At 38.6% G+C, this 58,265-nt stretch overlaps 5 protein-coding genes across 10 annotated transcripts; all 5 read left to right on the forward strand.

Moving 5' to 3' along the window:
• The first annotated feature begins 4,770 nt into the window (after positions 1-4,770).
• LOC133739421 (putative UDP-glucuronate:xylan alpha-glucuronosyltransferase 3) lies at positions 4,771-9,458 on the forward strand. Its single transcript, XM_062167201.1, has 4 exons — positions 4,771-5,035; positions 5,797-6,003; positions 6,230-6,867; positions 8,054-9,458. Exons 1-4 carry the CDS (start codon positions 4,977-4,979, stop codon positions 9,082-9,084), a joined length of 1,935 nt encoding a protein of 644 aa, XP_062023185.1. The 5' UTR covers positions 4,771-4,976; the 3' UTR covers positions 9,085-9,458.
• A 454-nt stretch (positions 9,459-9,912) lies between these two features.
• LOC133739388 (uncharacterized) lies at positions 9,913-13,002 on the forward strand. Of its 2 annotated transcripts, none has more exons than XM_062167167.1 (5): positions 9,913-10,278; positions 10,578-10,639; positions 10,724-10,899; positions 11,985-12,093; positions 12,485-13,002. In XM_062167167.1, the coding sequence occupies exons 1-5, from the start codon at positions 9,978-9,980 to the stop codon at positions 12,791-12,793; spliced, it is 957 nt and encodes a 318-aa protein (XP_062023151.1). In that variant the 5' UTR covers positions 9,913-9,977; the 3' UTR covers positions 12,794-13,002. The 2 variants fall into 2 exon arrangements, with proteins under 2 accessions (XP_062023151.1, XP_062023152.1); XM_062167168.1 differs by having other exon boundaries at positions 12,498-12,633.
• Positions 13,003-21,584: 8,582 nt separating this feature from the next.
• LOC133737762 (serine carboxypeptidase-like 42) lies at positions 21,585-25,898 on the forward strand. The gene is made up of 10 exons (XM_062165258.1): positions 21,585-22,299; positions 23,129-23,236; positions 23,317-23,409; positions 23,593-23,685; positions 23,997-24,082; positions 24,237-24,515; positions 24,630-24,763; positions 25,139-25,231; positions 25,316-25,433; positions 25,546-25,898. Exons 1-10 carry the CDS (start codon positions 22,068-22,070, stop codon positions 25,711-25,713), a joined length of 1,404 nt encoding a protein of 467 aa, XP_062021242.1. The 5' UTR covers positions 21,585-22,067; the 3' UTR covers positions 25,714-25,898.
• An 8,762-nt stretch (positions 25,899-34,660) lies between these two features.
• Positions 34,661-43,340, forward strand: LOC133738685 (pentatricopeptide repeat-containing protein At3g09040, mitochondrial). 5 transcript variants are annotated; one of them, XR_009860228.1, is made up of 5 exons: positions 34,661-34,809; positions 34,995-35,071; positions 35,203-38,758; positions 41,492-42,046; positions 43,061-43,340. XR_009860228.1 is itself a non-coding variant. In XM_062166267.1 (3 exons), the coding sequence occupies exon 3, from the start codon at positions 35,286-35,288 to the stop codon at positions 38,340-38,342; it is 3,057 nt and encodes a 1,018-aa protein (XP_062022251.1). In that variant the 5' UTR covers positions 34,661-34,809; positions 34,995-35,071; positions 35,203-35,285; the 3' UTR covers positions 38,343-39,718. The 5 variants fall into 5 exon arrangements, 1 of the variants encoding a protein (XP_062022251.1); XR_009860229.1 differs by lacking the exon at positions 43,061-43,340 and adding an exon at positions 39,734-39,822 and having other exon boundaries at positions 41,492-42,345; XR_009860227.1 differs by lacking the exon at positions 43,061-43,340 and having other exon boundaries at positions 41,492-42,345.
• An 11,051-nt stretch (positions 43,341-54,391) lies between these two features.
• LOC133737562 (uncharacterized) lies at positions 54,392-54,993 on the forward strand. The gene is made up of 2 exons (XM_062165089.1): positions 54,392-54,872; positions 54,980-54,993. Exons 1-2 carry the CDS (start codon positions 54,392-54,394, stop codon positions 54,991-54,993), a joined length of 495 nt encoding a protein of 164 aa, XP_062021073.1.
• The last annotated feature ends 3,272 nt before the right edge of the window (positions 54,994-58,265 follow it).

The following is a 58,265-nucleotide window of genomic DNA, read 5'->3' on the forward strand; positions in this document are numbered from 1 at the left end:
AGAGTGGGAATTTTCTGAGACTCTAGCTTATTCTGAAAGTGCTTGAGGTTATGCTCATGAATGAAACTAGCTTCTTCTTCTTCACTAGTTTTTTCTTCTTCTTCTTCAGAAGATTCTTCAACAAGTAATTCTTCTTGTTGTTTGATTTGGAGTATGGGTTCAAATTTGGGTTTGTAGGAGGTAAGATCACCACTATTCTGTTGCGATCTCTGATATTGGGTAGTGAAGTTTGGTCCTACCACACTTTTGGCTTGAGTAAGCCTATCTGCCCAGAACACCCGTTCTCCTTTTCTGAAGCCGATTGCTTCTTTATCCTGAATAAATCTCTGTTGGAGAATGAAATCATTACCCAACAAGAAATCTGCGCCTTGGCCTTCAGATTGCCAGACGTTATGGATGATAAATGTTCCTCCACCAATGGTGATGTGAACATTTTTTGCTACTTTATTCATGGTGAGATGGCTTCCATCGAAAGTAACACCAGTAGCGGTTTTCTTTTCTTCTTTCCAGAGTTTTTCTGGAATTGCAAATCTCTTTGCAACTGTAAATCCTGATCCATTATCTACAAAGGCATGTAGATGATATTTTTTATGATCAGGGAATTTTAGTCCAATCTCTATGTAGTTGCTGTATCTACTAGTAGAGACGACTTTCGATTGCTGAAGCTCATGTTCTTGAGCTTGTTCCTTTGGAATGAATGGTTTACATTCTTCTGGAACATCTTTCTGAATGGGAGATATATGTAGTCCCCATGTTTCAGTATCTTCAAGAGCTGCCTCTTGCTTTTCTAAGAGATGAACAGTTGTTTCTGGTGGATTTACCAGTTCAGCATTTTCTGGTATTTCAACCAGTTCATTTTCTGGTATTTCAACCAGTTCAATATCATCATCGAGTTTTTCTTCCTCTTTGATTTTTTCCTTTTTTGGGGAAGTTGGTTCCATGATGTCTTGGAACAAAGTTTCTACTTCTTTCTCCTTTTGTTCAGAGAAATATTCTTCATATTCTTGTTCAACCAGTTGGCTTACAAGCCCATTCTTGGTTTTTCTTCTTGCTTCAGCTATGAAGCATTCTTTGTGATAAGTCTTTTTTGACTCCTCACAAAACATAGGGAGACCATTCTTTTCATGACATAAACAGTAGTCACAAACAAATGTACCAGGGTTAACCTGATAAGAAGACATTAAGGATTCTGTCTTGCTTTCTTCCCAGTTTTTGATTCTCAAAACATTCATTTGTCTGGATTCGAAGTACTCTACTTCAGAATCTGTCTCAGACTCAGATGAATCTTCTTCTTCAGACCAGGCAGAGTAAACTGACCTGTCGTCTTCTTCATCATCAGAATAGGCTATTTCGTAGCCTTTCATATTTGCTGATTCTACTATATGCTCATATTCTTCAAAGAGAGCTTTAGTAGAAGATTTTTTACCCTTTTCCGGGCATTCATTGGCATAGTGCCCTTCGGCTTTACATAACCAACATCTGCAAGTTTTCTTGCTTGGTTGTTTATGTTGATGAGTATTCTTCTTTTTCTTGAAGAACTTCTTTTTTGGATCTTCAATCTGTTGTTTCTTGAAATTGGAACTTTTCTTGAATTTCCAATTCTTTCTTTGATTACTCTTTTTGAATTTTTTTGAGTAATATTTTCCTTTTTTCTTTCTGTAGAACTTGGATTCATGACATCCCCAGTTGGTTGGCATATCCAGTATTCCGTAACAGAAATTTTCAACTCCTTTGAGTTGTTTCTTAGCCATCTTAGCTCTAAGATTGGCTTTGCATTGTTCTTTTAGTAATTGCCGGATTCTGTCGGCAATTCCCCCAACTGAAAATCTTTCAATTGGTTTTTCTGCTATGCTTTCTCGCACAGCTGTTCTCCATGGTTCAGGGAGTTTCCTGTGCAACAGGTTGACTAGATCAGTGCTTTCTAGTTCTCCAATTGTACAGTAATATTCTTGAAATTCATTCAAGTATTCTTCAAAATATCTCATGTCACAAATTTTGAGAGCATAGATATTTGATTTGGCCGTTTCTCTGGCCTTTTCACTTATATTTGCAGAATCTCCACAGAACTGATCGTACAGAGGAACTGCAAAATCATATGGAGATTTTGAAGCTTTGATATCTTCAAGCCAATCTTTCCCTCTGGCCGTTTCTTTGAAAGAGAAATAATATTTCTTTGCTACTCCTGTAAGAGTAGTTTCAAAATACATCTGAAGATCAGGAGCTTCGAATTTTCCAAAAGTGAGAGCAGATGCCATCATCAGGCTGTCTACCCATTGATCAAGAGTTTTTCTCTTGTCTAGAGTTTTATCCAGATCTAACCAGATACCAAAATTGGTAATTGGTACTCTGGGTATCTTGTCCTCTGGGACAAATCTTTGAGAATTTCTTTCTCCATTTCTGCCCGTAGGGGCCTTCTGTATAGGGAGTTTTACCTTTCCCTTTTCTCTGGTGATGGAAGTTTTGGAGCTTTCTCCTTCTTCCATTTCAACATCCTGGTAGGGAAGGAGTTTTCTTTCCTTTCTTAGATTGAAAATTTTCATTTCTTCGATTAGTTTTTCTAATCTTTCTGGATTTTCACAGAATTCTGCTTCTTCATAGAGATCATAGAGCTTTTGTGCTCTAAGCATATTAACTGGTCTGTTTAGATCAGCTTCTAGTTCTTCTTCGGATATTGGTTCTTCAATAATGGCTTTAGTACCACTAGTACTAGCTTCTCTAGTGCTGTAGCTTCTTCTGAGAAGATTTTTGTTTATCCTGATGTTCTCAGGACCGACATCACTTTTTCTGTGATTGTCAAAGTTGAGACTGATTTCTCCAGTCTTTCGGCTTTCATAGACTTTTGCTTTGGCACTTTCTGGCGGCTTTTTCGGGCCAGATAGTTTCCATTCAATAGGAAAAGTTACCTCGTTCCAAGTAACTTTATGAATCTGCTGTGAATGGTTCTTCTGATTAGTGAGGAAACCAGTAGTAAGACCTGGGATATTTGTTATCCTTGTCTTGGGGGCTACTGTAGTGCTCATTAATCTATAGTATATTCTGTATACTATTGCGAGTTCTTGCATATCTTCTTTCATAGAGATGCCGTCTGTCTTAACTCTCAGTCGTAGACAGTGAGCTGCGTCTTTCAAGCTGGTGGTGAAGTTTGGGAAGCAGTTGAAATATGCTACTTGTTCACACAGGGATGCTTCTAAGGTTCCCAACAAACTAGCTTGAAAGTCTGTCAGTCTGTTGTCTTGTAGGACACATAGGACTGAGCAATTTATGCCTTCTCGAGCTAGCAGATTTATGCCTACTTGGACTGCTCCAATATGCATAAATTGATACTTTTTTGCTGCTGCTCTAGCAACTTCTGCAGGGGTAATCATCAAGAGATCGGTTTCTCCACCTGCTGTAGCGGGAGTTGTTATCTCCAATAGTTTGAAATGATGGCTATCCATCAAGTCAAACGTTCCCCTTTTGTAGATTTGCCTGAAATCTAGTTTGGGAATTGAGGAGTTTTTTACCTCCTGTTCAATTTCGTTATATTCGAATTCTTCAGCATTTAGGAGTTGTACTCCTTTCTTTTTTCCAAAGATGCTTAACATGTTAACATCTCGGGTTTCCTTCGGATTTTCATACCGAATACTAGTAGAACTAGTTGAAGGATCCAGAAAAATCATGTTTGGAACAAGATTCTTATCTGGTCTTTCTAATGGTTTGAATCCATTAGTTTTCTTTGTTTTTACTGTAGGCACTTTCTTGTCCTTAAGTATATTTTTCATAGAATCCAGCGTTTTTTGCTGTTCATTGATTTTTCTACTAACACTTGTTAGTTTTTCTTCTTCCGTTTTTGGAAGTTCTTTGATATAATCCATTTTTTGCTCCAATTTTTCTAATCGAGCGATTATATCAGGTAAATTATCTAGATGATCTTGAGATCTAGCTATTTCTTGTAACAGGGTCTGATGTTTCTCATCAGAGGATATCAATAGAGAATTCAACTTCTCTAATATTAATTCAGACATTGTCCCCATTGGGGATTCCCTTGTTGAGCTCTTTGCAAGCTCTGATACCAGTGATTTGCGGATCTAACCAATGCTCAGGTAGTCAAGAGGTTTTTGTTCCTCTTCAAGTACATATAACAGATTATCAATATCTTCTTCTAATTTATAGATCCTGGTTTGGAGTCTATAAATAATATCCCAGTAGTTGGGAGTTTCTCTGTTAAGACGTTCTCTATAGTCTTTCAATTTTTTCAACTTTTCTCTTTCTTTTTTCAATTCCTTGCTAGTGTTTTTACAAATAGCATTTAATTCAAGTCTGTCAACGATCGAAATTATGAATAGTAAAACTAACTGTTTACCTTCGAGATAGAGGATGAAATTTAGCTGCAATTATAATTTAGACAAATAAATTCAAGATGGGCCCACCACGTTTCATCAAAAGGAAAAGTAATAGTAAAAGCATGAAATAGAGAGAGAAGGGGGTATTAATGGTATAACTAATTGGTGAAAGGAATAGTTGGGAGGAAAAGAGAAAACTTTTGTGTGAATGGGGTTGAAAATAAGTTGGTGGAGTGTATGGGGTTGTATTTGGTATTCTATGGGTAAGTGGTCATTATCCCTAAATATAATACTTGTCCACATAAACAAAAAGGAGGGAGCTCCTTTAAAGGTAAAAATAAAGCGCGCTGTAAAAAGCAGTGCCCTCGGAGATAAAATTCTTACACTGACCGGGAGAACGGTTCAACTGAAAATGACCCGAAAAGAAAAAGGTGAAGACTCTTCATTATGAATTAACCGCCTCTCTCTCTCTCTCTCTCTCTCTCTCTCACAGACTCACTCTCTTCTCCAAAGTCTTCTCAAGCCAGACAGATCAGAATCAATTCTCCCTCACAGGCATTTTGTCATTTTCTCTCTCTCTCTCTCTCTCTCTCTCTCACTCTCTCTCTTAGAGAGAGAATCAGATGGTGCCTTCCCAAGTCCCATGAATCAAAGATGAGAGTGCCTTCCCCAAGTCCCGTTGAGCCTAGACACCGCCTCTCTGCTTCAGCAAGGTACTCTCTCATTCTCTCTCTCTCTGCCAACTCTCATTTTTAATTCTAGTTTTGCTATGCTGAAATTTTAGTATAATTTGAGTTCATTTGCCGAGGATTGTTTGATTTTTCACTTCCCTACTTCATATGCTCGGTCTGTAAGGTAAGCTTGAGCTTTAAATCCCAAGCATCTATGCTTCTGTTAGTCTTGGTTATGTCATGGCGCTTTGCTCTTGGTTATGTATGAATGTGTGTGTGTGTATGCAGATCAAGGTTTTTCAGTGTTCTATTTTTGTGTTTGAGACGCTAAATTTGAATGGAATTGTGTGCGCCGAATTGTTTCTACTGCGAATTTGAACTTGTTTTGATCAAAAGAGGAGAGTCTTCTTGCTTATAAAATGGCTACGCTTTACTGTTCAAATCGTTCGGCTTGCTTGGTGAGTAGTGACTAGTGTTATCCTACAAGTTGCAAATGTTTTCGAGATAAACTTCTGCTCCCATTATTCAGCTGATTGGTCATCGGGCAGTTCCCGTGCTCTTGCTCAAGTAGTTTTGCTAGTTATCTGAGCGCTTTCTTTCGTAATGTGCTGAATCGAATATAGAAAATTCTTGCTTATTCTTATGCAATTCTTTGATCATCAAGGGAAATTGCTTCGTCTGTTAGAATGGAACTTGTTACCTACTCTAATAAAGTTATGTCATTCCATTTGTTGTTCTTTGCAATTTCTTCGCTGGCCTTGCTAGCACGACCTCATGTAGTTATGAATCCGCTTCTGTTTCAGTGATGATGCTAACAAGAGAAGGCCCCAGAGAAATAAAGTTGTCAAAGACATAGAAAAGTCCCTCAACTCTCCTGCTCAAGATAGAAGTCTAAACTGCAAGCCCACCTTGAAACTTGTCTTGGCTGTTATAATAGTGGGGACTTTTGCGACACTCTCATTCTCACCAGTTGTTCATATTGTAGATCATCGATCCAGTTCTGAATCTCGGTATGTCCTATTGGTAGATTACCTTTATGGTATTACTTTTCTCTTTGGTAGTTGTTTGTGGTGTTGAGGTTCGGAAAAGTATCTTTTTTAACTGTCGTTGGAATATAGTAAATGTTATGCACCCCTCCCTCTCTATCTGAAATTGAAAGCATCAGATAACAGCAACCATTGGTTGCATCTGCTCACAAGCAACCATTTGATTTGAGTAGAACTTTATTGCCTGCAGGCTAACTTCTGAACACAGATTGACAAGAGAGAGTGCTGCTGCAGATTTACATTACGTATCATCTTTAGACATTAATTGGTACGAAATTTCAGATGCTGTTGAGAAACTGACTGACGTAAAAGATTATCAGGGAGTTGGCCTATTGAACTTTAATGATGATGAGATTGACCATTGGAAGGAGCTCTTGCCAGATGCAGAGCATATTGTTCTACACCTTGACCATGTGTCAAACAACATAACATGGGACTCCTTGTACCCTGAATGGATAGATGAAGAAGAAGATTTTGAAGTTCCTACTTGTCCCTCTCTACCAAAGCTTAAGATTCCTGGAAAACCACGGGTTGATCTGGTTGCTGTCAAGCTTCCCTGTAACAACTCAGGCAGTTGGTCAAGAGATGTAGCTCGTTTTCATTTGCAGCTTGAAGCAGCAAGGCTTGCTGCCTCTTCCAAAGGGTATCACCAAGTGCATGTGCTTTTGGTGACTGATTGCTTCCCAATCCCAAATTTATTCACCGGCAAAGAGCTTGTTATACGTAGAGGGAATGCCTGGCTTTATGGTCCAAACCTGAATACATTGAGAGATAAGCTGCAGCTCCCCGTAGGTTCATGTGAACTAGCAGTTCCTTTAAAGGCTAAAGGTCAGACTTGTATCTTGTGTTGGTTAATGCTGTTTTTTTTTTGTTTTTGTTTTATACAAGTCATGTTTTCTTACAATAAAAGCTGCTGGTCTACCTCTTCCATCCTGGTGTTTGCATTTCTTAACTTGGTGCATTTCCCATCCTTCAAAATGTGGAAATGAGTTCAGTTGCAAATGAACTTTCACATTTTTGCATGCTTGGAATAGCTAAGCATTGTAGAATTCAATTGGAAGTTATTGCAAGAAGCTTTGACTTTTTCTTGGTGCACCTGATTTGGACGTGTAAGTAGCGGTCCTGCACCAAAAGAACCAATGATAATGGATGAGTTCTATACATAGTGATCCCCACATCAAAATGAGCTTCATAATCTTCAGAATTCTATTTCAAATGAGGGAATTGGAAATGATTGAATTGATGGAGTCATATCAATTGAAATATATATTAGTATTCTTCTAGCATCCCCCACCCCCACCCCACAAAAAAAATGATTATGTATTTGCGACTAATATATATATATATATATATATATATATATATATATATATTATATACATGTATGTATGGATTCATTTGGTTCAAGACATAGGAGTCAAATCTTTTTGGTCATGTGGGTTTGCTTGCTCCATCCAGATGCACATGCAGGCTCTCAAGAATGACAAATGACAAATTTGGTTGTATAATATGGTGTTTTTCCTGTGAGATGTGAATAAACAAGGTCTGATGCTGTTGATTGCATTGAGTTACGATGTGGTTAATGTGCTTTACAGCTCACATTGATTGGCAATGTCCGTGATCGTTCTGTAGCTTAAAATCCTTTATAGTATATATGTATATGTGCATAATGTTTGTCATGCACTAAGAAGATCTACCACTTCAATGATACATGCTAATGATCAGCCTTAATTTCAGTGAATCAAAAATCTGGTGAGAACGTTTTAAATGAAAATGGGTACAGATTTTTGGATCTGATTGTTTATATAAATCTAAAAAGTTCTATTGTGTAACTCACAAGTTGTAGGTCCAGTGGCTCTGGATGTAAAGCCCATTTGAAAGAAAATAAAGTCCTGATTCCCTCAGAAGTTTTACTGATTTTTTTTTTCTTTTTCTTTTCTTTCTATGAACATGAAAGTTTGCCTGTCCTATAATTTCAATGTACTTACGTGATGAGCTAATTTTTTGTAAACAGAACATTTTCACTCGGAAAGAGCCCATCGAGAAGCATATGCAACAATCCTGCACTCTGCCAATTTATATGTTTGTGGAGCCATTGCTGCAGCTCAGAGCATTCGTATGTCTGGTTCAACACGAGATCTTGTCATACTTGTTGACGAAACCATCACTGAGTATCATCGAGAAGGATTGGCAGCTGCTGGGTGGAAGATCCACACAATCCAAAGAATCAGAAACCCTAAAGCTGAACCAGAAGCTTACAATGAATGGAACTACAGCAAATTCCGTCTTTGGCAGTTGACTGATTATGACAAGATCATTTTCATTGATGCTGACATGCTTATACTCAGGAATATTGATTTCCTATTTGAGATGCCAGAAATATCAGCCACAGGAAATAATGGTTCTTTGTTCAACTCAGGTGTGATGGTTGTCGAACCATCCAATTTTACATTCCAGCTGCTCATGGATCATATCAACGAGATTGTTTCCTACAATGGTGGGGACCAGGGGTATCTGAATGAGATATTCACATGGTGGCACAGGATTCCAAAACATATGAACTTCTTGAAACACTTTTGGGAAGGTGATGAGCCGGAGAAAAAAGAAAGGAAAACTCACCTCTTTCAAGCTGATCCTCCGATCCTCTACGTCCTCCATTATCTGGGTAATAAGCCATGGCTTTGCTTCCGCGACTATGACTGCAACTGGAATGTGGATTTTTTGCAGGAGTTTGCGAGTGATGTTGCACATAAAAGGTGGTGGAAAGTGCATGATGCTATGCCAGGAAACTTGCAAAAGTTCTGTTTGCTTAGGTCGAAGCAGAAGGCGGCACTAGAGTGGGATCGGAGGCAAGCTGAGAAAGCAAATTACACTGATGGTCATTGGAAAATTAAGATAAAGGACAAGCGTTTGAAGACCTGCTTTGAGGATTTCTGCTTCTGGGAGAGCATGTTATGGCACTGGGGTGAAAAGAATTGGACAGATAATGCTACTGTTACTCCGTCACCACCTGCACTTACTACTGCATCTATATCTTCTTCGTGACTTGTTTCTTCCTTCATTCACTTGCACAGTTAAATCCAATGATACAAAGCCAAACACAGTGCCTGCCTACAAATTTGAGAAACAACTTCCATGTTAAATTTATTCATGCCCTTCTTCCGAAATACATAGGTTTTTGCATTATGCTTTTTGAGTCTGCATGCCATGATATGATGATATTCTAGTCACCTTTCTTGTTTTTGGTCTGAGATTCCTAGTCATCTTAAAAACTGGCTTTTTTGTGTTGGCTAGCTATTTTAATCAAATAGATCTATCAATTCTTTGCTCTTTCCCCTTCTTTTACTGTACTCTTGGATCTTGAGTAACTCTTGATCAAAGTGACAGTTCAAATATGAAAGTTCTTAGTTACCTCAATATTGGCCATGGAGTCACGTTTTTTTTGTTTTCTTAAGCTGTAATAGATGTGTGCGGGAAATGTCTGGAAACACAGCTATTCCATGATATTGACAGCCTCCCAAATAATCCTTTTAGGGGGATTCATGATATTGCAGTGTCACAAGTCTACTTTTGTCAAGACAACTCTTCTCAACTCCTATCCTACAATCATATATTGATCACGATCATTTGATTCAGTGACACAAGTCTTTTGTTTATAAATTGATCTTGTGGTTTCTCAACATGACCAACCGAGAAAAAAATAATATGAACATGAAACGTGCTAAATACCACATTTTACAATTTCACCACTCAAATTGACAACCCTTCTCAAAAAAAAAAAAAAAAAAAAAAAAAAAACTTTAAAGACACATGGAACGACGCCGCTTGAGGTTACCACGGTTCCGTCCTAAATTGCCTTCAAATTTTACCGGACACTTTCCAGCGACCCATTTCTGGAACCCACTCACTTGTCAGTTCAATTGTACAAGGCAGAGCAAATGGAATTATTAAGCACAGTATGGAATTTCAGAGCCTCTGCTATCTCATTTGCACCACTCATCACTCCCAATACTTGCACTACCTCTCACTTCCAACACCCTTCTCTCCCACCTCACAAGCTTTCTTTCCCATTTTGCCCGTACCCATTTCGCTTTGTTCCCAACAAGTCCCTAACACTGCAGGCTCGCAAGCGAAACTCGGAGCCTGAGCAGCAGCCACTTGTCAGCCCAACCATTATTGAAGAGGTTTCAGAGGATGATGAAGACGACGACGACGTTATCTTGGATGACTTTGATGACGGTATGTCTCTAATTTTAACCACCCCCTCCTTGTTCTTCAGTAAAATATCTCTCTGTTTCGGATAATTTCGATCAACTTTGGATGATGTTACTTCATATCAGTCTCTGGCATTTCGAAGTAGACAAAGGAAACTACTAAAACTGAGATGATGTCTTTCTAATGCTATTTAATATTTATGTGTGTGCATTTTTACTAGAAAAAGAAAAAGTGAAGTATGGTGGTTTATTGTAAAATCTAGGGAGAATGGCATCTCTTATCATATTTTAATATCATGTTGAGTGAAATTCTTGATCTTATAGAGGCATCAGTGGACGATGATTATTATGGGGATGAGTCTGCGGCGGATGAGGCTGAACTGTATGTAAGTCCTGTGGATAAGTAATTCGTACCGTGTTTTTATTATATAGATGGAAGCTGACAACCTTGATTTTATCCCCCTTTGAAGGATGGAGATGGAGGCGGAGGAGGTGGAATTTCTCTTGCGGGGACATGGTGGGATGAAAAAGCATTGGGAATAGCTGAGGAAGTTATTCTGACCTTTGAGGGTGACTTGAAAATATATGCCTTTAAAACATTGCCAAATTTCAACATTCAAGTGCGCATTGAGAAGCTTTCGAATAAGTAAGCATCAAACCCAAGTAAAATGTGATTGATAATGCAGAAGACTTTTTCGTTGATTTACAGTGCATACATTGACATGTGATAGATATCTGTGCTTGCCATGTATAAGAGCTTATCATGAGAATTTCTGATGGCAATACATGCAGATTCTATCAACATCATGTTCCAGGTTAAAGGTTATGGGAAATTGGCCTACACTCTGTTTTAATATACAGTCAGACTAATCTTCTATAGCTATCTATTTTTCCATTCATTTTCAATATACCAACATAAAATGATGTTCAGGATCAAAACATGTTATGGGTGCATGTACTTCATACAGTAAATTATTAATTATATGACTGTAGTGGTTAATTCGGGGTTCCTTTGCACTATAGTTTATTAAATGATGAATAAAGCTAATTTTTCGGGGCTTTTGTTAGATGCTGGTGCCTTTGTCCTTTTATTTTGAAATGAAACACATCTTCCCGAGAGATTTCATGTAAGCAAATTTGAAGAAAGGGAATATGATCTAGAAGGCACAAGCGTTTAGGGATGGAATGGCAATGTATATCAAGCACAATGTAACAGCACATACTAAGACTTCCTCTCAGGCAGGGTTTGCACATAAACCTGGCCATTCCTGACCTTACAAATGCAAAATAGAAACCACCAGGACTTAGATCAGACCACTAGACTCTGCTACTACGTTGAGTTACCATGACTTCCAAGAAGCTTAAGCTATTAGATAATATGACTAACAAGCCAAGTTAACTGTGCCAAGATCCAATTTATTTTCTGGCTGAACAACTCTTTCATTCATGTTGTTTGCTTATTGTTCTCTTGGGTACCGAAAGAACTGGGGCTACCAGTATTGGCAGAAACTCATAAATTTTTTAGGCAGCTTAATCAGAGCCAATCATGTAATGATTAATGTGCTTGTGGTCAAATACTAATCTTGGTGACTGTTTGTTAACTTTCATTTGTGTTTGCTTTTTGTTTTCTTATTGGTAGGAAACTTAAATCTTTCTGATAATTAGTTTCTCTCTTAAAATTGAATAAATTGTCATATGATTTTGAGCGCAAACCACATGAATATTCTACAGATCTGGCTCCCCAAGTATGGAAGACATAGAAGCTTTTTCTAGAACCTATAGAACAAGACTGGACGAAGCAGAGCTTGCTCGATCAGTACCTGAGAACTTATGTCTTGAGGTCTACTTCTATTTCACTCCCTTAATTACTCTCACTGTTTTTCAATTATTTCTTTTATTCTTTTTGTAGTTTATGAGATAAAAAAGCGTATCATCATTGACTATTAATGCTTAAAATTGGTTGGGGTAGGGAGCAAATGAATTCTGTTTGTCGCCTTATTGTACAGGCTGCAGGCTATGGATAATAATAGAGGCTATGTTTTGAACTTGTATGTAGCTAGGCATGAAACCTTAAGTTGAGGCCGATTTACTTGTTTCAGTTTATAATGCCAACTAGATTGGGTGGACTTTTACCACCAGGGCTACAGTTGTGAAGCTCAAAGTTCTAAAATGAGGACCATGTATGGTTTTGATTTTTTACTTGTGCTTTAAAGAATTGAGTCTATTCTCAGGTGTCATCTCCAGGTGTAGAAAGGGTAGTTCGGATTCCACAAGATTTGGATCGGTATAAAGATCGACCTATGTTTGTAAAATATGTAACTGAGACGGATGCAACTGGTTCATTGTCAGAAAGTGATGGTGTTTTCAGGCTTGTTTCTTTTGATATGGAAACAAAATGTTGCATCTGGGGTGTAGCAGACGTGAGGATTAATAGAGAAAAAGCAGGAAAAGGGAGACCACTTAACAAAAAGCAGCGGGAGTGGCGATTGAATACACCCTTTGATTCCTTACGTTTAGTCCGGTTGTATTCTGATATTTAATCTGTCTTTAAATCATTTTTGATATGATGGAGTACATAAATAATGACAATAAAACAGAAGAATATTTCAATTTGTCATCTTCACTCTTGATTTATTTTAACATTGTAGGAAGTGTATCTATAGTACAAATTACCTCTAGAGAGATTTGAGCGCTTTGGTGTATATAGGGGGTTTTGTATTGATCTGGAGAGAGAAAATATTCTACTAGGAAGAAAAAAAATACAAACAGTACTTCAACTATGGCCCATTCTAAATTTTCATACCAAACTTTCCGAAACTATCACATTGGTACCTCAAATAGCCAGCCTCTGTTCTTCATGTGAGAAGAAGCCTGAGCTCACCCACTTCGAAACCCACCTCTGTTCTTTAGTTTTCCTTTCTTTCTTTCTGATTTTTCTTCATCTATTCGATTCCTCCTTCCTCAGATCCCTCTCTCTCTCTCTCTTTCTTGCTGTGGATCCGGAAGAAGGAAGAAGAAAGAGATAAAAACGAAGGAAAAAAAAAAAGAACAGAAAAAAAAAATTATTAAAAAAAAAAATTGAGGGCATAATAGACATTTTAGTGTCAAATTAACGGCGTCATTGACGTCGTGTACTGATAGTGGGTCGAGTTTCAGATTTCGTGTACCGAAATGATTGGTTTGGAACTTTATGTATAAGAATTATTAGTGGTCTTTACTTGGTGTACTGTTTGTGAAATTTTCCCTAAAAATTTCGACTGGAAGAGGCCACAGATGGCGGCGGGGTGATCGGAAAAGAAGAAGGCAATCGGGTCTTTTTGTCTTCTGGGCTCAGTATCGGGTTTTGGCCATGAGAGGACCGCATCACAACCCACCTTCTACCATTCTACCAGATTTCTTTGACCAACAAAAAAATGAACCAGATTTCATGAATTCAAACTCATCACCAAAATCCCAGAATCCAAACCTGAATTTTGCAAATATGCACAAAAACCTCATAATCTGTTTCCGGTCTAAATGATGAGCTTGAATCTGAACTCGTAGATCTTCTGAGATAGGTTTAGGGACAGGAATGTAAAGCAAACAGACCCCGACCCAGAACCCAGATTAAAATACATGGGCTTTCCAAAAACCCAGAAATATGAAATCTGATATTTCAATCAAACCAACACGGTTGATTACTGAATCTAATTGTAATCTAGATGATCTGAAAGCTCGATTTTTGGGTTTTGAATTCTCGCCGACGATGCCAAACACGGTGAGGGAGATCATCGGAAGTCCATACCAGATGGCAGAGACTTTATTGGGGATTCAAGGAATAAGAAGAGGTATAAAAGAAGCTGATTTTCCTACCCAGTTGCTGGGTTTTGTTGTACCTTTGTTGTACTATGTTTTGAATTAATGCAAGTTCTTGGTTTTGCTTGATAGCATGTTTCTGGGTTTGTTGGATTTGAATAGGGACGAGAGAGAGAAGACTCAGAAAAGAGAGAGAGAGAGAGATAGAGAGGATTTTCTGCGTTTCAATGAGGACGAAAGACAGAGACAACATACTTTTTTTTTTTTTTTTTAAATTTATCTCTCTTCATTAATTATTAATATTATTAATTTATTAATACTAATTTTAAAAACTTAACCACTTGGTCGGATTTACCCCTAAAAATACGCAATCTGGCATGCGGCTTAACGCCGTCATGGACGGCAGGTACGTATGTTGGGTCGGGCGGGGTATTTGGGGTACCAATGTGATAGTTTCGGAAAGTTGGGTATGAAAATTTAGAATGAGTCATAGTTGGAGTACTGTTTGTATTTTTTTCCCAACCTATATATCATAAATCATACTGTTCTTTTGCTTTTATGCTTATTGCTTTCTTATTCATTTTTTCATCTCGCCAATTTTGATCTTCACAGTTGATAAGATTATAGGCGCTGGGATACAATAGAAAGATAAAAGACCTTTTAATGGTAGCCAGTGAGTCTAGCGGTATAGCCATGCCCTGTGTATTTCATTTTTGGAAAAAACAGTTGGTTCCAATTTTTGGTCTTTGGTATATGCCCTACGAACCCCACAGTTTGCTCCTTTATATTGATCTATAGTTGTATACTATTGTACTTTGTACTATAGGAGGCACTTACTATACATCCCCAACAAAAAAAAGAAAAGAAAAGGAGGTACTTCTTTACTATTGTTTTCATAATTGATGCCGTCTTTCTTGTTAGAAGAATGGCATTGGAGCCAAAGATCCGTTTCTTTGAATTTTGTGATGAAGTGCTTCTGTTTGGCAGTTTTTTGCCGACTAGGGTATTAGTAAGGAAGCTAATGCAATTTGAAAATGAGGGGAAAAAAGACAGCTTTTTGTTAAAGATTTGCTTCGATTCTAACTAATCATATTCAGATTAGTTTGGTGAAAACAAGGATAAAAATCTATAATCCTAGTCACATGTAATTGGACACACTTGTTCGAAATATTGTCTTTTGCTAAACTTTGCTAATATGCGATTGATGGTTTACTATTTCATATGGTTGCAGATTATCTTCGCCAGACCAAAGTGTAGACTTCTAGTGTAAATCATATGAATTGAAAATCTCTACCTATCGTTACAGTGAAACCTAAAATTTGATGTTTATGTGCTGAACCAGATGAGCACATAATCTACGTCACGAGTGACACTATTCTTCATAATTATAAGGCTAAAAGAAAGCTCTTGTGCTCGATAAAGAAGGTTTTGGTGTGTCTATAAATTAAGTATTAATGAACTCCAATAATTATTCTGATTAAAAAGAGTAAAGAAATGAGTTTTTGTCCATTTACATCATTTTTAGAGATTTTTTTCTCACTTACCCCATTAAGTTTTTTTAATTCTCTCTTACCCAAAACACTCTAAGGAGGTCTTCCCTAATACACCATTAAGATTTTTTTTTTGTTTTTAATTTTTTTTTAATACCATTTTACCCTCACCCCTTTGTTACTTAGAGAGAGAGAGAGAGAGAAAATGGAAGAGAGAGAAACCATAGGAGACTTCGCCGGAGTCCGGTCACCGGCCGCCAAAATCCGGCCAACTTTCGCCGGATTCCGCCCACCGGTATTTGCTGAAAATCTCACCGGAAATGTTTTTTTGCGCCCAATAGACATCTATTGCCCCTTAATAGACGTCTATTGCCCCAATAGTCTATTACCCCCTAATAGATGTATATTGCCCCCAATAGACGACTATCAGCCATGTATTGCCCCCCAATAGACAACTATCAGCCATGTATTGCCCCCTAATAGACGTCTATTGCCCCCAATAGGACTTTCAGTCGCCAGAATGGGAACTAATTACACAAATAAAACTTTGATTAAAGAAAAAAAATGAGGAGATTACATCAATTTAAAACGTCTATTGCCCCCCAATAGACGTCTATTGCCCCGCATTAAAGATGTTAATTTGAATCATCGATCCTTTTTGTAGCTTCATAATTGCTACATGATAATATGGACACCCCTCATCTCTACAACTTTTATATACAGTAGTCATAATCAGTGAATAAGAGCGAGATCATTATTTACGTTACTTGATCCTTCTTAAAAGGGACTTGCATGTCATAACCACAATCTTTCATTTGCATCTGACTAGCATGAAATCATGCATCTCAAAGTTGAAATCAACATAGATTGTTCCCATGTACCAAAAAAAGAAAGAAAAAAAAGAAAAAGAAAGAAAAGGCCTACCTTAGCTAGCTAGCATAACCCGAGCCTCAGCACGGTCCTCTTGGACTTCAACCTTTGCCCTCTTTGATCAATTTTAACAAGGGCCCAACTCATCCTTATTCAATATTCAGCTTTCCATATATAATTATCTATCATTATCCTTGGCTAAAGAAACCAGTGACGCCGCCGCGTTGGATCTCTCCATAATCTCGAGTCTCGAAACCATTAGCGTAGGTGACAATTTCAGAGAGAGCAAATTAGAGTTTGATGACCGAGGCGAACTCTACCACCCGAGATAACCGATCTCTTTCGCCGACCGGGATCTCCAATCGCCGCCGCAGAAGCCGCCATCGTCGAGCATGGAGATTAGCGACGTCGTCTGTCCGACTTCGACGAGGAGGGAGCGACGGGGAGAGGGGGGGGGGAGAGAGAGAGAAACCGGATCGGAGGGATGAGAGAGTGGTATGATGCAATTTGTTAATTAAGTTATGGGCAAAGTTGTCATTTCTCTCTAAATTGGGTTAGTGAGAATAAAAATCTGTGGCTGGGGTAAGTGGGATAGTTTTGGCCAATTTTGGTGCTTTTGGTCAAGATCCCTAAAGAAATTAAGTTTATTTTGAAAGAAGGGCCAGTGCGGCTGCCCTTAGGCCTTAATTAATGAAACTGTCGAATACAAGGGGGGGGGGACATAAAGCCTTAACCCCAGAGTACAAAAAGCATCGAGAGGACGTCCCAAAATAATATTAGGAGTCTTCAAAAAATCTATATATTCTAACAAACACCAACTAGCAAAGAGTGCTCTACTAGCTACTCCATTTGCTTTGATATTGTGGTGACATAACGGAAAGATAAATCGAAACCGAAGCATCAGTACAAAAAGTGCAGCTTTCCTAATATGTTGCCAACCGAAATGAAGACCGGCGACACTTAGTTTCATCCTACCACTAGGAGGTTGTGACCATTTGACGAGGCAAGGAACTCGCCGCCTAACTAGGGTAGACCAGGCACACAAGGTGCACAAACCGGGACAGAACCCACGTCGCCCTATCACATAACGATAGGGACTTATTACCGGCATTAAGCCACCATTAACTAAAAGTAAAAAACAACTGAAATAAATTTTAAAGCAATCTGAGCCTAGAAGATGATTCCAGACCCATAAGCCACCTAGCCTAGGCCCATGCATAGGTCTGGGAGATACACAGACCTGGATCCTCGCCTGGTTCTCCACCGCCGCCATTCTTCCACCGTCAACACCCCTACGGCCATCGTCCGCCACCTGAAGCAAACAATCCCACTCCGATCTGGGGGAGATAGACACGGAGGAGCCGTCATAACCCGGCAACTGACTAACCCAGCAGAGATTGTATCCCATGCCAGTGTCGAGATCCCACATCGCTGCGTCTCCCATGTCTGGATCTGTCACCCCCGACGCCGCCCGGAGCGGGTGGGCTCCGTGATCTCGCCCCAGAAACCGCTGCCTCCCCTGCCAAGCCACCAGCCACAACCAAACGATCCCACAGTCCCCGGTGTATCCACGCGAAACAAAACCCGAAATCGGCACCTCCCGATCACCACATCGACCAGGCATACTTGATGAGATCATCACCTTCAACAAGCAGACACCCCGTCCGGCAGCAATCACCACACTCCGGCGAGGCCAGAGGCCTGCCTCGGTGCGAGGAGCCGCCGGACAAGGATAGAGGAAAAGAAAGAAAACCTAGCTTTGGAGTGAAGAAATTAAGTTAATAGGCAGCAATTGGCAAAGAAGTTTAAATCACTCATGAAAAAGACCGAAAGTAAAAATCATTAAAGGACGTCTAGATTTGTAATTGAGTAAAATATTAAAGTGATTAGTGCAAGATTAAAATTTAGCTTGACATGTTACAATAATAATTAAGATATATAAAAACACACATAACAAAACAACGATACAACTTCTTTTTAAAAGTAAAAAACCCTAGTACTCGAAGGCGCCGCACGCACACAAGCTTGGTCGAGATTTAGCCGAGTTCCTCTCGTCCGGTGGCTTTCATCATCTGCATGGGGCTTGCCTCGTCGTCGTTGGGAGGCTGCCGGACGGGTGATGGTGGTCTATGGTTCTCTGGTTTTTGTTCTGGTTTGAAGTCTCTCTGTGGCTTGGATAGTCGTGGGTTTCCGGTTCAAGGGGCGGCGCGAGCTGGCTTTGGATCCAGGCGGCGGTGCAGCGTCATTGACAGGGTGCGGTTGATCTTTCTGGGGCATCGGGGATCAGTTTCCTCTTTGGATCGGGTCTGGTGCTTTCGGGGTTCGCTGATGGCCTCTCAGTGGTGGCAGCGTATTGTTGGCGAGGTTCCTTGAAGCTGGGCGGCGACGACATGATTGCGGCATGGCGTGGAGGCGATGGCTGCTTGCGGTGTGTGCGCGTCGATCTGAGCGTAGGGAGGTGGAAGTGGAATGAGCTGGGCCAGCTATTGGGCCTAGGGTGCTGTTTCTTCCTTGGGCTAGTTGGACTTTTCTTTAGTTTTTTTTTATTTTTTCACCTTGTTCTAGAACCCTAGGTTAGCACTCTCTACGTTTGTTAGGGAATTACGCACTTTCGTGCCTCTAGCAAATCCTCTAGAGTGGTAACGACGGAGGATTCTCAAGATACGGACTTAGGAAAGTTTTAGGTTTTCCTGGTCTTCTTGCCTATTACTCGAAATCTGGTCTTCTACTACTTTCATCTCAAGTTTTCTCTAGTTGTACATCAATTGAGGTCTCTAGGCGACTAGGTTTACTATTCAAAGAGAGGTTAGTAGTGAGGATTTGATTTATTGTCGTTAGACTCAATAAGTGAGCGCATGTGTTTAACAGTGAGGGTCACCTGTCTTTTGCTTGGCGGCTTGTGCCATCTAGACTCTTGGTATGAGACAGCATTTGATGTACATGCCTTCTGGCCATGGATAAGTAATGAAGTTATCTTTTTTTCTCAAAAAAAAAAAAACGATACAACTTCTTTTTATGTTAGTTTTCTGGTCATAGTAGCACGAGTAGTTTGCCCGTGGATAATGGGAATCAATACAAATATCGACAAAGTACCAGTTCAGAATTCAAACATATGACCCTAGATAACTCTCCTTACCTACCCGGGGAGGCTCTACATGGGTCCTAGAAGTTGGACAAACTATACAAAGGTTAAGTAAAGGGTCATATTATGGTCCCCAATTAGGGAACTTTGTTCAAATACATACATAAACTACAGGATTAATATAATCTCATCCTTGTTACTGCTCTAGTACTAGTCAAAGTTCTCATCATTCCCACTATTCTTAAAGATTTCTTTTGTTTGGCTATGTTTTTCTCTTCTTTATAGACCTAGTTAAAGTAATCCATTTAATTATGATTGGGTAATCACAGATTTGGCTCTTCTAAATTGAGCCCCACGAGTATATCAAAGTTCAAAGTAAGCTGCAGACTGCAGTGTGCAGGGAAGACTGGTTAGATTACAAAGGACGGCCATGTCGTCTTCTTGCTACACTTTTTAGAGGAGAGTGCCAAACCAAACGCAGAAGGAGACTTGAGATGAACTTTGTCTTCATTGATTGGTCACTCTCGAGTAATTTTTACTTTGCATGAAAAGATGTCCATCAAGCGGCTAAAAGTAATTAACTTATTCTTCATTTATTTTATTCACAACTATCTCATTAGCATCTACATAATTGGGTAATTTGAGATGTTCCCAAGTATTAAAATTTCATAATCAAAAGTGTTGGATTAAAATATCATAGTCTCCTCGATGTTCTCTAATTTAGAGAACGTAGAGAGGAAAGATCTACATTTTGTGGTTGCATATTTACTGAATTCTTGTTCCACCAAATTTTAAAGATAATTTCCAACTACCAAAAAAATGAAAAGGACATGATCCATGACCTCTCACTTGTCCCTTAGCCAAACGTTGCTGTTAGGAGTTGATGCCAATGCAAAACATGTCATCGCAGAGGCGATGTTATTGTAAGAAGATGATAACAACAAGAGTCGAATTGAGGAACTCCTCCGTAAGAAAGACTTTTATTACTAAGTCAAATGATTGTGGACAGTAAGTCAGTAAGTATCTATTATAAATAACAAAGGCACGTCGCTCTTCCATAATTATATCTTTATTTATTTGCTCGTGTTTATTTTGTTAGCCTGATTTTTAACATTTTTTTTTTGTTTTTTTTTTGTTTTTTTTATCCTTCGTCAACCTATTCTCTTCCCTTAAAAACAACACTAGCAATGTGCCCGCATTTCTCACGGGTGATATAATGGAAAATAGATTGACTAAAAAGAATAGTAGTTATTTATTTTTTGGACATAAAAAAGTGGTGGTTTGGCTATTTTTTCAATTTACACTTTTATCTATTTATATTTTATTAACTTAATTTGATAATTATGTTATTGAAGGGTATTATAGGCACTTCAAAATTTGGTGAAACCCTTTGACACCAAAAGAGTGCCTCCATTTATAGTAGTAGAGATAGGTGATTAATTACGGTTAATCTGCTTGCTTTTAGAATGAATGCAGATATCTATTCTATACTTCTCCCACGATCTACGCCTCTCTTCCATAATTATCTCTTTATGTCTTTATTTGTGTTAATTTCTTTTGCTTCTTGCTGTAATAGTCATTCTATTTACTTTTGAATTTATTCAGTATGGATAATTAAGGTAGTTCAAAATTTAATGAAACTTTTGAGGATTTCGTGTTATAGTATCAGAGATATTAACAATTACTTTTGTTACTTAACTTTTGACGGATATAATTTTTAAGTAGTAATTTTCAACGCGAATAACTCTCGCATATGAGACTAGATACACTGAATTAAGGAGTTGAGAATGTCATTCCCTCGATCACTTGATATTTGATACCAAGTTGGAATCTTCCTCATGATCGGAAAGGAAACGTACGCTACTATTTTACCATAATGTGTTTAAGATGTATGGTAACTCTTATGCATTGTAATAAAGTTGGCCAACACCCAAGAATGATTAGAGTAAAACCAAATAAGAAGTAGGTGTTGACTTCCCTTTACAGTGAATTTGGTGGGTGCTCTGTACTCTGTGGAGTGTGGAGCGTGCATAGTTATTTATTATCTTCTCAAGTTTCGAAAATGCCGAGTGGAACAGTGTCACAATAGTACTCTCCACGATTATTACTATGCCAAGGTCTCTCTCACTCACAGAGCATAGTATGACTGCAAATTCTGCATAGTAGTAAAAACCCAAAAACACTTTTAACTTTCTCAGCTGTTGCCAGCTTCTCTTTTCTTCTTCCTAAAGTCTCTCTCTCTCTGTGCATTATATCTTTACTTGTTTAAGCTGAGCGCATTTATACATGTCATATATAGCAAATTCCTCAGATCTGAATCATCTTCTGATATGCTAGCTAGATACCCTTTTGGTTAAAAAAGCAGGCCAGGTCTATTATAACAGAATGTGTTTCGAAAAGATAATGCTGTAATCATTATTATATTGTCTCTAAGCCACTCCTTGTCATCTTTTTCCTTTAAAAGAAGAAGGTGTTCATTGTTTTGAGAGTGAGTGTGGCTATTTATTAGTAGAGAGAATTGTACTTGAGAGAGAATTGCCTAGGAATTGAGAAAGAGATTTATTTAGATTTCAGGATATGGGGTTGTTTTGGTTTAGTGTAGTTTTGATTGGATTGGTGCTTGTTGGGGTTGAGGGGTACCCAGCTGAGGATCTGGTGGTGAAGTTGCCTGGTCAGCCACAAGTTGGGTTTAAGCAATATGCTGGGTATGTTGATGTGGATGTGAAAAATGGGAGGAGTTTGTTTTACTATTTTGTTGAAGCAGATAAGCAGCCTGATAAGAAGCCCCTATCTCTGTGGCTCAATGGAGGTAAATAGCTGAATTTTCTCTGTTTCTGTGCCATTGATATATTTTTGAAATTTGGAGGGCAAAGTTTTGAATTTTAGTTGGACTGTACTGTGTAATTGATGGGTTTGTTGTACTATGTTTGTTCTTGCTCTCTCTTTTTTAATTTTGCTCTCTCTGTTTCTGTACCATTGATATATTTTTGAAATTTGGAGGGCAAATTTTTGAATTTTAGTTGGACTGTACTGTGTAATTGATGGGTTTGTTGTACTATGTTTGTTCTTGCTCTCTCTTTTTTAATTTTGTTCATTTTCTACTTGTAGTCTCACTTTCTTCTCTGTATCAATGTTTGTATTCCATGCCCTTTTCAATTTTGTCCCTTTTAGTTTATGACCTTGTCTCATTCTGATGATATAACTTCACCATTGGATAACCCTGCTGAAACATGAAAGCTTCAGGCTTTCAGTTACCTGCTCAGAGTTCTGCATGTGCAGTTATTAGTTACTAACAAAAGTAACTTCTTCTTTAAACTTATCACAGGGTTTATACTTCTTTAAGCATGTCTATCTATTCCTAAACAGAGAATTTTCATGTAATTATAACAGTGTGAATGCTTCAAATTATTTGATAAAGGTTTTGATAGTCCATGTCTTCTGTTGGACTTGGACCTTGACATGAGAGTGACTAAGGTTTTATGCATTGGATTTGTACAAATTAAGCTTATTTTTTCATGTATCACATGCTCTTTGTCCAGAGTGAAAAAGTTATCTTAAGTTTCTAGCTTTAACTGTTGTGTTTGTTGAACTGAGGCTCTTGAACACCAAGTTGATTGACCATATTTTACAATGTTCAGGTCCAGGCTGTTCCTCTATTGGTGGAGGTGCCTTCACAGAGTTGGGTCCGTTTTACCCTACAGGTGATGGTCGAGGCCTCCGAAAAAACCCAATGTCCTGGAATAGAGGTAAATCATATTACATATCTAATGGATGCATCACTTTTTGAAACCTATCTCAATTATGCAGCATTGTTTATGTCTTGTAGCATCTAATCTCCTCTTTGTTGAGTCTCCTGCTGGAGTTGGATGGTCATACTCAAATACAAGTTCCGATTATAATTCTGGGGATGCCTCCACTGGTAAATTTAATAGCTACATTCACTTCCTTTCTTTTCACTTATGCAAGTATGTGCTTTTCAATGTGTCTGCTTTTGGCCATTGCTAAATACAATGTAGCAACATGTAGCAATTAGGCTTAAAAGAAATACTTTAAGCACACATTTGATTTGAACTTACCAAGCTTGTTTTCTTCATTTTGGCAGCAAGGGATATGCACACATTCTTGTTGAAATGGTATGAGAAGTTTCCAGCTTACAAATCTAGGGAGTTGTTTCTTACCGGAGAAAGCTATGCAGGTGCAAAATCTAATCAATGTTCATAAGTTCATTTTACCGAGTCATTTATAATGAGATTCAACTTTAATTTCTTTTGAACGGAGATGTACTTGTTTAACTAATTGCTAATTAAATGTATAAATTGAACCAATGGTGGATGCTCTTCATGTTCATTGCAAATGAAAATGCTATTTTTCTTTTTATTTACTTTATTATTTATGCTGGCGAACCTACTAGATATTTTCTGACTGTAACCTTTGTCATTCAGATTTTGTATGTAGTCTTTCTGTCTTTATGAACACGTTCTTACAATCTGTATTTTTGATGTTCAGGGCACTACATACCTCAATTGGCTGTTGCTATATTGGACCATAATAAACATTCAATTGGTTTCAAGTTCAATCTCAAAGGGGTTGCTGTAAGACCTCACATTCTTTTTAATCACAGCTCTATAGTTCAGTTCTTTTTTGTTTTGATTTTCAAGTTTTTTATTTTATTTATTATTTATTTTTTATTCTTTCTATTTGTTATCCTGCTGATGTTTGCTCATATAAACTTCAATTTTATGGTAGATTGGGAATCCACTTCTGAAACTTGATCGTGATATACCGGCAACATATGAATATTTTTGGTCACATGGAATGATTTCTGATGAAATTGGCCTTACAATCATGAACGATTGTGATTTTGAGGATTATGAATTTGCAACACCTCACAATGTAAGCATTGCATGCAATAATGCAATAGCTACAGCCAATAGCATAGTTGGCGAGTATATAAACAATTACGATGTGATCCTTGATGTTTGTTATCCATCTATAGTGGAGCAAGAATTGAGACTGCGGAAAGTGGTACAGTCCATACTTTCTGGTTAATTTTTCTGTTCTTTTTTCTTTTCCCTTGCATTTTCATGAAACTTATTGTATCATTGTTGCAATGAGTTTTTCATTTTTGTTTTTCTGCAGGCTACTAAGATAAGTGTTGGAGTTGATGTGTGTATGACATATGAACGCCGGTTTTATTTCAACCTTCCTGAGGTTCAGAAAGCCCTTCATGCAAATCGTACAAACTTGCCTTATAGCTGGGGAATGTGCAGCGGGTAAGTGTCAGATACAAAGAAACCTTTCTTTAGGCATATACAGAAAATATGAAAGTGCACACGTAGTTGTTCAAACATGTGCACTTTAATATTTTCTTTTCTTATTCAGCTGGAAATATATAATGCAATCACTCTTGACATTCTTCAATTCAAACTGTCCCTTACAACTTTACCACAAGTGACCATTACACTTCTGCGATAATTGCTTGAAACTTGAATGAATTAAATTATATCATAATTTTTAAACAATTTAACTTGCAGATCATCCTTATTTATTTAATATTTACTTTCATACTATGATACTATGAAGTCAAGTATTATTGTATGTCTTGTGTTGATCGTATAACTGATCTTTCCCATTTTTGCATTGTACAGTGTTCTTAATTACAGTGATACTGATGGTAACCTAAACATGCTTCCCTTGCTGGCGAGGATAGTTAAAAATCGTATACCAGTTTGGGTTTTCAGGTAATTAATTAGGCTTAACATGATAAATTTTCAGAATTGTACTTTTTTGTGTTGCTTCATAATATGATTGTCAACTGATTGCAGTGGAGACCAAGATTCTGTTGTTCCACTATTGGGCTCCCGAACACTCATCCGTGAATTAGCACATGATCTAAAGTTCCAGATAACAGTGCCATATGGAGCTTGGTTTCACAAAGGCCAGGTGCTTATGCATTTCTTTACATAAGTTTCTATAATTTAGTTTGTCTTTCCTGGAACAATATCCTAATTGTGATATTTTTCAATGAATATTTATGCTTTTTATATTTGTGTAGGTGGGAGGTTGGGCAACGGAGTATGGAAATCTATTGACCTTTGCCACAGTAAGAGGTGCTGCTCATATGGTACCCTATGCTCAACCATCAAGATCATTGCACCTGTTCAGTTCATTTGTTCGTAATCGGAGATTGCCCAACACGACACGTCCTCCCATTGATGAATAAGAAGTAACATAGAGATTGGTATGCTTCAGCGGCAAGATTTAGTAGTTTCAGAAGTTCATTCCTTGACAACAAGGGATGAAACTTATTGGCAGGATTTAGTAGTTTCAGAAGTTCATTTCTTTACAACAAGGGCAAGGGCAATAAAGAAACATGATTTGTTTGAGACTATCCAAAAAAAAAAGAAAGAGGGTTGAGCGTGGAAAATAGTAGAAAGGAATATTTATTTCATCTGCAAAAAACATTGATCGAGTTCTTCAACATTATTGATTCCTCACGTTTTGGGGATAATATAGCAAGTTGAAATCGTTCTTCCAGCCTTTTCTTTGATTCTTGTAAGAATTGACTGAACTGAATGGCACAGAATTGAAGCGTACGAACTCAAGTTGTGTTTTTCAGTCTCTCAGTTATGTTCAGTACAAAGTCATAGAAAGAATTCAAATTTACTATGATAAAAGTAAAATTAAAACCTCGAAAAAGCTTCTTTGAAGGCTTCGGCTGTGTTTTTAGCTCTTTGGGCTATGTTCTTTTATTTTTCTGTAAGTTGTTTGTTGGTTTGTCTTGGGCGTGTTATCTTTGGTTTTTAAGCCTTCTATAGGTTGAGATGCTTAGTATTTCTTCATTTTGTTCTTCTAAGAAATTTGATTATAAGATAAAAAAAAATGAATCTAGAGAACAACTTCTCATAGGTAGCAAAGTGAAAGCTTGGAGTGCGCATCTTGCGAATGTGCCATTGAAGCTATGGCTCGTTGTTTCATTACGTTCCGTTGTACAGAAGTTCACAATAGATATAAATATTGATAATCTTTTTCAGCAGAAAATGACATATTCATTAAGGAGCAAAAACTATACATGGTTCTATATTGTAATGTAGCACAATTCAGAACATACAAATTCAAGAATCGATGATTAAAAACTTTGAACACAAAGCCTAGGGCTCTCTTTTTCACTTTAGTTAAACAAAGGAAAAAGAGCTCAAAAATTTTAGGGGTGGCCAGGCACGGACCGGGATGACCATAATCCCAAACCCAAACACAAAGCCTATTTTTCCTTTTAGTTAAACAAAGGTGGGCACGGACTGGGATGACCATAATCCCAAACCAAACCCGATTCTAACAACGGGACAGGACGAGATGAGATTGCATTTTGAAATTTGATCCCGTCTCGTCCCGTCCCGTCCCGTCCCGTCCCGTCCCGTCCCGTCCCGTCCCTTGCCTTTTGGTTTTGGGTTCATTCAAGATCATTCGGGATCATCCCATTTCAACTTAGCATCAAATCATCAATGATCATTCAAAGTTCAAAATAGTCAAACACCAATATATATAAGCATTATCCATACAAGAGCCATCAATCCAAGCCTTATGGATTTACAACACTTGAAAGAAGTTCAAACAAGTCCAAGCAAATTGAGTATATGGCAAATATAAATATTAAAAATGATCACAAACAACCCATAAAAAATTGACACATAATAAAAATTTGATTTCAATTATAAATATAAATATTTCGGGATGGGACTGTATCAGCTCGGGATTGAACTTTTAATAGCTATAGTTTTTATGAATATATGATAAGTACTCTCTCTATTTTTTTTAGCAGAAATGACAATACATACTATTAACAGGGCAAAAACTACTCATAATGACCTATCCCTCATGGACATGATAAATATAATCATCACATAAGTAGCTTTACAAATTCTCTATTATAGCATTGAGTTAATAGAGAATAGAGAATACATACTTTAGAATAAAGATAAGGAAAAAAAAACTCAGAATGTTGTGCTTCATGTTACATTATACTAAATAGAAGTTGAGTGTTGAGTGTTGACGGAGACAACAACATATGTCTTGTGGTGTAACATGAAAGTCTGAATTACCTAAGGTAAGGTCATCTCCAGTAACAGAGGGCTATATTGGGGCCAGAGCTATAGTTTAGCGCCCAAAAATATTATTCTTCATTCATGAACAAGTGATCATCTCAAGTAAGCTTTAGCCATTTCAAATATTTTATAGTTTTACATTATGTTATTCAAATTTATGATTTAATTTTATTATAATAATATTTTAATTTAGACCAAAATTAAATTTTTTAAGGTGTAAGTTGGGATGAGGTATCTATGTGGTATTGTTGATAACATTTTCATATAGGAATTTTAAGTGCCACGTGTCTCTTCGCAAGCAAATCTCTAGATTCCCGATTAGATATAGTGTCGACGTGGCAAAACTAATCATTATAATGCTTATCAAATTTTCAGATACAATTTTTAAATGCCATGTGTCGTGTTGTGATCAAGTCCCTAGATTTTGGTTTAGATTTTTTGTATACGTGGCAGTTCTATATTCGACTTCAAACCTCAATAAAAATGGTGGTTTCGGTTGCATATCTCACTATCTCATCTATCTCCTCTCTAATTGTTTGTTCAGTTTATAAGTTTTTATTACAATTTGCAATGAATTCCAACTGGTTTTCTCAGTGAAATGAGAGGCGACGTGAAGATGAGGAAGATGATGAAGAAGAAGAAGAATATTATGCGCAGAGACGAAGAAATACAATACAAGTTATGGCGGAAGTAACTAACTGGTTGGCTTCTACTCACTCCAACAACAACCTCAATGGGGTGGTTCTATTCCAAGCCGCGATACCCGTCATTGATCATGCGAGGTAGCTAATAACAAATTATTAAATGATTACTACGTAGTTGACCTTGTGTACCCCACCGAAACTTTCAGACGACGTTACAAGATGAGGTGTGAATTGTTCCTCCGCATGTTAGAGCATGTCCAAATGACAGATCCATACTTTAGGCAGTCACTGATGGGCGTCCGAGCTTCTCACCTTACTAGGAATTGACATGCTCACTCCGAATGCTAGCCATTGTATGCTTGACTGATTCCTTAGATGAATCCTTCCGTATGCCTGAATCAGCTGTCATTGAGAACCTTAGTCGATTTTGTCGTACTATTGTAATCATTTATCAAGAACGCTACCTTTAGGCTCTTACAACAAAAGATTTGGATATGCTTTTACATAGAACCAAGCAACAAGGATTTCCTGGAATGATAGGTTTGCTTGATTGCATACATTGAGAGTGGAAGAATTGTCCAATGGGATGGTAGGGTAGCTTCAGCAGCAAGTAAAAAAAACCAACCATTATTTTTAAAGTTATGGCAAGTCTTGAAACCTAGATCTTGCATGCTTTCTTTGGCATCCCTAGAGTCCAGAATGGCATCACTGCTCTCGGACGTTCACCACTATTTGATGCTGTAATAGCAGGTCAAGCACCATAACTTAACTACCATGTCAACGGGACGCCTTATGAGTTTGGGTACTACCTTGCTGATGGCATCTACCGTAAGTGGGCAACACTCGTGCAATCAATCAAACATCCTGAGAATGACGCAGAAGTGTACTTTTCCATTAAGCAGGAGGCATACCGCAATGATGTTAAAAGGGCATTTGAGATTCTGCAAGCACGATTTGCAATCATTAGGCAACCTGCAAGAGGTTGGGAGCAAGAATCATTATCGACAATCATGTTGGATTGCATAATACTTCATAACATGATTTTTGAGGATGAGCGAGATGACTACTACAATGGCAAGTCTGACGATGATGACTTGAATCCAAATAGGTGAAATAGAGCTCGGGCAAGAATATATGATGGCCTGAATTTATGACGTAATCCAAGAACCGAAAATATCACAATGACTAAACACATGTCTCGTTACCGTTGCTCTCGTGTTGGAAATAGTAATCTACGAAATGATCTTCTGCAACATGTTTGGTCAAACAGACGAAGTTTATTGTCTTAATGTTTTTCATAATTGCTTAATATCTATGCTAGATTGCTAGGTGAGGTAATAATTGACAATTTATTATCATGTCATAATCCTCATCGATAAGTATTGTTATACTTCACAACTGCTGGTATACTTCATCACCATAGTTACGTTCTTATTATCTTACTGTGTTGTATGCATCTTTATCTTGTGTTTATTATACATATAACTTTATACATAGTAGATTTTTCAGTTCATATAACAATTTATTAAGACAACATTTACCGATCAAAATTCAAATTGATAAAATAATCAAACTAATTGTCATCTTCGGTTGCCGTACGTGGATGATAGTCATTGGATGTTGTGTCAGAATTAGAAAAAAATTCACGTGCACTTAGCCTTTTAAGAGCTTCCATCTTATTCCCAACAAAATATGCCTTACTCCTTGGAGTAAAATCAACAGTTTGCATAATTATAATGGCTTTTTCCCTCTCTCTCTCTTGTCGATCCTCCTTCATTTTCTCTCTTATGGCTTTTGCCTCTTTCGTCTTGATGTTTTCTTCCCTCATTCGCTCTATGGCCAATAGTTTTTCTTGAAAGGCTTTCTCCTCCTTTTCTTTGGCTTTCAATTTGTGTCTTCTTGCGGTATTTCATCCCATTGGTCTAGGAAGAGAATCTGGAGTCGAAGTAGATCCGTTTGGATCTTCATTATCCTCCAAGGAAATATGGAGGTTTCTTAGCACCGGTGGTGGACCAAAGTTTTCTAGTGGTGGATCATCAAACGTCACCCAACTATCGCTACACAAATTGTAACAACTTTGGTGGTGAAATTTTTTTCCATTCATATCGTCATTGTAAAAATCCTCGGCAAAATTGTTGCTATAACAAAAATAAAAAGAAATTATATAATAACAATAAGAGTAGTTTCATGAAAAAAAAATATTACAATTACTTGCTAAATAAATTAAAAAAAAAAGTAATTATGTAAAAGAAGTCTTACTTGGTCGGATTCATTAGCTCCACTATGAATTCTCCTCTCGACGTATTTGACACATTGATGTCGTTTCTTCATTTGTGGGAAAAGGTGTTTTTGCCATCAAGATTTACAACTCTCAAAATTTCTAACATTGGGAGGAGTGCCATTGAAAAATTCTTTGAACTTTGCTCCACTTGTTTCCAAATGCCAGTCTCTTTTTGGCTTGTGCATTTGTCAGAGTTTTAGAACACTTTGATGAACACAATGCAAAGAGCTTCATCTTCCTTTCTTGTCCAATTAGCTCCTTTGATGGACATGCTTTTCACTAAAAAGAGAATATAAAAATATGATAAGTTTGTTGAGGTGAATTGTAGAAGGAAAATAGAAGGTGTGAAATTATAGAGAAATTATTTTCATTTTTTTTTTTGGCTGTGTTGCAGCTTCGAGAGGAAGATGTAGCGAAGGAGAAAGTCAGGTACCTTGATTTCTCAAGAGCATGTAGCCTTAGGCCAGACAAAATGCTTGTGACAGTAAAGAGCTTTCCCTTGCATGGAGACAATGTATTGAAGAATGTGACGTATGGTAGAATTCCTCGTGGAGAAATTCTCAATGAACAAAACAAGTTATATGCAGAAGCCATTGCAAAAATAAGCAATGATGGAAGGTTTGGTTTACTGATATTGAATGATTTTCCAATTGATGCTCCAAACTTTACTCCAGCAGCACTTAATGCTCTTGCAATGAAAGAAAAAATTGTTATCATTGTCAACAACAATGATGGTCAACCTCATGATGATGAAGCTAAAGGGCAACATGATGACACGAAAAGTGTTTACATCGAAGTGTCCAAGGATGAAGTACAACCTGTTGAATTTGAGATGACTCACTTCCTCCTTAATAGTGATGAGGAATTAAAATTTCCAACAAAAGGAATGACAGGAGCGACAATTGCCACATCTATTGAACAAATTTCCTCCTCAAATGGTTCACTTTGGTGTGCTCTTTAGTTATGGAATCTTGCAACAAATTTAAGAAAGGTGTACAAGAAGAAAACCATTGGGCAAAATGGGATGATAACAGCCTTCGTTCATATGTTTTTGTGTGCAACTGCCTTTATCCTAGAGCAATTGAAGGAGTTCAAATGGCCAGAGAGTAGGAGTTTGAGCATTGCTGGGCTTGTTGTAGCTACCTTTGGAGCCATGTTTCATTGTTTTGGGGATGGGAGATCAAGCAGAAGTGGGCATCAAGAGAGCGCAAATGGTTCATGTGGCCATTCTTCCCTGCCACAGTGGGACTGATTGTAGAAGTAAACCAAGTGGCCTTCTACGTGGCATGCATTGCTCATCCAGGAAAACCTCCAAGATTGGGTTTTTTTGCCCTTCTTTTTCATGTTTCTCATATCATTAAGCTCATGGCTAAGGATAAGAGAAAGAATATAAAAAATATGAGGCTAGGGAGTGAAGTTTGATGAGGATGGAGTTTGATAAAGATGGAGTTTGATGAAGTCTTGTGATTTACTGTATTTTGTTGTTTGGTAACTTCAAATCAATGTATGTTAGAACCTCTGTTTTATTGTATTGTGTATCAAATTTGTATGTTGAACTTCTGTTTTTGTATTGTGTTATTTGGTAACTTCGAACCAATGTATCTTATCTGTTTTGTCTAATATATGTATTTTGCCTTAAAAAAAAAAAGGTTGTATTTATAGAGAAAAATGATATTTTGAAATTTTACTGTTTTGTTTAAAAAAAAAAACAACAACTAGCTGTTGTTAAATAACGATCATATAATCTTGGCCATTGATTGCAATTATGATGATGAATGTTTAATCGATAGCCATTGATGAACATTTGACTGTTGGGAAGCAAATTGATTCTCATTTCAACCAATGGCAAGCTGTCACTTGCCCATTATTTGGTATTATTCTATCCGCCCAACTTGTTCATCTACCATGCTGGGACCACAAGTTTGACTGGGCTAGCCATAGGGTTAAGTTTGGCCCTCTTAGCAGCCCTATGACTCTTTTATAATTTGTTGTTGGAGATAAAAAAAAAAGGCTATATTTTAGGATTTTGGTCATTTGAACCCCCGTATTGGAGATGACATTGTGTTTATGTATATAGACTCAAGAGAAAATGTTATTTTCCAAAATACCCCTACTCAACTCGTAAATTTCACAGGCGTATGTCGGTTTTTATAGTATTTTACTGTCGCAACCCTAAAATTTTAAATAAAAAGAAAAGAAAAAAATATTTTACCCCTACTTGTAGGATCTCAATTTGAAGCATCTCTCCCTCCCTCAGAGTCTCTCTTCCTCTCAAAGAAACAAAATTAAAGCCCCGAGTAGATCGACATGCATACCGTAGAGATCGTTGTGATGGATAGCAACATCATCAGATACAATATTGGGACTCCCCACAACTTCGTTTACTACCCATTCAATGCCTCATGCACATAAGAAACTCAAATCGAAACAATCACTTATCACCAAGGCTAGGTAATTTTGAACAGTGGTGGTGGCCATCAAACTATCCTGGAAGCCTCATTTCTCTCCTTCGACGTATGTTGGTTACATTACCAAAGCTCCATACATATAGAACCAAAGAAACCTTACACTTGGGGGCCATGATGTTTTCGTTCCTCTTCCGCTCTATGTTAGCCAATAGTTTTTCTTAAAAGACTTTCTCCTCATTTTCTCTAGCCTTCAATTAATTTTTTGTTGCGGTATTTCGTCCCATTGGTCTAGGAAGAGAATCCGGAGTCGAAGTTGGTATCGGGGTGTTGATCCGTTTGGATCTTCATCACCTTCCAAAGAAATAGAGAGATTTTTTTTTGCACCGGTGGTGGATCAAACGTCACCCACAAGCACCGGTGGTTGATCCGTTTGTCTTATTTTATTAGCCCACAAGCATCTACGTTTTGCTTCTTCATACGTCATTGTGGTCCCAACAATTTGGACTGGGCTAGCCAAAGAGCTAAATTTGACCCTCTAATCAACCCTATGACCCTTTTATGACCATTTAGAAATTGGCCATTTGATCCCCCTTATTAGAGATGACCTAAGTCAGCTAGGCCAAAAAACTTGAGATTGCATAACCTATGAAAGAAACTTGTCCCATCCACCAAAGGTGGAAGTGATTTAGCATAAACATAACTGAAAATAAAATCAACAAACTCAAGAAGTCATTTGGACTGATCTAACCCTAGAAACGTAACTAGTAATATATTAAGCTCGATTAGCCTCAAGTGGACCATCAGACCCTTTGGGGCCACCATCCCCTATCTTGACCACTCTCACTAAAAAAGGAAGCATCCGTGCCATAACAAACATACCTAGTTGAAGACTCCTTGCTCAACCTTAACACAACCACACCTCTAATATCCCCTTTGGCCAAAGCTCATTTGCTTATCACCGTTGATCTTCCATGCATTCCCCCTATAACCATCAAACCTAGCCACACCAAAAGTAATCGAATCTCGAAGAACACCACATACAACATCTTTGAAAGGAACACACACTTCATCCTTCAGCGAACCCAACCACAAAAAAGATCTAGAATAGCTAACATCATTGAGGTCAAAAAAAAAAAAAAAAACCTTACTAATATAAAACAAAAGGTCCAGAGCCACCAAAGGCGTATGCCGCTACCTTTATACTCAATCATAGCTCGATAGTGACCTTTAAAACACAATAAGTGAGGTCGCCTAATATTAGGATTGAACCTTGGTCAAAAGCAATACCTCCAACCCCATAAACTAAATATGAACACATTGGTGTTTTGAAGATAAAATTTTATTTTACTGACATGTCCGTAGTGGGATGACATACTAGAAAAAACTTTGTCTAGAAGTTGCATAGGAGAAGACCTCACCATCATGCCTATCCAACGCACTAATACTAAACTGCCATATGAATAGTTTTTTTAAAAGTGAGAGCATTTGAGTGTATTTGTGTTATGAGATTTCGTTTGTTAGATCATGTGATAAAATTTAAATTTGAGGGGCTAAAGATGGTCCGACCATCTCACACAAGACTTTTTCGTTGGCAGTCACCCATCATACCTAACCAGATCATATTTCCAACTGCCTAATCACTTTCTGCCACCTGTTTGTTTTTATTTTTTGGCTGAAACCTGTCTCTAATTTGTTTATTACACATAAGCAAACTCTCTCTCTCTCATTCGCTTAAACCCTCCCACGCCCAATTTGAGTTTCCCAGGACACCGTTTGCTTAAACCCTCTGTCTCTCTCTCTCAGCCACTGAACAGTTTGCAGATTTTTCTCTTGGGTTCCAAACTCATAACAGTCCCAGCAGCTGCCCTTTCATTCCCCTCTTAGGTATGGGCCCTCTTTCTCATTTTAGTTGTTTCAGAATTTGATTTCTGTGAATGTTTATGCAAAATCAACCTGAGGTTTCTTAAATCTTCATTTTGATAGCATGATTGATTCTGAATTTCTATTGGGTTTCCTTGAGTTCATCAACTCTAAATTGAATGCTTGCCAATTTCTATGGTTTCATATAGGTTTCAGAGAGAGAGAGAGAGGGAAAGGATCAAGCTTTATACTTTTCAAGTTTGCCATTGTGAAATCCAGAACTGAGGTGCTGAGGCTAGTCATTTCTTTTCTGGGTTCTGTTTTCTGTTTCTATTTGCTTCACTTCAAAGCTTGGCATGCTTTATTTCTTTCACTCATATATTGATTGAGATTTTCGGTTTTTGTATAACATGACAGCCCCCATGTTAACTTTGGTGCAAACACTTGTAAAATGGATCAATCTTTTTATAAGCCAAGTGACATAACTAAGTCATGAGTCAATGCGCCTCAGGCTTCCCTTCAAAACTTTACACTCCTTCAGCCAAAACCGCAGACTCTCATCCGAATCAACTCTCCCCTATGGAACCCCTGAGCCGCTCCCCACCCATCTCTTCCAAATTTGTCGAGAACAATGCAGGCTTATCAAGACCCACAAAGTGTGCGGTGAAATGTCTGAAAGAGAGCTGGCTCAATCTTCAAGAACCTGCAAGGCTATCCATGCCCAGGGCTTGAAATTTGAAGTTGGGTCGAAAGGGTTGCTAGGAAATGCTATTGTGGGTTATTATGCCAAGTGTGGTAACCTGGGCTATGCCGAGAAGGCATTTAATTGCCTTGATAACAAGGATGTGTTTGCTTGGAACTCTGTCTTGTCGATGTATTCAAATAAGGGATTGCTCGAGCAGGTTTTTAACTCATTTGAGTCAATGTGGAAATGCAAGGTTTTGCCGAATGAGTTCACGTTTGCAATGGTCTTGTCTGCTTGTACAAGATTGGTGAATATAGAGTATGGTAGACAAGTTCATTGTAGTGTTATTAAGATGGGGCTTGAGTTGATATCATTCTGTCAAGGTGCACTTATTGATATGTATGCCAAGTGCAATTGTATAAGTGATGCTCGGCAGATATTTGACAGTGCAGTGGAGTTGGATACCGTCGCTTGGACAACAATGATTTCAGGGTATGTTCAAGTTGGGCTGCTTGAGGAAGCACTTAAAGTGTTTAAGGAGATGCAAAGAATTGGCGGTGTTCTGGACCAAGTGGCCTATGTGACTGTCATAAATGCATGTGTTGGTCTAGGAAGGCTAGATGATGCATGCGACTTGTTCTCGCAGATGCCCAATCCAAATGATGTGGCATGGAATGTGATGATTTCTGGGCATGCAAAGAGAGGTTATGAGGTAGAAGCTGTTAACTTTTTCCTGCAAATGAGGAAAGGTGGTGTAAAACCGACAAGATCTACTCTGGGAAGTCTTTTAAGTGCAATCTCAAGTTTAGCAGCTCTAGACTATGGGCTGATAGTTCATGCTATGGCAATAAAGCAGGGGTTAGACTCGAATGTTTACGTAGGAAGTTCTTTAATCAATATGTATGCCAAGTGTGAAAAAATTGATGCTGCTAAGAGAATATTTCATTATATATCAGAGAAAAATCTTGTCTTGTGGAACGCAATGCTTGGGGGTTATGCACAGAATGGGTATGCCGATGAAGTCATAAAATTGTTTGCTAATATGAAGGCATGTGGTATTCACCCTGATCAGTTTACCTACACCAGCATTCTTAGTGCCTGTTCTTGCTTGCAAAATCTAGAAATGGGTCGCCAATTGCATTCAGTCATCATCAAGAACCAATTTGCATCAAATTTATTCGTCGGAAATGCATTGGTTGATATGTACGCTAAATCAGGGGATCTGGAGGAAGCAAGGAACCAATTTGAGCTCATAAGCAATCGAGACAATGTGTCTTGGAATGCAATTATTGTTGGATATGTGCAGGAAGAGGACGAGGACAAGGCTTTTTGTATGTTCAGAAGAATGATATTGCATAGGACTGTGCCTGATGAAGTATCCTTGGCCAGTATACTAAGTGCTTGTGCAAATGTTCAAGCACTGGACATGGGACAGCAAGTCCACTGTCTCTCGATTAAAATTGGTCTAGAAACAAGCCTTTATGCTGGGAGCTCCCTTATTGATATGTATTCCAAATGTGGGCTAATTAGGGATGCACGAAGTGTTCTTGATTTCTTGCCCCATTGCAGTGTGGTCTCGATGAATGCTCTGATTTCTGGCTTTGTTCATAGAAACTTCGAAGAAGCAGTAAACATATTTCGTGAGATGCAGGATATTGGATTGAACCCATCTGAAGTTACTTTTTCAAGTCTTTTAGATGCATGCAATGGACCTATTATGCTACCACTGGGAAGACAAATCCACAACATAGTACTAAAGAAAGGCCTTTTGTTTGATGGTGATTTCTTAGGTGTCTCTTTTTTGGGAATGTATATGAACTGCCAAAGCAAAATAGATGCAACCAATCTTTTCTTAGAATTCCCAAAGCCAAAAAGCAAAGTTTTATGGACCGCTATGATTTCGGGACTCAGTCAAAATGATTGTATAGAGGAGGCATTGCAGTTGTATCGAGAAATGCGTAGTGATAATGCCCTACCAGACCAAGCAACTTTTGCCAGTGTTCTTCGAGCATGTTCTGTTATATCTTCTTTACAAAATGGTAGAGAGATCCATTCTCTCATTTTTCATACTGGTTTTAATTTGGATGAGTTAACATGTAGTGCCCTGGTAGACATGTATGCCAAATGTGGGGATGTGAGAAGCTCGGTGCAAGTTTTCCAAGAAATGGGTACTAAGAATGGTGTTATTTCTTGGAACTCAATGATCGTTGGTTTTGCTAAAAATGGGTATGCAGAAGATGCATTTAAGATCTTTGATGAGATGAAGCAATCTCATGTTGAGCCTGACGACGTCACATTTCTTGGTGTTCTCACTGCATGTAGTCATGCAGGGAAGGTGGCTGAAGGTCGTGAGATCTTTGATTCTATGGTCAATTATTATTCTATTCGACCCAGGGTTGATCATATTTGCTGCATGCTTGATCTTCTGGGCAGATGGGGTTTGCTTAAAGAAGCAGAGGAGTTTATTGATAGGCTAGATTTTGTACCAAATTCTATGATTTGGGCCACACTGCTTGGTGCTTGCAAATTACATGGAGACGACATAAGGGGTCGGCGTGCGGCTCAGAAACTGAAGGAGTTAGAACCACAAAGTTCATCCCCATATGTGCTACTTTCTAGTATGTGTGCTGAATCTGGAAACTGGAATGAGGCTAACTCTTTGAGGAGGGAAATGAAAGAAAAAGGGGTGATTAAGTTGCCTGGATTTAGTTGGATTTCTGTGGGACAGAGGACAAATTACTTTGTTGCTGGGGACAAGTCTCATCCAAGTGCTGCTGAAATTCATGTCGCTTTAAAGTACTTGACAGCAATAATGAAAGGAGAGGGCTATGTTTTTGATGAAACAGATTCTTTGTTGCATGAAGAAGAGTGAGAGAATTCCTTTTGGTAATCTGAGGCTGACAATTCTACTCCCTTAGCAAGAGTGCAAAGTACATTAGAATTACTTTCCCAGCAGTATTCTGCAATGATGCTTTGCAGTTGCAAATCTAATCTCTCTCTCTCTCTCTCTCTCGCTCTCTCCCTCACTCAAATATATTTCGGAGTTCCCCTGATAAGGGATTCTCAGCTGAGGATCTGATAATTGGGCAGCCTGGTTAACAGCAAGTCAAGTTCAGGCAGTATGCAATGTATGTTCATGTGGATATCAATTGCTGGTGGAGCTTGTTTTACTACTTTTTAAAAGCAGAGAGACGCTGGCAAGAAAGTACCTCACTGTTTGATTTAGTGATGGGTTTGTTTCTCTGGTACCTCAGGGAATCCAGCCAACATATTTGGAATTTGGAAACTGTGAGCCTCTTTACATTCCTCGTACAAATTCTGATTTTTTAATTCACTATTTCAATTATATTATGGTTCTTTCTTTATGAAAGTATATTCGAAGGTGTTTCTTTGTTAATTTTTATTGCTCCTGCTCCATTGTGATGTTGAAGGTTCACTTCATTATGTCTACTTTGGAACTCTTGTTCTAACAATTTCACAGATTTAATTTCGTATTTTTCATTTTTATAGTTTCCTCAATGGAACTTGAATAGTATGCATTTAAACACAAAACATGTTCCTATTAATTGCGAGTAATATCGGAAATAACTTACTTTATAAGAGACGAAGAACCGAAGGCAGTTTTATGTAGAACTTTAAGAACTTGGGATCTCACCATAGCCACTTCATCTCCAACCTTTTAAAATTGAAAAAGTTCCATTTTCTCTCAGCATGTTATTCCCTTCAATAGATGAATGGATTTCAATTTAAATATAATAGTTTATTCTTCATATTGTATAATTCGTACATGCACCAAAGCAATTCGATTACCATGCTTGTTCCGTTTAGAGCTCAGTAGCCACTCCTGCTTTAATCTTCCTTGTTCATATTTCATTAGCTGTGAACTTCTTGTCCACAGCTTTTGTTTCTTGTTTCTGGTTCCCTCTTCAATGAAATTTTGTGTCTTAAAAAAAACAGAGAGAGAGAGAGAGAGTCATGTAATCTTAGTAGGATGTTCTTTGAACTATTGAATGTCATGTAATCTTCTATAATCATGTAGAGAGAGAGAGAGAGAGAGAGTCATGTAATCCTAGTAGGATGTTCTTTGAACTATTGAATGTCATGTAATCTTCTATAATCATGTAAAACCACAACCTAATTTAATTCAAATGTGTTTAAGTGAAAAGAAGGTCTCTCTTAGATTGAAGTTGATAGTTTGGAAAATGGTTGCTTTAAATTTATGAGTAACATGCTTAAATTCCCAGAATTAATGTTCTTGTTCAGGTTGCGAATTTAAGAAATGCAAGGGCCATATTCTTGATTCAGGCTATTGAAGACCAAATAGTATTTAATTATTACCTTGATTCAGGGAGGTGCGTTTTTAAAATTATGGATCATGTTGTCCCAACTGTGTAAAGATGTGGTTTAGGTCTTCGAAATAGTTCTTAAAGGCATAATAAACACATTTAACTCAGACTTGATCCTACTATTATGCTTCTGATGAAACACATATTTGCTATTTCCATTCTGTATCTTTAGTAGGATCATATCTCCTCTTCTTAGATTGAAGTCAACTTTGAATTGATAGTTTGTAAAAAGCTTGCTTTTAAAATTATGAGTACCATGCTTTAATACCCAGAATTTGTGTTCTTGTTCATGTTGCTAATTTAAGAAGTGCAATGGCCGTATTCTTGATTCAGGCTCTTGAAGGCCAAATAGTATTTGATTATTACGTTGATTCAGGGAGGTGCATTTAGAAATATGGGTCATGTTGTCCCAAACTGTGTAAAGATGTGGTTTAGGTCTTCAAAGCAGTTCATAAAGGCATAATACACACATATAACTCAGACTTGATGCTACTATTATGCTTCTGATGAAGCATATATTCTCTATTTCCATTCTGTACCTTTTGTAGGATCATATCTTTCTTTGTAGACAGTGCTTCTGCTACAAATTCCAGTTATATATGATTATATTATTACCTCCATTGCTGACCGCACTGGTTTAAGTGTGTTTGCGTGTGTCCTTGAGTATGATATCTGCATTAGTTAAGTGCAAAGAAAAGGAAATTGTAGAATAAAAATAAAGTGATTCTAGCTCTTACAGAAGCTACTTCATCTTCGACATCATGACAAAAGTCATGGTTCTGGTGTTACTAGTAATAGTGCATTGTTCAGATTTTATATAAGGTTGCGCACCAAAGCTTTTGATAATCCTTGTCTTGGGTACTTGATCAAAATCTAAGGTGATGCACACTCAAGGTTACCTTTTGTTTATGGGTTCTTTGCACCTTAAAACATCCAATTTCTTGTTGCAATATTAAGTAGAACTAGAACCATCTTTAAAAGAATGCCTTCGGATTTAACACCAATTCTAAGTTAATTGCGACTGTTATTGTTGGATTTATGTTAATTTCTATCCTTATAACCGTGTAGCTCTTTCTATGGAAGTGCTTTCTTGATTTGCTTATTTTCCACCTGCTGTTGCTTTCTGTTCTCTGTATCACTGTCTAAGTTAGCTCTGTTGAGAATATTTTTAGTTAACTGCTTAGAATTAATATGATATATAAGCTGAATGTTTGCAAGAACAGGTAGGTATGATAAGCTTTAAGTGATAGAAAATCTACATTACCACTCAAGGTTCTCATATAAAGAGTAATGGTGCTTCAAATTATGTAAAAAAGGGTGCTTATAATCAAAGCTTTATAAATACTTTCCTTGAGTTGGACGTTTGTTTAAAATATGATATGACAACCACTCAAGCATCTGCTCCATTATTCAATTATTTATTTTTTTCAGGATTCTTTGGATCTTAAAAAATTGATTTAATTTATGTAAACTTCAATATTCAAACAAAAGCTTTACAGGTATGTTAGAAAGAAAGAAAGAAATAGTATTATGATGTGTCAGCAAATCTAAATTGATTGCTCGTAAAATGCATCCTTATTCAGTATAAATTGCTGTCTTATCCAGAATGAAAATCATCTTGAAGCTTTACAAACAGCAATTAGTATTAATACTATATGATTAACTCTGTGCTCAGGTCCTAGTTGTTCCTCTATTGGTTGAGGTGCCTTTACAGTGGTGCCTATTTCATCCTACAGCTCATGGTCAGGGTCTTCAAATAAACTCAATGCCATGGAATACAGGTATATAGCATAGCACTCATAATGGATACATTGATTTTCCTTCTATGCTGATGCTGCAAAAAAATTGAGTAGTTATAAAAGGGGAGCGCTGCTGGAGGCATTTGGTTTATTCTATACAAATGAAACTTATGTGTCCGAGATTCTGATACGGAAAAAGGCATTCTTTAAAAGTTGGAGACCTTAGGCTTGTGGTAACAACCTTGTACAAGGTCAAGGTTTTGGCTTGAAGGTTGAGAAAGGTGTGGTGAAACTTTTGTAAGGGGAAGATTTAGATGCTGTGCTGGTCGCTAATTAGGTGGTTCATGAGGTGAGGATGAAAAATGAGGGATTCATCTTTAAAATAGTCTATGACAGAGTCTACGACCACACTGAGTGGATCTTTTAAATAGTTGCTCGGAAAATAATGGACTTGGAGCAAGGTGGTGAAATGGATTGGAGGGATGTCTGAGGTCAGCAAACTTTTCTGTTAAATGTTTGCAGGAATTTGCATATCTTCTTGTCTTCTATTGTTGATTTGTCATTTTGCACATGGAGTACGCATTTCTCTGTATCAATGTTTTGAAGCTCATTAGTCCTGTTCTATACAATCCACAATAATTTATGTTTTTTGTTTTTATCAGTCAATTGGTTACCTGCATAACTTGATAACTCTGTTGAAAGTATTCTAGTTTCAGTTCTGTTTTGAATCTGTCATGGATGGTATCAATATCCTTAAGTTGATGCATTTTTCAAATACCCACTAACTTTATCTGTTGCCTTTTGTTTTCTTCTTTTTTTCCCAGGGTTCTTTGCATAGTAAAGCATTCAATTTGATGTAACCTTTTATAGTCGGTCAAAAACATTGGAACTATCTTAAAAAAAAAAAAAAAAAAAAAAACCTTTGATATAGCAAACTCTACATTTACCTTGTAGAAAGCAATCAAAGCTTACATACTTTTGACCGAACAAGAATATCTAAAATTTCTAGTTTTAAGTATTGTATTTTTGGAACTGAGGAGATGTTCTTAAACACCAAATAGTTGATAATATTACCTAATGACGGAGGTCCTCTTACAGAGTTGGGTTCATCTTATCCTATAGCGATATGGTTGAGGCCAGCAAGAGTGTCAGTGTCATGGAAGAGGTATATCATAAAGCACATCTAATGAGACATTGCGTTTTAAATCTAATTGCCAGTGAGTAGTTGCCCTAGATCTTACTGTATACTTAATTTCAGTACCCTATGTAAATGTCACATTCTTATTTCCTATGGCATCAAATCTCCTCTTTATCGAGTCTCTGGGTAGATTTGGACGACCATACTCAAATTCAAATTATATTTCTGGTATGCCTCTGGTAAAGTGAATAGCTACATCTACTTGATTTTCTTTTTACGATTCAAGTGATAAGTAAAAGTTAGCAATCAGGCTTACAGATACATTTGCACATTTATTTGAGGCACCTCATCCTCTTGATTTTTGCAGCAAGGGAAGTGCACGCATTTGTGTCTAAAATGGCCACTAAAAGTATCCAGGTTTCAGATCTAGAGAGTTTTCTTACTGGAGAAGTCTAATCAATTATATTTCTATCGGTATCAAGAAGGGTGTAAGTTCATGATTCGCAATGATAGTTGGATTTGCTGAAAGTGCCCATGTATAATATAAATTGAAGATCCTTGATGAGATGAAACAATCTCACATTGTGAAGAGGGCTGTGTTGATGAAACAGATTCTTTTTTGCACAAAGAAGAGTGAGAAAAGCACATATGAGGGCAAAGTGAGGGTTGTTATTTCTGTGCATGCTAGTTCATAGTCACAGAATCCTAGTTCCAGTTGTTCTAACTTCTAACTAACGAATGCAATGTTTCTGAAGGAAGATGGATTCCACATACACACCTCGTGTATAATGCCTTGCATATCCAGTTGCAGAATGTGGAATTCATAGATTAGGTTTATACGAAATTCTGGTGGAGTACGAAGAATTGTGATATTCCAATCTCCAAGATTTTATTTTGTACCATTCTTGAAAGACTTGGTGGAAAAGTTTGTTTTTGTTGGCGGGTCATTAAGGTACGGTGACTGTTGAACTGAATGGGAATAAAAACCTATACAATCAAATTGTTGTGGTATTTATATGAAGTGATTAGAGACGACACGGTGAAATATGTGCAGAAAATCCATAGAATCCAAGAATACTAGAACAGTGGCGGCTAAATTAGACAGAATAAAAGCAGATCCGTTTACTACCTGCCCAAGTTGGTTCATTTGATATCAAGGACTTAGACTCTTATAGGTCGGGTCAATATTCCTAAAGCAGCCTGCTTCAGTGCCAATGCAAGCACACCAAAGAGGCTTTTGTCTTCAGATTTTCAAGTTGGATTATTTTTTGATAAGGTGGATGACAAGCAAATAATGAGTTGATGCTGATATTCGGTTTTTTACCCCCCGCCACCAAGTTAAATAAAACATTTTTTAAGTTTATGTAACTCGAAATAGTGCTTTCACATATAGAAAAGAGAATGGCACAAAACCTAGCATTCTGTTAGGGTAGAGAGCAGCCGTCATCACAACAGTCCTTTTCTGAAACTTTCCTCCATGAGCATGGAGGCTTTGGGAGGCCGGCGAGGTGGGGAGGTGATGGGCGGATTAGGCTTTGGCGTGTTCCGACTTGTTTCTTCGCAGTGGGGTTACCATAGTGAGGTGCGACGCCATAAGATGCATGGGTGGTGGAATAGCCACTTGAATATGGTGGTGTAAAGGTGTGGTATGGTGGATGCGGCGGTGCTTCGATGCGGTCCCAGGGTCTCGGTTCCTGGTCGTAGTCGCGTGCAGCAGCGGTGGGCATCCGCGATCGGAGTACGGTTGCTGTGGAGCGATTGAGCCCGACTCCAGGCTGGGGTCCAGGTTCATTGCTGGGCTGGAGAAAGGTGGGCCGGATTTGGGGTTGGGATCAGATGTGGATCTAGGACCAGGGTTGGAACCATGTCTAGATCCGAGTTCATTTTTGGGATTCGGGTTGGGTCTAGAATTGGGCTAGGGTTTATGAGTTGGTTTGCGCTTATATTGGGTGTTTGGTATGGGCCCTTGAGCTGTGGTACAGGTTCTTAGGTGAAAGATTACTCTCTATTTGGAGTATCTTTTACGTGGGAGATGTATAGATGGTCATTACACCAGTTACACTATTAGAAGATTACCCTTTCATAGTCGGTCACACTATCGGTAACATAGGTGGAAGATTATTCTTTTTTCGGCGTATGATATACGAGGAATATGCTTGGTCAGTCATATTACCGGTTACTTTGATGGAAGATTATGCTATTATGGTAAGTCATACCATTAGTAACTTTTTATATAACCCGGTTTATAGCTGGTGCATCATCAGATGCGTTGTTGCATCCAGTCGTGTCTTTTCTAGGTTTTATTTCCGATGCCTTGTGGTATCTTGTTTTATTTTCGTACTTTTCATTTATAATGTATGTTTTACATCTGCCTTTTGTAATCTTTCTTAGGCCCCGTTTGAGATTGCTTCGCTTTTAAAAAAATCAACTTTTGTTTTAAATTTTAAATTTTATTGTGTTCAGTATAGTAGCTTTAATTTAAAATTATAGGTTACTAGCAGTAACCTTAGAAGCAATCCAAATATTACTTTTAGAAGTTGTTGTGGATCAAACCATATTCTAAAGTTGTTTTATGTACTGACAGCACTTTTTAAAGTATTGTTTACCAAACACGTAATTGTTTTAATTCACAATGATTATTCTTACAACATAGCAGCAGTAGTTTTTTTAAAAGTCACAGCAATCTCAAACTAGCCCTTAATCTATGTTGAACTACAAGATTTGATTCACAATTCAACCCCATTATTTGATCTCCAAGTAAAGCATACAATCAGTGTTAATTAACTCGATGATAGTGATGAGTTCACAAATTTTCCTTACATAAGAACCTTGAGAAAATACCTTTAGTTAGTTGTCCTGTACTGGTGATTCATGGGACGGCTGATGAACTGGTGCACTGGTGGCATGGCCAGCAGCTTTGGTATCATTCGAAGTACCAGTATGAACCACTGTGGATACAAGGAGGGTGTTAGCATGAGTCATGAGATTGATATCCCATTTATTGTGGTAAATGTGGATTGATTGAGATTGTGTAATCAAGGAGAGAATATTTGTGTAATTAAGGAGAGAATGGAGAGAATATCACGTTGTAATTATTGTAATTAGTTTCCTAGTAGAACTCTGTAACTTCTGTATATATACTCCAATTCGGGAGATGAGAAATATATGAGTATCAGAAAATTCCCAATCTCTTTGTTCTGTTTGACTTGGTATCAGAGCAGAGATCCGTCTGGACTTTGTTCGTTTGTTTCCGCTGCAAATTTGTCTTTGTATACTCTTTAAGAGTTTGTCCTTTGTCTTCGTCCTCTGTTCCTTCTGCCCTAAAAACCCTAAAAGTTTGCAACACCTTGCTGTCAAGTTTGTACTCTTTGAAAAAGTTTGTCTTTGTCATCTATAGCAGCTCTGCCGTCCTATTTCGATCCATCAAAATCTGTTTGTTCTTAAAGCTTCGGTTGCTGTTTGAAGAAGAAGACTGGGAGATTTGACCAACAAGGCAGCCATGAATCAGGGGTATCAGCCGAATCAGAACTACAACCAGGTGACTTGCAACTATTGCAAAAATATTGGCCATTACAAGAGTCAATGCCCCAAATTGCTAAGAATCAACTCCAACAACTCTGGGTCGAAAGGTGGCAACAATAATCAAAGAAGCAAGGCAGCAATTCAGTTGATGCAAGAACCTGATTTCTATGGTCAGGACCATACTAAGGGTAATGTTCCTCTAATTGAGGAACATCGAGGTAAAATTGGTATTGCTTTGAATATTTCTGACTTTACTGGTAGTGATACATGGATAATTGATTCTGGTGCGTCTGACCATATGACCTATGATAAGTCCTTGTTTACCACTTTGTCTTCCCCATCTATAACACATGTCTCAAATGCAAATGGTAAGTCCTTTCCAGTTTTAGGTGTTGGGTCAGTCCAAGTTACGCCTTCTATTATTCTCTATAATGTCCTCTATGTACCCTCTCTATCTCATCACCTCTTATCTGTGTCTGAATTAAACTCACAAAACAAGTGTTCTGTAACCTTCTATCCAATGTATGTTGTCTTTCAGGATCTGTGCACTCGGGCGACAATTGGCAAGGGAGACCTGAGGGGGAGACTGTTTCACTTGGATTGCATGTACGCAGGACAGACACAAGCACCACAAGGTCCAGTTGCCTTGACATTGAGTTCTGATCGGTTGGATGAGTTATGGTTGTGGCATCGGCGTTTGGGTCATCCGTCTTTTGGTGTCATGAAGAAGTCCATGCCCTCTTTGTTTTTGGGAGTAAGTAATTCTAGCTTACATTGTGAGACTTGTACCTTAGCTAAGAGTCATCGGTCTAGTTATTCTCCGAGTTTTCATTCTAGTACTCTGCCTTTTGAGTTAGTTCATTCAGACTTGTGGGGACCTTCCAAACATCCAACCCTTTCAGGAATGCATTACTTTGTTTTGTTTATTGATGATTTTACGAGATTAACGTGGGTTGTTCTGCTTAAGTCAAAAGATGCGGTTTTCTCCGCCTTCACAGCATTCCATAATCTTGTTCGTACCCAATATGATGCTAACATTAAAATTTTCCGATCTGATAATGGGGGGGAATTTGTTAACCATTCGTTTCATGATTATTTCCAATCTCATGGGATAGTTCACCAAACCACTTGTCCTCAAACACCAGAACAAAATGGGGTTTCTGAGCGGAAAAATCGTCATCTTTTGGATATGGGTCGTGCCCTTCTTCTTAGTGCCAATATGCCTAAATATCTCTGGGGGGAGGCGGTGCTATGTGCTTCCCATCTTATTAACCGTCTCCCATCTTCTTCTCTTCAAGGTCGTATTCCATTTGAGGTTTTGTCTAGTCATGTCTCCATTCCATCTCTCAATACCCTTCCTGCCCGTGTCTTTGGTTGTGTAGCTTATGTCCATCTTTATAAGAACCAACGTTCCAAGTTAGATGCTCGGGCCCTTAAGTGTGTCTTTGAAGATCAGTGAGGACACATGTTATTTTCTCGCCTACTGCGGCTCCTAGTCAGGGGGAGAAGAGTGTTTTCTTTGAAGATCAGTACAAGGAAGTGACCGAAACAAGCCTTGAAATCACAAATTCGTCCGAGGGCCATTCCGTTGAACCACTACAGCAGCCGAGTCCAGAAGCTCTTGATGCAGCTCTCGACCCTTCGCGTCCGACACCTCCAGTTCCTTCAGAAGCTTTGTTTGATCCGTCGACTGGGTCTATTCGACAGGTCGAAAAAGACTTCGATCCGTCGAAGGGGGAGCATCGACCCGTCAACAATACACTGCCTGAATTGCCTGAAGACATTAGTTGGAAGAATGTGCATGCTACTTCAGCTACTCCAGTCTCTCCCTCTCCATCAGCGGTCTCTCCTGTTCAGTCTTCGCCTGAGGTATGTAGTGGTTCCCCTTTGTCTAGTAATTTGTCTAATAATCCTCCTTTGTCTAGTAGTGTTGTTCCTTTAGATGGAACTACACAGGTTCAAAGTAAAGTCTTGCCAGATAGATCAACCCGTGGTCAGCCCCCAAAGAAGTATGAACCGAGTTTGAGTGCTAAGGTTAAGTATCCTGTAGCCAATTATGTGTCGACCCATAGGTTGTCTAAACCATATGTAGCCTTTGTGAATCAATTATCTTCTGTGTCTCTTCCTAGTAAAGTGCAGGATGCAATGAAGGATGAGAAGTGGGTAAAGGCGATGGCCGTGGAGATGGATGCACTTGAGAAGAACTGTACGTGGGAGTTGGTACCATTGCCTCCAGGAAAACAGACTGTTGGGTGCAGATGGGTGTATACTGTGAAGCACAATTCAGATGGGTCGGTGGATAGATATAAGGCAAGGTTAGTGGCAAAGGGTTATACTCAAAAGTATGGAGTGGACTATGATGAGACTTTTGCGCCAGTGGCAAAGATCAATACAATCCGGGTACTTCTGTCTCTAGCAGCTAATCTTGATTGGCCTCTACAGCAGTTTGACGTGAAGAATGCTTTCTTACATGGAGATTTAAATGAAGAAGTATACATGGACTTGCCTCCGGGATATGGTACTTCCACAGGAGAGAAGGTGGTGTGTAGACTAAGGAAGTCGCTATATGGTTTGAAGCAGTCTCCAAGAGCTTGGTTTGGTCGGTTCACAACATTTATGAGGAGAATTGGATATAGGCAGAGTAACTCAGATCACACCTTATTCCTTAAGCATCAGAAGGGTAAGGTTACAGCCTTGATTATTTATCTTGATGACATGGTGGTGACAGGTAATAATTTAGAGGAGATTAAGAAGTTGCAGAGTCAGTTGTCCACAGAATTTGAGATGAAAGACTTAGGAAATTTGAAGTATTTCTTAGGGATTGAAGTTGCTCGAGGGAAGGATTGTATTATGTTGAGTCAGAGAAAGTATGTCCTCGATTTGTTAGCAGAGACTGGCATGCTTGATTGTAAGCCAGCTGATACTCCTATTGAGCAGAATCATCGGTTAGCAGAATATCCGGATCAGGTACCCACAAATAAGGCAAGGTATCAAAGGTTAGTTGGGAGGTTGATTTATTTGTCACACACTAGACCAGATTTGGCTTATGCAGTTAGTGTTGTGAGTCAATTTATGCATAATCCTAGTGAAGCTCATATGAATGCTGTAATTCGAATCTTGAGCTACTTAAAGTCTGCTCCAGGTAGAGGGTTGGTGTTCTCCAAGCATAGACACTTGGATGTTTTTGGGTATACAGATGCAGACTGGGCAGGTTGTATTACTGATCGAAGGTCTACTTCAGGCTACTTTACGTTTGTGGGTGGTAATTTGGTTACTTGGAAAAGCAAGAAGCAAAAGGTGGTAGCCCGTTCCAGTGCTGAAGCAGAGTATAGAGGAATGGCTCGTGGAGTTTGTGAGATGTTGTGGTTGAGAAACTTGATGAGAGATTTGGGGTTCAAACAGAAGAAGGTGATGCCTCTATATTGTGATAATAAAGCTGCTGTTGAAATTGCTCATAATCCGATTCAGCATGACAGAACGAAGCATGTGGAGGTTGATAGACATTTCATTAAGGAAAAGTTGGATGGGCAAATTATTTCATTTCCTTTTGTACCTACTGAGGAGCAGTTGGCAGACATTCTTACAAAGGCAATATCTAGCAATGCGTTTTATGACTCAATTGACAAGTTGGGCATCCGTGATCTGTATGCTCCAACTTGAGGGGGAGTGTTAGCATGAGTCATGAGATTGATATCCCATTTATTGTGGTAAATGTGGATTGATTGAGATTGTGTAATCAAGGAGAGAATATTTGTGTAATTAAGGAGAGAATGGAGAGAATATCACGTTGTAATTATTGTAATTAGTTTCCTAGTAGAACTCTGTAACTTCTGTATATATACTCCAATTCGGGAGATGAGAAATATATGAGTATCAGAAAATTCTCAATCTCTTTGTTCTGTTTGACTGAGGGAACCATAATGACTTGAATAAGTACCCGCGATTCAGAAAGCATTTAAAGAAGTTTGTATCGGACATGGAGATAGAATTTCCATATAGAAGAGCTAGCCAGAGCATAGATCACGACGATAGGTCGAGGGCCAGTTCCGAAGAGGAGGTGAGATCAATAAAGAGTTTTGATGTGGATAAGTCAGAGGAACAAGCAAGTAATGTCAATGGAATGATTTTCAGATCAGTTGGGTTGTTAAATTGTTTTAAGCTGGCATAAACCAAGTGACCAACTAGTGCATGATTCTCATAAATAAGACAAAAGGTAGGATTTTTTGTTTCTTTATTGTTCTAAATTCTGTGCGCAAACAAAACCAAAATTATAATCTTAGACTATTAAAATCAAAGATTCTAACATTACTGACCTCCAATAAATACATTATTGGGGGGCAATAATCTGTCTATTGCCCCCCAATATACCACCAAGAAAACTCCATTTTCAATCAATAACAGATTAGTGTACTTTAATAAACACAAAGAATTAATCAGAAAACTTTTCAAAGCCCTAATTTCAGTGATTAATTAACCACAGTTAAGAAATTATTTGGGGGCAATAATTTGTCTATTGGCCCCAATAGACCACCAAGAAAACACTCCATTTTCAATCAATAACATATTAGTGTACTTTAATAAACAGTGCAGTGATTATTGCCCCCCAATAATTTGTCTATTGGCCCCAATAAACAGTGCCGTTTGGTTTGTTATACATGTTATTTTTTAAATAATTGTTGGAATTGCTGTAAAATTAGAACACAAAATAATATCGTAATATTGTAGAAAATAACAATAATATAATAGTGATAAGAAATAAAAGAAAAGTAAGAAAGTATAATAATATGTAGATTTTTATATGGGAGAAACTTATTAAGTCGAGGCGTGCAAATGCACTGTTTTGAGAAATCATCTCCTACTGCACGGGGTTGAATGATGAACTTCTCTTAAGATACAACAACTCTTCGAGCTCCATCGTGCAGGTAAAAAGCCTTATTGAATCTTAATCACCTGTACACTTTAAATGGTGTGCGGTGTACACGTAAAATTTATAGGTTGTATAAGTAGGCATTTGGCTAGAGTAATAGTATTTGGTGGATTGCACTATATTGCATACACTCATTGTCCAACAATCTAAAATTAATTACGGCTTCTCCTTTATATGGTACAAAATTAAATTGGACAATATTACATACAAAAATGATGAATTTTTCATTCTATCGTGCAAGTGCAACCTCTACTGCCATACGTCCATGTCAACAGTTAATGAAATTTTTTAACGGCGAGATACAAATTAATTGTTAACGGTACGTAGCAAACTTGGGGTATCGAAACGACAAAACTTGATAGTTAGGTGTAAATTGAAAATGACCGCATAGGTTCAAGGATCTTTTGTACTTTTTTTTAAAGATAAAAAAATCTTTTGTAATTAAAAAAAAAAAGAAGGAAAAAAAAAAAACCCAAACCCAACCCCAACTAGGAAATCCTAAGGCACCTATGAGACGCGTCCAAGTTCCACTACTCGTTTCTCTCCCCGAATCTCACTTTTTCTCTCCCCGAGCCTATATATTAAAGACGCGTCTCTCTCTCAATCTCACTTTTTCTCTCCCCGAATCTCAATGTCGATTTCATCTTCTTCTTATTCCGGTGGGTTTCTCACGTCTGAGCCCTCAAATTCGATGGTGGCCTCCTCGTCTTCTTCTGGGTCTGTGATGCCAACGCTGGCCCTATATGGTTTCCCAATCTTGGTTTGATTTGGATTTCATATTTTAGTATTCAGGCCGGTTCGAAGTATTTGGAATGCTTGTATCAAAACTAAAATGAGGGATTTTTTTTTCGTGGTCGAAAGAATATGATCTTGTTTGAGTGACGTATCCACTGCCAAAATCAGAATAAAACATCATGATGATTTAGAAACTTAATTGCTTAGATATTAAACTAAAAAAAAAAGGGAGAATGATCATTTACCCAATTTTTGGGTTAATTAACCCCACTTACCCAAAGACTCTAAGAGATTGCCTACGTAACCAAACACTCTAAGAGATCATTTCCCTAATACCCAATTAAGTATTTTTTTTTTATTCCTTTTTATTTATTTTTGGGACAATTTTGCCCTCTCATTCTTTATCACTTAGAGAGAAGTCATTTGAGACCTTGCCGGACTCCGGTGACCAGTGGCCGGCCGTGGACTCCGGTGACCGGACTCTGGCAACCGGTCACCGAAATCCCGAATCCGGCTACCAGACTGGTAACCGGATTCCGGCGTCTGATTTAGTTGCCCCCTAATAATACCCAGTAACCATATTATTGCCCCCCCAATAATCATATTATTGCCTCCCAATAATCATATTATTGCCTCCAATAATCATATTATTAGCCTCCAATAATCATATTATTGCCCTCAAGTGAATTGCATAAACTCCCAAAACCAAAATGAATACACTACAGACACAATTGATCAACTTATATGTTCAACTGTACACGTTCACTTTTTTTTTCTTTTTCTTTTTTTCCCTTCCCCATTCTCGGAGCTCACAATATACCAAAAAAAAAAGTGCTCTGGGCACCCAGAAATTGCTCTTGGCACCCACCAGAGTGTGAGGCCGGCAGTTCGGGTCTCTTCTGATCGAGACTCTGGGTTCTCTGAGGCGAAGGCTTGGAAGTTGACGAGGACTTTGAGGTGGAAATGGAGTTGGGCTTCGATTAGGGAGGCTTCGAGGCGCGACCGACTCCTTCTCCTTCGCTACCGTCCAGTCCCTGACGCCCAACTCCGCTACCAACTCCGGCTACAAGATCACCATCCCCAATCGCCTAGTCAATCGCCGTCCGGCAGAGATGGTAGTGAATCGGGATCTGGAATCCCTTGGCTGCGGTCCAAAACCTCGATCGACTCCAAGGATTCGAGGATGGCTCCATTCACTGAAGCCTCGTCCCAGATTTGGGACTTGATTGTTCGGAGACGGGATCAGCGACAGGAGGGGGGGGGAACGATGAGAGAGAAAGAGAGAGTGACTATTATGGAGGCCTAGGGATCGACGATGGAGTAGGCGGTGGTGATGGCTGAGAAATGCCCATTGGTAGCCGGCGGGGATAGAAGCTACGAGGCCTAGGGCTCGACGACAGTGGTCTGGGTGAGGAGGCGGATGTGTGTGTGTGTGAGAGAGAGAGAGAGAGAGAGAGAGAGAGAGATGAGTGTAATTTATTAATTAAAATAAGGTTAAAACTGTCAATAAATGTTAGATTGGGTAAATGGGAATAAAAAACTCTCAGTAGAGTAAGTGGGCAATTTTTAGACTAAAATTGGGTAAGTGGTCACGACCCCAACAAAAAAAAAGAAAAAGACAGAGGTCGTCATAAAACTTCTTGAGGAATGAGGAATGGTAGGATCAAATTTACGATTCAGAACCATTATTAGGGACACTTTTTTTTAATAAATATTAAAAAAAAGCTTCATTCAACTTGATATAAATTTGCAGTAAAGGGTAAATAATGATCTTGTTAAACTCAACAAAATTCTAGTAGTTAAATCACTCAAAATTGAAAAGAGTACCACAGTCCACTCGACAAAACTTACGACTTAAATAAAAAACAAGTATTTATTTTTTATTTTTGAGAAAGCAAGTTGTAAATGAACAAATTTTGGTTTTCATTTTTTTTGAAGTATGTTTTCATTTTCATTTTTTTATGCATTTTTGTCATATCCTTTTTTTTTTTTTTTTGAAATGCATTTTTGTCATATCCTAATTTCACAAGGAGTAGGCAAAAAAATGTATCCGTTACAAATACGCGTAAAAAAAATACGCGTAGAAATATCCAGCATCGCCTATAAAATAGTAGAAGCACACGCTCCGATTCGATCGGTTCGCTTCGCTCGGCTTCAGTTCCGGGCCTAATTTTCTCGACAAACTCGCCGAGCTCTGAACCTCACTGCTACTCCGACTCTCCTTCGTCCCCTTCGACTACGCCACCGATTCCCTCAACTCGCCCGAGTTCACCTTCTCCGACTCAGCAACCGGCGCTTCCTTCACCACCGAATCGGAACTCTCCCCGAATCATGTCGATTTCATCTTCATACCCAACGCTGCCCCCCTCGACTCCGCCACCGATTCCCTCAACTCGCCCGAGTTCGCCTTCTCCGACTCAGCAACCGGCGCTTCCTTCACCACCGAATCGGAACTCTCCCCGAATCATGTCGATTTCATCTTCATACCCAACGGCACTGCCTTTAGGTATGAAGATGTCGTTCATCCCCACCGATTCACAACTCATCAGGTTTATTCTCCACGATTCTGCCCCGAATTTTATTATTACTGATTGCGATCTATTTGGCCAGGAAGAGCCCTGGGAAATCTGGGACAGATATCTAGGGTTTCTAAATCAATACAACCCAGATGAACTCTACTTCTTCATGCCTTCGCTGAAGAAATTGAGCCGGTCTAATGGTGGTTCAAGGATCAGCCGAACAATTGGCGGTGGTAGTTGGACTCAGAAGGAGCCAATCAAGTTTGTGTGCGACGAGGGCAGATCAATTGGGGTGAAGAGAAAGCTTAGATATCACAACCAAGGGTCAGATCAACATGTGCAGTGGTGTTTGGATGAGTATACTAGTGTTGAGGTTGCTAATTCATGTGCAATTTTCCGGCTCCGGAAAAACGAGCGACAATACAAATCACTGTGTGGTATTTGTGTGGAAGACTTCTTTCAGCCTCTACCATTAGGTATGAAGATTTTATTCCGCCCCACGGACTCACAATTGATTAGGTACTTTCTTGGTTTTGATATTGCCCCAGATTTTATTGTTTATGATTGTGATTTGTTTGGACAGGAATGTTGGCGTGAGTCCTACCGACAAGGATGGCCGACAATGCTGGAATGCTGGCGTGAATCATGCCATTATATTAGGAATATTCCTTTTGTAATAATATCCTTTTGTAATAGGATTTGATGTATCTGATGTATATATACTCTATTCTTAGAGAAGAAATATATCTGAAAATCTCCCAATCCTCTCGTTCTTTCTGACTTGGTATCAGAGCAGAGATCCAATTTGGACTCTGTCTGTTCCGCCGTGTTTTTTTTGTCTTTCGGGTTCTTTTTGTTAATGCAGTCACTGTTCTTTTCGGGTTCTTTGTTTTCGGTTCTTTGGGTTCCTTTGGTTACCTTCATTCAAGCACACTACCATTACCGTTCCGGCAGCAGCAGCTTCATCCAAAATCAGCAGCAGTTCAGCCCAGTCCAAACCATCACCGCGCTCATAACTTTGGTTACCTTCACTCAAGCATACTACCATCACCGCGCCGTTCCGGCAGCAGTAGCTTCGTCCAAAATCTGCAGCAGTTCAGCCCAGTCCAAAACCCGCAGCAGCAGCTCCGCATCTTTCCCGCAACAGCTCCGCGGCGTTCCAACAGCGGCTACTCCGTGCAAAACCTACAGCAGCAGCAACCTCACTGTCCACCCACTTTTTATTTTATTAAACTTTCCAACACCACCCACTTATGCCGTACCACCTTTCGGCACTTTCCACACTTTCCAATTTCTTTTATTAACTTTCCACATTTTCCACCCATTAAACAAAAGCCCTTCCTTCATCTTTGTTTGCCACCAAATTCGATAGCTTTGGCACGTATCTTTGTTCCTCCATCCTTCATTCTCATTCTCACTTAAAAAAAAAAAAAAAAAAAAAAAAAAAAAAAAATTTGCATATGGCTTGTAACTATTGCAAGGAAGTTGGTCATTTCAAGAATCAATGTTCTAAGTTGCAAAGATTTCATTCCAACAATTCTGGTTGGAGTGGAGGGAGCAATACTGGAGGGAGTAGAAGTCAGAGAGGCAAAGTTGCAGTCCAACAAGTACCAGAACCTGATTTCTACAGTGTTGAAGGGCAAGACCTCTCTAAGGATAATGTTTTTCTTGACTAAGAAAACTCGAGGTAAAATTGGTATTGCTTTACATGTTTCTGACTTTACTGGTAGCGATACATGGATAATTGATTCTGGTGCGACTGATCATATGACCTACGACAAGTCTTTCTTTGTGTCTATGTCATCTCCTTCTATATCTCATGTCTTTAATGCAAATGGTGCGTCTTTTCCGGTCCTAGGTATTGGGTCTATTCAGGTTACACCGTCCATTGTTTTGCATGATGTCCTTTATGTACCCTCGTTGTCTCATCATCTTTTATCTGTATCTCAACTGAATTCACAGAATAAGTGCTCTGTAACCTTTTATCCAATGTATGTTGTTTTTCAAAATCTGTGCAATCGGGTGATTATTGGCAAGGGAGACCTGAGGGGGAGACTGTTTCACTTGGATTACATGTACGCAGGACAAACACAAGTACCGGAACATCCTTTGGCCCTGACATTGAGTTCTGATCGATTGAGTGAGGTATGGTTGTGGCACAGACGTTTGGGTCATCCATCTTTTGGGGTTATGAAAAAGTCTATGCCTTCGTTATTTTTGGGAATAAGTGATTCTAGCTTGCATTGTGAAACTTGTGCTTTGGCTAAGAGTCATAGGTCTAGTTATCCTTCGAGCTTTCATTCTAGTATCATGCCTTTTGCGTTAATTCATTCAGACTTGTGGGGTCCTTCAAAACATTCTACCCTTTCTGGAATGCGATATTTTGTGTTATTTGTCGATGACTTTACCCGACTATCCTGGGTTGTCTTACTTAAGTCCAAAGATTCGGTTTTCTCTGCCTTTACAGCATTTCATAGTCTTATTCGTACTCAATATGATGCTAATGTTAAGGTCTTTCGTTCCGATAATGGAGGTGAGTTTGTTAATCATTCTTTTCATGAATATTTCCAACACCATGGCATAATCCATCAAACTTCTTGCCCACAGACACCTGAGCAAAATGGGGTGTCTGAACGGAAAAATCGTCACCTTCTGGAAATGGCTCGGTCCCTTTTGCTTAGTGCTAACATGCCTAAGTACCTTTGGGGAAAGGCCGTTTTGTGTGCATCTCATCTTATCAATCGCCTTCCATCCGCCCCTCTTCAAGGTCGGGTCCCACTTGAGGTCTTGTCTGACTACGTTTCTATCCCATCATCTAATACTCTTCCTGCTCGTGTCTTTGGTTGTGTTGCATATGTTCATCTGTATAAGAATCAAAGGTCAAAATTGGATGCTAGAGCCCTTAAGTGTGTCTTTGTTGGTTATAGCTCTCATCAGAAAGGTTACAAATGTTATCATCCTCAATCCCAGAAATTTTATGTCACCATGGATGTTACTTTCAGTGAAGATGCTTGTTATTTCTTGCCTCCTGTGACTCCTCCTCAGGGGGAGAGGTCTTATTATTATGAAGATTTGTTCAATGGGCAAGATGAGAGTCAGGCATCTGAGTTCTCAAGGATGGAATATTTAGGAACGGAGCTGGAAAAGGAGGATAGAAGCTCTACCAATCCATCGTCCGAGTTAGAAACGGACAACAGGGGTCCGGCAGGAGAAGAAGTTTTGGGCAATGAGTTACCGACTGGTCAACCGGATCAGTCAGACCAGTCGGCCGGAGAGGTCGTTTCAAACCCTGTTTCCGATAATGTTCTGCAGTCTTCTGATGATGTTTTAAACAATTCTTCCGTCTCTCCCTCTCCTTCAGCGGTCTCACCTGCTCAATCATCACCCGAGGTATGTCCTAATCTTTCGTGCTCTAATAGTTCTTCTGTGTCAAGTAGTGTTCCCACCAAAGTCTTGCCCAGTCGTTCAACCCGTGGTCAGCCTCCGAAACACTATGAACCTACTCTAAGTGCTAAGGCTAGATACCCTGTTGCAAAATATGTGTCGACCCATAGGTTATCTAAACGTATGCAACCTTTGTGAATCAATTATCTTCTGTGTCTCTTCCTAGTAAAGTGCAGGATGCCATGAAGGATGAGAAGTGGATGAAAGCAATGACAGTCGAGATGGATGCTCTTGAGAAGAATTGTACGTGGGAGTTGGTGTCATTACCACCAGGGAAGAAGACAGTTGGTTGTCGGTGGGTGTATACAGTGAAACATAATTTGGATGGTTCAGTCGATCGGTACAAGGCAAGATTAGTGGCTAAAGGTTATACTCAGAAGTATGGAGTGGATTATGATGAGACATTTGCACCAGTGGCCAAAATT

Source organism: Rosa rugosa, chromosome 3 (genome assembly GCF_958449725.1).
Source record: "Rosa rugosa chromosome 3, drRosRugo1.1, whole genome shotgun sequence".
NCBI classification, from domain to species: Eukaryota; Viridiplantae; Streptophyta; class Magnoliopsida; order Rosales; family Rosaceae; genus Rosa; species Rosa rugosa.

Coding starts and splice junctions, on each gene's coding strand:
- LOC133739421 (XM_062167201.1), top strand. CDS start 4,977: ATGAGAGTGCCTTCCCCAAGTCCCGTTGAGCCTAGACACCGCCTCTCT. Junction 5,036..5,796: donor CGCCTCTCTGCTTCAGCAAG/GTACTCTCTCAT, acceptor CTTCTGTTTCAG/TGATGATGCTAACAAGAGAA. Junction 6,868..8,053: donor AGTTCCTTTAAAGGCTAAAG/GTCAGACTTGTA, acceptor TTTTGTAAACAG/AACATTTTCACTCGGAAAGA.
- LOC133737762 (XM_062165258.1), top strand. CDS start 22,068: ATGGGGTTGTTTTGGTTTAGTGTAGTTTTGATTGGATTGGTGCTTGTT. Junction 22,300..23,128: donor ATCTCTGTGGCTCAATGGAG/GTAAATAGCTGA, acceptor TACAATGTTCAG/GTCCAGGCTGTTCCTCTATT. Junction 23,237..23,316: donor CCCAATGTCCTGGAATAGAG/GTAAATCATATT, acceptor TATGTCTTGTAG/CATCTAATCTCCTCTTTGTT.
- LOC133739388 (XM_062167167.1), top strand. CDS start 9,978: ATGGAATTATTAAGCACAGTATGGAATTTCAGAGCCTCTGCTATCTCA. Junction 10,900..11,984: donor ATTGAGAAGCTTTCGAATAA/GTAAGCATCAAA, acceptor AATATTCTACAG/ATCTGGCTCCCCAAGTATGG. Junction 12,094..12,484: donor CTGAGAACTTATGTCTTGAG/GTCTACTTCTAT, acceptor GTCTATTCTCAG/GTGTCATCTCCAGGTGTAGA.
- LOC133738685 (XM_062166267.1), top strand. CDS start 35,286: ATGCGCCTCAGGCTTCCCTTCAAAACTTTACACTCCTTCAGCCAAAAC.
- LOC133737562 (XM_062165089.1), top strand. CDS start 54,392: ATGTCGTTCATCCCCACCGATTCACAACTCATCAGGTTTATTCTCCAC.